At 38.4% G+C, this 72,089-nt stretch overlaps 1 protein-coding gene, 1 long non-coding RNA gene and 1 pseudogene across 5 annotated transcripts; 2 read left to right on the top strand and 1 right to left on the bottom strand.

The window, feature by feature from the left end:
- Positions 1 to 41,034: 41,034 nt before the first annotated feature.
- Positions 41,035 to 51,313, bottom strand: LOC104212796 (squalene synthase-like). Of its 4 annotated transcripts, XM_009762150.2 has the most exons (14): positions 51,018 to 51,313; positions 44,527 to 44,569; positions 44,335 to 44,424; positions 44,025 to 44,100; positions 43,509 to 43,578; positions 43,062 to 43,205; positions 42,860 to 42,964; positions 42,599 to 42,745; positions 42,418 to 42,493; positions 42,085 to 42,173; positions 41,659 to 41,753; positions 41,539 to 41,566; positions 41,378 to 41,447; positions 41,035 to 41,228 (listed from the first exon to the last, which is right to left on the bottom strand). In XM_009762150.2, exons 1-13 carry the CDS (start codon positions 51,210 to 51,212, stop codon positions 41,385 to 41,387), a joined length of 1,221 nt encoding a protein of 406 aa, XP_009760452.1. In that variant the 5' UTR covers positions 51,213 to 51,313; the 3' UTR covers positions 41,035 to 41,228; positions 41,378 to 41,384. The 4 variants fall into 4 exon arrangements, with proteins under 4 accessions (XP_009760452.1, XP_009760451.1, XP_070026799.1 ...); XM_009762149.2 differs by having other exon boundaries at positions 41,035 to 41,447; XM_070170697.1 differs by lacking the exons at positions 41,378 to 41,447; positions 41,539 to 41,566 and having other exon boundaries at positions 41,042 to 41,228.
- On the top strand, positions 45,369 to 47,194 carry LOC138886814 (uncharacterized; annotated as a pseudogene).
- Positions 50,980 to 53,031, top strand: LOC138888720 (uncharacterized). Its single transcript, XR_011406001.1, has 2 exons — positions 50,980 to 51,893; positions 52,656 to 53,031. It is a non-coding gene; the product is annotated as an uncharacterized lncRNA (long non-coding RNA).
- The last annotated feature ends 19,058 nt before the right edge of the window (positions 53,032 to 72,089 follow it).

The following is a 72,089-nucleotide window of genomic DNA, read 5'->3' as shown; positions in this document are numbered from 1 at the left end:
CGACATCTTTCGAGCTCTCACAGCTTGTAAAGCTGGGGGAAATTTCTTCGAAGGTTGTAACTTGCTCCTGCAGATATGGATGACCGAGCACCTTTGCCATCATTCCGAGATTTTGAGCCATGGTTCCCCGGAAAAGACCCGCATAGAAGAATCTTACGCGAGAGCCAAAGAGATCAGTTTGCCCGAAGGAGTCCTGGCTTGGACCTCGTTCTTTCAAGCTCTTACTGCCAGCCAAATACAATGGAAGTTGGGATGGTTGCCCGTTGATGAGGTCTTATATATGTCAGCGGCTAAAACTCATTTCTTGCTGATGGGGCTTAAGAGCATTCAACCTTACGCACCCGGCCGAGTTTTAAGACAGTTCGGAAAATGCCAGACAGTACCTCATGAGGAAGATCTAAGCACTCAAGCAATTGAGATAAGTCCTAACGGACAGTTCCCAGAAGCAAAGATTCGCCAAATCTGGAATGAGGGTCAATATTTGAAATCAGATACTTGCGTGCGGGATCAAGCCAAAGGAGAAACGGCGCCAGGTTACCTTGCATGGTACAGAAGGGAACTCGAGCATGAAAGGCCAGCTAAGACACCCCACATCCGGAATTTCACCGAGTCATCGCAAAGGCATTGGGATTGGTTAGCAAAGGAAAAAGGCTATTGTGCCGAAATCAGCAGGTTAAAGCAACAAGTAGAAGACATGAAATACGAGCACAACGTGCAAATTGCTACCGATCTGGGAGAGCGGAACAGGTTAATTCAAGAAAATGAAATGCTCAGAGCCCGGATCAAACAGATAAGGTTGGATGCAGATAAACAACTAAGGTGTCGATCAGACGAGCACCTGATAAAAAGGCTAAAAAGCGAGATCAGAGAATGGCAAGATGGTTTGGAGAAATCTGAAAACGTCATAGTAGAGCTCAAAGCACAGTGGGATACAAGAGCAAATAAGCATCGTCGATACATGAATCAATTGGAAGACGACCACGAGAAAACTGTTGCTAAAATAAAGAGAGAGATGGCTGCACTTGAGATCAAAGCAGCTAATCAGGCCAAGGATTTCCAAATTGAGAGCAGATACTGGTATGACTCAATAGCCCAGATGAAGTTGGAAGTACTGCGACTGAAGCATCAGCATGTACAAGATGCTCAAGTCTTCAAGATATGCAGCGATCAGATAAAACGCCTGCTCGTAGAGAAGAAGCAAACCAGAGATAGGATCAAGGCCATTGCCCATGCCATCACCAGACGATGCCTACGATGTGAGAACATGTCCAGCGTTACCGTCCTCTCGGCAGTAATGGGTTATGTCAAGCAGACTATGCACGAGCTGGAGCAACTTGAGAGGGATCTCACGCCTAGGACCGCGGTGAGGCCGAACGATGCCCCGCGGACACCAATTTTCAAAACCATAATGCGTTCATAGGTCAAATCTGTATCTTAGCATCTTCTGTTTGTTTTTCCCATCAGGGTGATTTTTAGTCTATTTTGAATCTAGGTTTGTTTTCAAAGTTCGCTTTTTCTTTTGCAAAATATAGCTTGTAATAGAACGTTTCAACAATAAAGAGGTTGTTTCTTTTACGCTCATTTGTGTTATTCGAACTACGTAATGATCTGATTCACGTAGGCATCGTGATACGTAGGCAATCCTCATCGGATCCGGTCGCATTTCTTTTACTGCAAAAATAAAAAAAAATAAAAAAATAAAAGAAAAACAAAAAAAAAAAAAGAAAAGAAAAGAAAGAAGAAAAAAAAGAAAACTAATAAAAAACGCCGGAATGACGCATGCTCTCGTAGCAAACATATAGTAATCCACTTAACTGTATAGGTGCATCATGCCCAACGTGAGATTAACTATCTGTTATTTGCTACAAATTAACCGTGCGTTTGTCATTGAGCATTTCCAGGGTTTTTGAAAGGACGGTTGGTTTGGTGAAAGTCTGGCCTCGCACTCATATTTCACGAGGTCAAGGAGAAGTGTTCAACTACCTGTTGTTAGGGCCAGAAGCAGTACTCACACTTACTTCACCAGGTCAAAAGGAAGTGTGGAAATGTCTTCAGAAATTCCATTGCAAACGATCCCTGTTTCTGAGGAGAGCTCAATCTCAGCCGTCCTCACACCTGAATCCGCAACTGCGGAGGAAAATAGAATCCTACGGCTCCGCATGTTGGAAATGCTGGACGACTGGAATAATGGGAAAGAGCCGCCAAGTGTCGTCCCCGGATTCCCTGAATTATTCTCCAGGTCAAGTGGGACTTCTAATGTCCCCATAAATTATCCTGCTACCCCATTCGGGTACCCAGCCACCTCAGCCTTCTCCGCTGGATCGCCTTCTGAACCTCATCCCCGAATGTCGGCCACTGATGCAAGCATGAACATCTTTACTGCATCGCCTTGCCCAGTTACGGCACAGCCTACCACGTACAAGCCAAGCTTTGACTCATCCTCTTTTACATTCCAAGCACCATCGTTCTCAATGGAACCAACTAGGTTCGCTACCAGTACTAATCCTCTACCGCCTCAGTGCGAGCTCGCACCAGGGCAGGATCAGAACCCCAGATTTGCAGAACAAAATGAGATTGCCAAAATGATGAGAAGCCTTGAACAAAGTCTGAAGAATATGCAAGGATTGAGCGGGCAAAAGAGCGTCTCTTACGCCGACCTGTGCATGTTTCCTCACGTGCACCTGCCAACGGGTTTCAAGACCCCCAAGTTTGAGAAATACGATGGGCACGGTGACCCCATTGCACATCTTAAGAAATACTGCAACCAATTGCGGGGAGCCGGCGGAAAAGAAGAACTGCTAATGGCATATTTTGGGGAAAGTCTAGTAGGGATAGCTTCGGAATGGTATATGGATCAGGAAATGTCCCGATGGCATATATGGGATGATCTCGCCAGAGATTTTGTAAAACAATTCCAGTATAACATCGACATTGCGCCAGACCGAAACTCTCTGTCGAATTTGAAGAAGAAACCTTCGGAAAGCTTTAGAGAGTATGCTATTAAGTGGCGTGAACAGGCGTCGAGAGTGAAGCCTCCCATGGATGAAGCGGAAATGGTCACTACCTTTCTCCAGGCTCAAGAGTCTGACTATTTCCAAAACATGATGTCAGCCATGGGTAAGCCATTCGCGGAAGCGATCAAGATTGGAGAGATGGTGGAAAATGGCTTGAAAACAGGTAGGATTCTGAGTCAAGCAGCCATAAGGGCAACCTCCCAGGCTGTCCAAAGCGGGTCCGGAGGAACGACGAGGGGGAAGAAGAAGGAAGAAACGACTATGGCAGCCTCTGAAGCAAGGGAGTATCGTCATCCCAGGCCCCATTTTCCGGAAAGAGCCCCACAACACTACTACCCCCACTCAAATTTGGCATATGCTCATCAACCTTATATGGTCATGAATGCCCAACCTTATAACCATCCACCACAACAAGCCAACCGAGGCCCAGCTCCACCTCCCAGAAATCAGCCTCCTTACCGCAACCACTATAACCCACAGCCCCCGCAGAATAACTACCGCCCCCAGGAGCCACCTCGACGGCGGACTTTCACGCCCATCGGTGAACAATACTCTACTTTGTTCCCTAAGCTAGTCCAGTTGGGTTTCTTGCAACCAATTCCCCAAACGAGGCAAAACCCAACATCGCCTTCTTACAAAGCCGGAGTCAGATGCGCCTATCATTCAGGGGCCGAGGGACATGATACGAACGACTGCTGGTCATTGAAAAGAGTGGTCGAAAATTTGATAGAGCAGGGGAAAATAGTGCTTAGGGACGAAGAGATCCCAAATGTGACTAACAATCCATTGCCCGCTCACAATAATGGGCCGCTGATCGGAATGATTTGTGAAGACAAAGAGTTTGACCCTGCTCTGAAAGCCATAATTGCCATTGTCGACACAGGGAAGAGGCCTGAAATAGACCAGAAACCAGAAAAGGGGGAAGAGGCCAAAGCTATAAAGAAAGTGCTTGAGAAGAAGGGGGAGAAGAAAGTGGTACCAGCAAAAGGTGGAGTTTTTTACATACCACGAGGTCAAGCTGAGAAGACGCAGAACTCCGGGATCAAAAAGACAAAATCTATGTACATGCCAAAAGGGGCCTATGTGGTCCGGGGGACGATTCAACCACCTCGGCTGAATGAGCCAGTGGTTATCGGACGCGTGCCACAGAAGCCAATGACCAACCCGTCCACAGTGCCGTGGAATTATCAAAAGACTTTGGTGATGGACAAAGGTAAAGAGATCATGGGAGAACTTCCAGAAAATACTTTCATTGGAAGGTATTCAAATACCCAAGAACTGAACAACACCACACAAAGGCGCTTCCCTCCAAAGAAGCCCGTGAGTGTTGAGGAAGCGGAAGTGTTCTTCCAACAAATGAAAATGCCGGATTACGAAGTGATAGATCAGCTGCGCAAGTACCCTGAGCAAGTATCCATGCTGTCATTATTGATGAGGTCAACCGAGCATCAAAGGATCCTACTGAAAACCCTGAATGAAGCATATGTACCAGTTGAAACCTCGGTGGAGCAACTAGAGCGGATGACAGAAAGATTCTTCGCCATTAACCAAATCTCTTTCAGCAAGAATGATCTACCCCCGGAGGGAGCGGCACACAACAAGGCTTTGCATTTAACAGTTAAATGCGAGGACTACTATGTCAAGCGGGTAATGTTGGATGGGGGATCAGGTGTTGACATTTGCCCGCTCTCCACGCTACAAAGAATGGAAATTGAGACCGGAAGAAATCCGACCCAACAATGTCTGCGTAAGAGCTTTCGACGGCATCAAGAGACATACCATGGGAGAAATAGACCTGTTGTTGGTCATAGGACCAGTCGAATTTCGAGTAACCTTCCAGGTGATCGACATGGACACATTCTACAATTTTCTCCTTGGCAGACCTTGGATCCATGTGGCAGGAGCCGTTCCTTCCACTCTTCACCAGATGGTGAAGTTTGAGTACGAAGACCGAGAGATCGTGGTCCACGGGGAAGATGAGCATGCCATTTATCGGGACCCATCCATCCCGTACCTTGAACCGAGGGAAGGAAGTGAACATACGGTCTATCAAGCTTTCGAGATTGTACTGGCAGAGCAGCACGAAGAGGGAATACCCTGCCCTCAGCCTTTCTTGTCTAACGCCTCGTTTATGGTGGCCAAAGAGATGATTCGGCACGGATTTAGGCCAGGGAAGGGACTTGGACGAACCCTTCAGGGAATAACAGAACCCATTACTTTGTCAATCATCAAGAAACCTTTTGGACTAGGTTTCAAACCTACTCCAGCAGATGAAGAATGGGCAAAGGAAAGGAGAAATGAGGGTTGGAAGTTACCTCAACCACTGCCGGATTTATATGCGACTTTCGTCAGGCCAAGGTACGTTGAAGAAGATGATGAGGTCTTCACAGCTGAGGAAATCGAGGAGATATGTGGGGCAATGAGGGAGATGCTCTACGAGATTCACGTGGTTCAGCCAGGTGAAGGAACGAGCACTGCTGAGATGCTGTACATGGGGTCGAGCGCCCAACTCCAAAACTGGGAGGCTACGCCATTCCCGACTAGACGGAAGTCCGGGTAGACCTGTCCTGCCACCTTTCCTGTGTCACAAGTTATCTCCGGGACATAACTTGAACGTTTTCTTCTTTTCTTTGTTGTTGTTTTGAATCCCTAGTTGTAAACATTGTTGTCTTCCAACTTTCCAAAGAAAATAAAAAAAATCGTCATTGCTTTCCCATTCTTTCTTTTGTTCTAATTTTTGTTATTTTTCCTTTTATCTTTCTTTTCAGTCCTAATAATGCGGCTTTAAATATGACATGCTTGCGGACTTCACGCCCAGATCACAATGAGTTATTTAACTGCGAATTAATGAACCCAGAACCAGAATATGATGCGGAAGAGGCTTTTAGGGAGATAAACCGAGAGTTGGAATATTTCGAGAATAAACCTAAGCCAAATCTGAATGACACTGAACCGGTAAATTTAGGAACCCCGGAAGAAATCCGGGAGACCAAGATAAGCATTCACACGGACAAGAAAACGCGAGAGGCGATAATTCAACTTCTTTTTGAATTCAAAGATGTGTTTGCTTGGTCATATGATGACATGCCGGGACTAGGTGTTGATCTAGTGGTTCATAAATTGCCGATTCATCCTGATTGTCCTCCAGTTCAACAAAAGCAACGAAAGTTCAAAACTGAGGTCAGTGACAAGATTAAGGAGGAGATCACCAAGCAACTGAAAACAGGAGTGATCCGGGTAGTCCAATATACAACATGGTTAGCGAATGTGGTTCCAGTACCAAAAAAGGACGGGAAAACTCGGGTATGTGTAGATTACCGAGATCTGAACAGAGCAAGTCCTAAAGATAATTTCCTGCTGCCCAACATCCACATCCTCGTTGATAATTGTGCCAAACACGAGATACAGTCTTTCGTAGATTGTTATGCTGGGTATCATCAGGTACTGATGGATGAAGGGGACGCCGAGAAAACTGCCTTCACCACGCCTTGGGGCACCTACTGCTACCGGGTCATGCCATTTGGTTTGAAGAATGTGGGGGCTACTTACATGAGGGCCATGACTGCCATTTTCCATGACATGATGCATCAGGAAATAGAGGTGTACGTGGACGATGTGATAGTCAAGTCCAGGACGCAGGATAATCACATCCAAGACTTGAGGAGATTCTTCGAGAGGCTAAGGAAGTATGATTTGAAGCTAAACCCAGCCAAGTGTGATTTCGGAGTTCCGTCAGGCAAACTTTTGGGCTTCATCGTAAGCAGGAGAGGAATCGAGCTAGATCCAACTAAGATAAAATCCATCAAAGATCTACCTCCCCCAAGAACAAAGAAAGACGTGATGAGTCTGTTGGGCAAGTTGAATTACATCAGTCGGTTCATTGCCCAGCTGACAAGCACGTGCGAGCCCATATTCAAGCTGTTGAGGAAAGACGCAGCGATCAAATGGACAGTTGAGTGTCAAGAAGCCTTTGATAAAGTCAAAGAATACCTTTCGAATCCCCCGGTCTTGGTCCTTCCAGAACCGGGAAGGCCACTTTTCTTGTATCTAACAGTCTTGGAGAACTATTTCGGCTGCGTCCTCGGGCAACACGACGTAACTGGAAAGAAGGAGCAAGCAATCTACTACTTGAGCAAGAAATTCACCGGCTACGAGGCCAAATACACTCTGCTGGAAAGGACATGTTGCGCTCTCACATGGGTTGCTCAAAAGCTGAGACATTATCTCCAAGCCCACACTACGTTCCTCATAAGCAGGTTGGATCCTTTGAAGTATATATTCCAGAAACCAATGCCTACTGGGAGACTGGCTAAATGGCAAATCTTGCTTACGGAATTCGACATAGTTTATGTCACTCGCACGGCAATGAAAGCCCAAGCGTTAGCAGATCATTTGGCCGAAAATCCGGTCGATGAGGAATACCAGCCATTGGATACCTACTTTCCAGATGAAGAGGTAAACACCGTAGAAGTGATCTCGGAAGAAGCTCATGTTTGGAAGATGTTCTTTGACGGAGCCGTGAACGCCAAGGGTGTAGGGATTGGGGCAATTTTGATCTCGCCTTCCGGTCAGCATTATCCCGCCACAGCTAGACTTCGTTTCTTTTGCACAAATAATACAGCTGAGTATGAAGCCTGCATTATGGGCATGCATATGGCAATCGATCAGGATGTCGAAGACTTACTGATTATGGGAGATTCTGACCTGATCATCCGGCAAGCTCAAGGCGAATGGGAAACTCGGGATGTCAAACTTATCCCATACCGACAACATGTGGAGGACCTCAGCAAGCGCTTTACATCAATAGAATTCAGGTACATTCCGAGGTGTCACAATGAACTGGCAGATGCACTTGCTACTTTGGCTTCAATGCTACCCTACCCGGGCAACGCCCACGTCGATCCTTTGGAAATCCAAATCAAGGAAAGACACGGTTACTGCAATGTAATCGAGGCGGGATCAAATACGCAGCCTTGGTACCATGACATCAAGAGGTTCCTGAAGACGCAAGAATACCCCGAGCACGCTACTGGAGATCAAAAGAGGACCATTAGGCGACATGCAAGTGGTTTCTTTTTGAGCGGTGAATTGTTATATAAGAGGACCCCGGACCTCAATCTCCTAAGATGTGTCGATATCGAGGAAGCGAGAAAGATCATGCACGAAGTACACGCAGGTGTGTGCGGACCTCACATGAACGGGTATGTCTTAGCGAAGAAAATCCTTAGAGCAGGTTATTACTGGATGACCATGGAAAAGGATTGCTTTAGTTTCGTTCGGAAGTGTCATCAGTGTCAGGTGCACGGTAATTTGATTCATGCACCTCCCACGGAACTGCATCCCATGTCCGCACCTTGGCCATTTGTCGCTTGGGGCATGGACGTCATTGGACCAATTGAACCAAAGGCTTCGAATGGACACAGGTTTATACTGGTTGCCATCGATTACTTCACAAAATGGGTAGAGGCTGTCACTCTCAAGTCGGTCACCAAGAAAGCTGTAGTGGATTTTGTACACTCAAATCTTATCTGTCGCTTCGGTATTCCTACGACTATCATTACAGATAACGCAGCAAACTTGAACAGTCACTTGATGGGAGATGTGTGCGAGCAATTCAAGATAACACACAGGAATTCCACTCCTTATCGGCCAAAAGCCAATGGTGCCGTGGAAGCGGCAAACAAAAACATCAAGAAGATTCTGAGGAAAACGATCCAAAGTTCCCGACAGTGGCATGAGCAGTTACCTTTTGCATTATTGGGGTACCGCACTACGGTACGCACGTCAGTAGGAGCAACTCCTTATCTTTTGGTTTATGGGACCGAGGCTGTAATACCGGCAGAGGTAGAAATTCCTTCGCTTCGAATCATTGTCGAAGCAGAAATCGAGGACAGCGAGTGGGTCAAGACTCGGTTAGAGCAATTGACGTTGATTGATGAAAAGCGGATGGCTGCAGTTTGTCACGGACAGTTATACCAACGAAGGATGGCTCGTGCTTACAACAAGAAAGTCCGACCCCGGAATTTCGAAGTAGGACAATTGGTACTGAGGCGTATTCTGCCGCATCATGAGGAAGCAAAAGGGAAGTTTGCTCCGAATTGGAAAGGCCCATACATCGTAAGGAAGATATTGCCAAGAGGAGCATTGTATCTAGGTGATATCGAAGGAAATGACCCCGACACAGCAGTAAATGCAGATGCAGTCAAGAGGTACTACGTCTAAATCATACTCCAGTGGTCCTGACACGTTTGAAAATGGCGAAGGTTTTATTCCCCACTACTCCCCAAACACTACCCAATTCTCTCTGCCAACTTTCGAGCCGCTTACAAAACAAAAAAAAAAGAACAAACAAAAAAAAACAAAAAAAAGAAAACAAAACAAAACAAAAATTGATTGAGGCCTGAACTACGTTTGACTTGATTCCGAAAGGATACGTAGGCAGCCTCTCCCTGAGGTTCAGTCACACCAACAATAAAATCCCATTCACCCTGAAATTGAAAACCGGGGCACGTCGAGCAGTTGGGAGGTTAGTATCACTACCTCTCCTTACCAAGCACAAGCCTTCAAATCAATTACCAAATATGGTAGGGAACCAATAAGCGTCACAAATGGAGACCAGCACACTCTGAATTGAGAGAGATAAAATGAGAGAGTCTCGGCGGTGAAAACCTTCGGGCACCACGAGGCGACGGGAGTAGAGAAACCAAAATGAGAGAGCTTGTTTAGTAAAAACTCGCAAAGAGTGCTATCAAGCGATGACAGGAAGAGAAATGAGAGAGGTCAGCCAGCGAAAACCCGTAAAGGGCGCTGTTGGCCGAAAAAGAATGACGCCACCCCAAGAAAGTTTCGGCAGAGTGCCACCGGTTTGGAATCACAGATCCGTTCTAGTTCAGGAAAACACAAGCTCTTAGAAGGTCAGACGTCCAGTCCAAAGAGCATGTCATGTCATTTAAAGCAGCGTTATCTTCCTCAGATAAGTCTTTCTCGTCCCGAAAAGGGTATTCCTTTTCTGATTTGTTTTCCCCTGTCTTTGTTTCTTTTCGAATCCCTTTTGCATTTTTAACCCCGAGTTCAGGACACACCAGAAAGGACAGGTGGCATGGTTTGTTTGCACGGAATCCCGTCTCATGAAGGAAAGCGCCTCATCTCGTTGATATGATTACCCAAACATGATGAATCATGACGTTTGATGGTGTTTCAGAGTAAAGAGGAAAGAGAGAAATCTTGAAATCTTCCCCAGCAAGTCCGCCTTCGGACAAATCCCCACAGAGTCTCCCCCTGTACAAATCCCCACAGAGTTTCTCCTTATGTACAATCTCCCACAAAGTCTCCCTGGTATGAAAAAAAAAAGAAAAAAAAAAGAAAAAAAAAAAAATCCCCGTCGGAATTTCATCAGCACATCCCCAGCGAGTCTTTTTGTAAATATTCCCCAACAGGCTTACCCCAACAAACCCTGGGAAACTCGTTTTGAAACGAAAACCCAGCATACCCCATTGTGCAGAATCCGCACAAAGAATCCACTTTGTAAATATTCCCCCACAGAGCTTCCTTTTGTACAAATTCCCACAGAACACCTCCAATAAAATCCCCGTTGAGAACCTCCAATCAAAACGGGACAAAAAAAAAGAGAAAGGAAAAGGAGGCCTTACGAGGCAAATCATCGCAGAATCTGGAAATACAAGCCTGAGCAGTCTAAAGGGTTTCGCCATTCGAATCAAATTAATGGCGGAATTTCACAACAGAAATAAAGACGCACGAAAGCAACTGGGAACAGTCAAGGTCACCAAACCGACCGTCATTTCCGAACTAACAATTGTTCTTTGTCTGAAAGTTCAAATAGGTTTAATCCAAGACAACCGTGCAAGAAGCAGGTGTCGCCCAAAGAAGAAGGTACATGGGTGCAAGAAACATTTTGGCAATAAGGAATTCAATCGAAAGGTAAGTTTCCACGAAACTCCCTTTTATTTCTTGTACTAAAGTAAGAAAATTCAAAAAAAAAGAAGTCAGTGGTTGTTCTCGAATTTTGTCCCCAGCCAGTCAGCATTAGGGTTTTAAACCCTAAACTGAACTTTTCCTTTTAGTCAGCATTAGGGTTTTAAACCCTAAACTGAACTTTTCCTTTTAGTCAGCATTAGGGTTTTAAACCCTAAACTGAACTTTTTCCTTTCAGCCAGCATTAGGGTTTTAAACCCTAAACTGAGCTTTTCCATGCAATTAGCATTAGGGTTTTAAACCCTAAACTGAATTTTCCTTTTAGTCAGCATTAGGGTTTTAAACCCTAAACTGAACTTTTTCCTTTCGGCCAGTATTAGGGTTTTAAACCCTAAACTGAGCTTTTTCATGTAATCAGCATTAGGGTTTTAAACCCTAAACTGAATTTTCCTTTCAGTCAGCATTAGGGTTTTAAACCCTAAACTGAACTTTTTCCTTTCAGCCAGCATTAGGGTTTTAAACCCTAAACTGAGCTTTTCCATGCAATCAGCATTAGGGTTTTAAACCCTAAACTGAACTTTTTCCATTCAGCCAGCATTAGGGTTTTAAACCCTAAACTGAGCTTTTCCATGCAATCAGCATTAGGGTTTTAAACCCTAAACTGAATTTTCCTTTTAGTCAGCATTAGGGTTTTAAACCCTAAACTGAACTTTTTCCTTTCAGCCAGCATTAGGGTTTTAAACCCTAAACTGAGCTTTTCCATGCAATCAGCATTAGGGTTTTAAACCCTAAACTGAATTTTCCTTTTAGTCAGCATTAGGGTTTTAAACCCTAAACTGAACTTTTTCCATTCAGCCAGCATTAGGGTTTTAAACCCTAAACTGAGCTTTTCCATGCAATCAGCATTAGGGTTTTAAACCCTAAACTGAATTTTCCTTTTAGTCAGCATTAGGGTTTTAAACCCTAAACTGAACTTTTTCCTTTCAGCCAGCATTAGGGTTTTAAACCCTAAACTGAGTTTTTCATGCAATCAGCATTAGGGTTTTAAACCCTAAACTGAATTTTCCTTTTAGTCAGCATTAGGGTTTTAAACCCTAAACTGAACTTTTTCCTTTCAGCCAGCATTAGTGTTTTAAACCCTAAACTGAGCTTTTCCATGCAATCAGCATTAGGGTTTTAAACCCTAAACTGAATTTTCCTTTTAGTCAGCATTAGGGTTTTAAACCCTAAACTGAACTTTTTCCTTTCAGCCAGCATTAGGGTTTTAAACCCTAAACTGAGCTTTTCCATGCAATCAGCATTAGGGTTTTAAACCCTAAACTGAATTTTCCTTTTAGTCAGCATTAGGGTTTTAAACCCTAAACTGAACTTTTTCCTTTCAGCCAGCATTAGGGTTTTAAACCCTAAACTGAGCTTTTCCATGCAATCAGCATTAGGGTTTTAAACCCTAAACTGAATTTTCCTTTTAGTCAGCATTAGGGTTTTAAACCCTAAACTGAACTTTTTCCTTTCAGCCAGCATTAGGGTTTTAAACCCTAAACTGAGCTTTTCCATGCAATCAGCATTAGGGTTTTAAACCCTAAACTGAATTTCCCTTTTAGTCAGTATTAGGGCTCCAACCCTGAACTGAGCATGCATATCCTCTTTCATCAATTTTATGAACTTCCTGGCGAATAATTAACGAAATTTTCCTAGTGAAACTGGGGCAGAAAATTTCGTTCGTTTGTTTTCTCCCGCAGGTCTAACCTCGAGCCACATGGATCGAAATGACCCACGAGATGAGTCCCAGTTCGAAATCAACGAAGAAAAAGAAGAAAAAGAGAGAAGATGTCCCGAGCTATCGGAGTAAATGGAAAGCAAATTGACTTCAACATTTGATTAAGGTCCTGAACCCTGCCAATCGCGTCTCACTCAGTATCCCAGAGGTTAAACAAGTCGCCGCAACTCGCAAGCATCAAGATTCAGATCGGAGTCTACAAGCAGAATCAGCTAAGACCCAAGATCAAGTCGTAAAAGAATCATAGATAGGAATCTTGTAACTAGCAGTTGACATGCATATAAGTAGTTAGTTCAGTTTCCAATTTTCGTTTGGTTGTAATAAGGCGGTCAGTGACGCAGCAGTGACAACAGCAACAGTAGTAGCAGCAAGCATTGCAGTCCCATGGTAGCCCCAGCTACCAAAACTTCTCGAACTACATTGACCTGATTCCTGTTTAGCCCAGGATATGTAGGAAATCTTTGAAGCAAGATTCGGTCAGATCTTTCAAAAAAAATGCTTCATACGGAGTGGTCTATAGGCAAAAATCGCTCATACACGCTCACTTTATCTTTGCACGAAAACTCTTCGTGTTTCCGGACAAAGAGGGGCAGCTGTGAGCACGTGATTTTTGTTTCGCACGACAATCGCTCCAAAAGAAATAAAAAATAATAATAATTGGTCTTGCTGTACAATTTTTGGATTTCTGTGCAGCACTTTGTTGATTTACTTGTAACTTTTGTCCATTTTTATGTATTTAGCTATTTAAAACAAAATACAAAAAAAATGTGTGGGTCATGCATAATTCGAACCGTAATCCGGTCGTCAAGTAGAAAATCATAAATAGGCATCTTCGTCCGTGATTTTGATTGGTTTGATTTTACCTGTTCTGAAATATTTTAGTATGTGTACAAATACCCAGGGTGTCCAAACGACGCCGTTTTGGTCCAAACTGATCTGGGTCGTTGATCTCAGATTGATCAACGGCCACGATCACCTCCCCTTAACCCACTAATGGCCCCGACCCGTTTTCACCCGGACCAACCCAAACCCTTTACCCTCAAAACGACACCGTTCCACTTAAGCCCTCAGATCCAGACCGTAGATCTAGATTGATCTAACGGTTGAAATCCGCTCACCCATTAACTATATAAACCCTTTACCATACCCTGCCCCCCTAGCCAACACCCCTGCCTTCGTCTTCACCAAACCCGTCCCCTTCAAACCCTAGCCGCCCCTGTATCCTTCACCATGAAAGCCGGCGGCACGGACGCCGGTGACCTTGCCCTTAACACCATAGAACCCCCTTGCCGTCCTGAACCCAAATCTATCAACCACACACCTCGAATCCTATCCCACCTTCTCGAATCTTCATTTGAAGATTCGAGTCGGAACCTAATCTACACCGATCGGCCCTAAATTCATACCAGACACTCCCCAGACCCCCCTCGTGACCAAACCATACTTGGTTTGGTTCGAATCTGACCAGGGAAGCACGAATCCCAGATCTGAGTTTTGAAACCACAAGGTTCCTCGTCACTGGTTCATACCCGTTCGAGCCAAAGAAATTAAGGTCTAAGGGACCTTAATCGAAGTGTTTCTCATCTGAGAAACACTTCGATTAAAGTCCGTTCAGCCTTAAGAAAAGTCTGTCCAAATCCGAGTTCAAACTTTTGATTTTTTTCGAGTTTTAAGGTGAGTTTGCTTTCTTTCCTTTACTTGTTTTAGTCCGTGTGATTTGTTTTAAAAGTCGGTTCATGTTTGTCTTTGAATTTTTACCAACTTCTGTTTGTCCACTTTGCCTAAACCACTGTGTTTGTTTGAATCCTTCCTTTATTCTGATAATGCGTGTGTATATGCTCTGCGAATAATTGAGCTCCAAATTTTGGACTGACTAGTTGACTCCTCGAGTACATTTCTGCTTAGTCAGTATAATTCGAATCATGCATCGATACTGTTTAAATGTCTGATTTTTGGCTACGATTGTGTATGTTAATGCTAATATAGTCGAGTCGACATGTGTCGTCAATTAGTTTCAACTGTCCGAACAATAACAAATCGACTTACTTCTGCTAAGCATTTGTTGAATCAATTAAGAACCAGTTTTGTTTACTTATAGCTGTTGATTTGGATCAGTAATGTAAAAGGGATGTTTGGTTTAAATTCTGAATTGGAGGGCATGTGCACAGCATGTGCATTGGTGCACCTCATGTGCTTTGTGCACAACCTGTGGCCTGCATAAAGGTCTTTGTTAAGTTTTAAATAATTTGACAGCATATGCTGTCAGATATATTCTACTGCCCATACTTTGCTTTAGTTTAAAAGTATTAAACCTTTTAAAAGTTAAGCCTGCGAAGGGAATGATGGGGTTTAATATTTACTTAGCTAAAGTGGAACTGAAAATGGAAGTCACATGGGAGGGGTATTGGTGATAATCTATCAGGCTGTAAAAGGGGTAATGTGAAGGCTTATAAGAGGGCAGACATCTGACTAAGGGGGGACAGGTTAGAGAACCCTGAAGAGTTAGAGGAAAGAAACACACACATTGTGAGGATAGAAGAGAAAAAGAGAGAGCTGATAGAGATACACAGATAGAGCATACAGAGATAGGGAGAGACACTGAGAGGGAACATCTGAGAGTTCAAATTTTGGAAACAGAAAACTGGAAAAGAATTTTTGTCTGATAATTCAGACAGACAAAAACTAGAAGTTGCTTCCTTTCCTTTTGTTTTAATTTCACTAAACCTGGACCTGTTTTGTGCAACACTAATTTCTCCCAACTGAGTTTACTTGGTTGTTGCTTGTTCTACTCGAGAGTTTGGTTTAGTTGGGGTGTTTGATCTCACTCCAATTATTTTGTGAGTCATGGCTGCTACTCTTCTGTTTCTTGTTGCTGCTGCTATTCTGTCCTGCTGTTACTGCTAGTGCTGTTATTGCTGCTGCACCTGTTGCCATTGTTGCTCTGTTGATTTCCCCCTTTTCTTCAAATTTTCAAATATTTCCAGGTACACAACTCCTGAAACCATGTGTTGTTGAAAGTTCGAAGTTGAAGCAGAAAATAAAGAAATGAACATCTGTTTATGTTATAATATTGGTGTTCAAAAATAGGTTGAATGCTAGTTTAGCCTGTATTTGTTTAACTGCAAACTGCAAACATTCTGTATAAACTAACATACATTCTGTTTGAGATGAACTATTAGATAGCATTGTTCAATAGTAATGACAGTATGACATAGACAGTATGTTTGATTTAGTATACATTCAGTTCAGTATAACATCCTGTTTGACTTAGTTATGACTGTATAACATAGAGTCATGGCAAGCACTTGTATGTATTTTGCCTAAGACCACTGAACTGACAAATCTGTGGTACTAGGTCTGGGATAAATGTATCCCAAACAAACTCTCATGCAGTCATATTAAGAGTCAGACTATGAATGCTAGCTCTCCTGTCAGATTGTTTGTTCCGATATAGGTTCGATATCGGGTCTCGGTATAGATTCCTTGTTTCGAAATAATGCGAGGACTGTTGAAAAAAAACTAATAATCGTTTTGAGTTCAATTAGTAGTAATTTTCCTAAGAAACAACCAATTTCGTTTATCAATTTCAGATAGGTTAGAGTTTAAAATAAAACTTGGAGGTCGTTAAATATAACTCAGTATATGTTGTTGGTTTGCTTGCAATCTCACTTAGCAAATTAATAAGCGTATTCACTCGATGAAGACAAAGCATGAGGTAACTCTCACCTCATAAACAATCAATCAGGTAATCAAACAAATTTAGGTTCGGCAAACATAATAAAGATTCAGTCTGTATTTGTTCAAACAAGCAAAGTTCGGTATCATCTTTCTTTTTAAAGACAAACGTAGTAGAAATGTAGTCACTGTAGGATACCCTTCTAAAATAATGAGACGAGCCTCGCCAAATAAAAATGCAAATTGCGGGGCCCTCAATAATTGATCATGATAAATACTTAGAATTTGGGACGGACTGTTTAGTGAATTCCACTGCCTTCCCCAAAGATAATAACGCGTTAGATTCTTTAGGCGCGACTTTAAGTAAATTATATTCTTAAATTCGGGTGCGCATTGATGTGACCCGAATCCAAATCTCAACGGAGTCGAAATGTGTTGACAACCACGGGTGCATTGATTGTGACGTGGTTCGAGATGCATTTTCACGACGTTGCAATTCTATAAAAATAAATGATAATAATAAAAGCGGTTTAAACTTAATAAAAGCACGTAAGTCATAACATGTATTTAAATCAGATATTTAGCCATTATAACAATTTAAGCGACCGTGCTAGAACCACGGGATTCGAGGGTGCCTAACACCTTCCCTCGGGTCAACAGAATTCCTTACTTAGAATTTCTGGTTCGCAGACTTCATTTGGAAAAGTCGAAAATTTCCTCGATTTGGGATTCAAGATAAACCGGTGACTTGGGACACCAAAAGCCAAACCTTTCCCAAGTGGCGACTCTGAATTAAATAAATAATCCCATTTCGAATATTGTCACTTAAATTGGAAAAACTCCACCCGCGCATCTTACCCTTCGGGGCGGGCGCGCAAAAAGGAGGTGTGACAGGCTTAATGGGTATAAAGTAAGATTTTTCTATTAAAAATAGTTAACGTTTGAAAAGTCACTGAAAAATAGCCATTATTTTGCTACAACGTGGAAAGTTCCAGCATAATATATTGGAGATTGGTGCACTTGTGTATGAACGTCCATCATATTATGCTGGAACTCCAATACACAGAAAGTTTCAGCATAATATACAGGAGATTGGAGCACCTGTGTATGAACTTCCAGCATATTATACTGGAAGTCGAGTATATTATACTGGAACTCCAGTATATTATGCTGGAATATTTTTCGAATTTTGAACAGTGTTTTCGTTCAAATTTATCTTACATAAAAAGTGGTTAAATTGCGATTACTTTTGAAACTGTGGCTATTTTTCAATTACCACTTCTAAATCTGGCTATTTTTGAATTTCACCCATTGGCACGTAATTTCTATGTTCTTGTTAATTAATTTTCTCCTTGAAAGATTTTCATAATATAAATGATTTAAGTGATTCATCTTGACATACATGTGAGCATGTGATTTTTGCCCTACTAAAAAAATACTCCTACAAAATTAAAGAAATAGATTTTTTTTTCAAATTGTTTTCAATTTTTGTAGGATTTTATTAATTGTTTGCATTTTTGTGCACATTTAATTTTGTTAAAATCATGAAAAATTCCCCAAAAATGTCAAAAATTTCATGCATCGCATATTAGGTTTTGTGTTCATATTTTAGGATCAATTAGTTAATTAATTGCTTTATTAAAATGAAAAATCACAAAAACTATTGTCCATTTTACATTTTTAGCTCTTAATATTAAATTAGTAATTTTCTCTTCATCAATTTAGGATTAATTAATTTTGTAAGAATTATATATAGATAATTAGTTTAATTTTACATATTAGGTTAATTTAGGATTTAATTTAGGACTTTAATTAATTAAAGAAAAGAAAAATGAAAAACAAAGAAAAGGAAAAATGGTCTTTGATTTGTTGGGCCACCCAAAGAGCAAAATCGGTGGCCCAATTACATTTTACCCAATTGCACCCCATGGCCGGTCCAATCCCCCTCTTAACCAAACGACGTTGTTTCTTTTCCCTTATCCCAGTCGTTGGATCATCTTGGATCATCTTGATCCAACGGCTCGCAACTGATCTCCACCCCCTTTATAACTGTCCGAATAGACCCCCCCAACCCCAAAACCCCCTCATTCTCTTCTCTCTCTCAGCACCTTAACCTTAGCTGCCTTAAGTTCCCTCAGAACCCTAGCCGCCATAGAATGATCACCACCGGCGACGGCCCCAACCCCTTCCAAATTGACACCATATACTCTCCATCCTCCCCTCTCCTCAAACCCCATAACCATTTTCTTAAAATCCCCATTTATTTTCTCCAATTGTAGATCTGAAAATTTGAAGAAAAAAAAAACTTAAAACCTTTCTTTTCTTTATTACTCCTTGACCCCGGCCCGTTTGAACTCAAAATACATCAATCAATTGCTCTTGCCGAGAGCAATCGAGTGATGTTAGTCTCAGTTCATCCCACGACCATCGGAGTTTGTTCGGTCTATCGGAGTTTGGTCGGAGTTTTATCGTTTCTCCTTGGAGGGCTAGTAGGTAATTATTCTGCTTTTCTTCTTCTTTTTCGTGTCTTTCTTTCAGCCAAACAACCTTTCTATTCCTTCTCGAACTCCTCTTCAGTTTGTTTGCCATATTGATTAAGAAGCTTAATTATTCATTAAGTTAGTATAAACATATAACAGTTAGTTTAATCAATTTTAGTTTAGTTCGGACAAATAGGTTAGTTTACTTGTTAAATTAGGCGTTGGTCTTGTTTTGTTTCTGATTTTGCATGACCTACTTGCCATTTAATTGCATGATTCTTTTGTTTTTTAAGTTTAATTGCATGTTCGGATTGATTGATTCAACCTTAATTAGTTCAGTAATCTAGTTTGGGTGAGTTAGTCAATTGTTTCTGCTTCATTATGATCTGTGATAGCTTGATTGCCAATTGGAATTAAAAAGGATTGGGAGGGGTAATGTTGAAAGCCTTAAAAGGGTAATTGGAAAACCAAAATCAGGCACTCCAATGTTAGAATTCCCTAGTTGATTTTAGAAGGTTCTAGAAGGGTTTAATAGGTAGTTAAAAATCAGAATTTAGGGTATATTGAAATACTCAGTACTTGAAAGGGTAAAATTGGATTGATAAATAAGGAAAATATCAGAATGTTCTAGTATGGGACAGTTGTCCCCATTTCTAGTATGAAAAATGCTGGAATTGGGCTGAAAAGGACAGACAACTGTCCAAATATGTTGTACTATCTGACACTTAGGGAATTTAGGGTAGAATATGCTTTTTTTGATGTTGTTTTAGCATACCCTATAAACAGAACAGTTATTCCCTCATTCTAGACAGATGATCATTAGCATTTGAGACCCTAAAAAGACCTCTGAAAAAATCCAGCTCCATTGTTCTTCTACTTCTATGTTTTTTCATTAAAGTTTGGAACAATTTTCCTTCGGATTTCTGGTTGTTCAAGCTAAAAAATGTCTGAAGCCTTGTTGGTTGATATTGTTGTTGCTTTGTTGTGGTTTCCTCCTGGTCTTTTGTTGTTCTTAGAGATTCACTGCTTTGTTTTTGCTCTTTGTCACCAGGTATATCTTGGACATTGAGTGACCATTGAAGTGCAAGCATGTTTTTTTCTTTGAAAGATGTATTTGTAATATGAAGTTAATGTTCAAATGTTGAATCTCACTTTTCTTTTTACATGTGGTTCTTTCAAGTTATTTAGCTTTATAGTTTTCTCAGCTTTTTTGTATAAGTGTCTTGGGTCTGCTTGATAGTCAGTAGCTTGGTAGGGAATTCTAGTATTGAATATTCTGAATAGTTCATCTTTCATGTGTTGGATTTGTTTGGAAGTTTCCGGATAAGTATGTAATATCATTAGCTCATTTTTATTAAAAGGTGTAATAATTAGTATAACTGGCCATGATGCATCTGTTAAGTTTAAGGTCAAGTTCATACACTTTCAAAAGAAACTCATGGTTCATTTGCTAAATGATGTCCAGATTCTGTTATCTTAGGAATCCAGTATTGATAAAGTGACTATACGCCTGATGTGAGTGTGATTAATTAGTAATTTAAAGTAGTTCAAGCTAATATTGTTGGTACTAATTGTGTGTCAGTAGATTAGAATTCCATAATATGATTATTCATGCATATTTGGTTTCTCAGAATTTCATATAGTGTTTTGTTATTTGTGTTCGAAGAGATTGGGCTTCAATTATGTCCTTAGCATATTAAAGGTTTTTCCCGTTTAAACTGTTGGGCCTGATATTAGCCCAAAATAAGACAGCCATGGTCAAAATCGGACCTGGCAAGGTCTTTGAGCTTTTTTTTACTTATGGGCTCAATTTTAAGCCCAAGAAGCCTCATCGTCGTTATTCCTTTGATCAAATAACTTAATGGGATTACTGCTGGCTCAATTTCTTTTTCCAAAATAATTAAAGTTCAACATATCTACCCAAAGCATATCTATGTTTAGTAGCCTTACAATGAACTTCGAATTAGTTTTAAATATGAACATTCATAGTTTGCTTTAGGCGTGCTATAACAAACCATCGTGACTATGGGTACGGTTCCTGTGACATAGTTATGATGCCAAATTTCCAAATGCGGGTGTGCATTTCATGTGACCCGATTATAACAACTTCGAATAATAATAAAATAAACATGTCGCGAATCGCGGGTGCATTTCATATGGCGTGGTTTGTGGTGTGTTCCAAAAATGGCAAGTGTACGACAATCGTAACTTGTTCAAGAAATAATTCCATAAATCCTAAAAGCGGTCGTCAATAATTAGAAGACGTTTTAAAAGGTTAAAGTGCACAATAGGTTTAAAACATGTAATTAATCAGATAATTAAGCCAATTATTAATAGTTAAGTGACCGTGCTAGAACCACGGAACCCGAGAATGCCTAACATTTCTCCCGGGTTAACATAATTCCTTACCTAGTTTTCTGGTTTTGCAGACTTTTAAATAAAGTCAAAATTCTCCTTGATTTTGGATTTAAAAATAAACTGGTGACTTGGGACACCATAATAAATATCCCAAGTGGTGACTCTGAAATAAATAAAATAATTTTGTTTCGATTTATGTCACTTTAATTGAAAAAACTCCCTTATATACCCCTCGGGTAAAAAAGGAGGTGTGACAGCTCTGGAGACTCTGCTGGGGATCATAACCCAGAACTTTTGGTTCAGGGTTCATGAATTCGAGCTTAGAATAACTGTTATAGTTGGCTTTATTTATTATATGATTTTTATATGTTTGAGCCTAATGTGCTAAATGCCGCTTTTTATCGCTTTGATATTGTTTGGACTGTATATAAATTATTACGAAACCCTCTTCTCTCTGAGTCTTCTAAATCATCTGGAAAGTGTGCACTTCGTGTGACTTCTTTTCTGTTAGAGTCATAACCCAATTTTAGAACGAGGTTCGGACAAGTTGCAAAGCCGGTGAAGCTTCTGTATTCCCGGTACGCTGGCCCCTTCCCCCCAGCTCGAGCTGTCCGCTCAGGTAAGTCAGGTCTAGAACAATACACCCAGGTTTTTAAATCTAGAATAACATAGCCTCATACTGGATCCCTAATAGGAACACTTGTTTGCATCACGTACATTTGACTTTGGGGATTCAACATAGGGGTTGGGTCCGTCTAGGACAGGTGAACCCAAAATAAAAAGATCATCCTGATGCATTTTACCTGCTACTTGTACACTTATTTGCTTCGGATTACATGTTTACCGGCTTTTAGAATAAGGGAGAAAAGTTGGGAAAATCAAATTGAGGTGTGAGAGAGATAATTACCCGCCTTTGAAAATCTGGTGTCCAAAATATACCGAAACTCTACCGAAATTTCGGAAAAAAAAAGAGAGAAAGAGAAAAAGAAAAGAAAGGAAAATTGTTTCAAAATATTTTATGTTTTTCTGTTCCGTTAATACTTCCCGAACTACGCAGGTTTGATTCTCACTGGATGTGGAATACATAGGCAACCCTCATCGGGTCCAACCCCTTCTTTACGAAAATAATCCAAAAATATGAAATGTTGTCATTTTTGTCATAAAAAAATTTAGGTGATGCCGTTTTTGTCTAAAAAGCCAGAAATGTCTCGACAGTGCGCCGGAAGGCTATTTTTGCAAGAATAGCCACATATGGTTTTTTTTCAAATGTTTGGCCAATTAGCAAACACAACCCTAAAATCTTCCTTCCTGAAGTGTTGAAGGCCCGTATTTGCAAAGGTGGTTTGTTTTGAGTTGCAATTTTGCAAAAACATAATAATCTTCCTTTTGGGTCAAAATAAATCTTGGGATTTTAACTAATCACTTTAAATAAATGTGCAGGATGAGCACAATTGAAAATGTACCTTTCAAAGTTGTAGAGGAAATCCCGATAGGACTTCATATGTGGTGGAATGGCCTGGGGGAGGTCAGCAGAGGTGCTGCGATAAAAGCTTTAGGTGGGCTCACTGGTCTCTTTAAGATTAAATCAAGGGTGGGCATAATTGAAGCTTTGATACCGTTTTGGGACCCGGCGCACAATGTGTTCCATTTCTATGATTTTGAGTTAACCCCTACACTTGAGGAGATAGCAGGCTATGCTAGCCTTTATGGGAATCTCAGGAGCCGATACCTAGTGGCACCAAGAGCTGTAACCCCTCACAAGTTTCTGGACCGAAAATGTGCGATTATAGGGCCGATTTGGGAAAAGCCGAAGATGAATTGGCAAGAACCCGGGCAAAGTTGGCAAAGAATGCAGAAGAATGGGCGAAGTTTGTTCAGTAGCTAAAAGGGAAGTATGACAAAAAAGTCACAATTTAAAGAAAAAGCTAACCACTCTTGAGAATGAAATGGCTCAGCAAACGAAGAACTTTAAAGCGGAAAGAGAGCATTGTTATGCATTGATGTCTCAATTGGAAGAAGACATGCAGCAGTTACAAGAGCAAAACCATACGGCCACCCAAGTTCTGGAGGCTAGGTCTCAGCAGATTGGACGCCTACTCCAAGAAAAGGGCATCATTATAGAAAGGATTAGGGGAATTGCTGATTATGTCGTTATGAAATGCCATGAGTGCGAGGATATGACCATATCCATGTTCTTCGTCGTTGTGATGATTTTTGTCCGTCAAATAATGGACGAACTATATCGCCTCCAAGAAGATATGGCACGCAGGCCCGCGGTGAGACCGACTGATGTCTCGCGGGCCCCTGGAGTAGTATTGGAGGTACTTATGTATTCCTGATTTTCTTTTCGAGTCTGTATTTGAGTCTGTTTTGGTTTTTTAGTTCTTAAGTATGTATGTCGGAGTCGTTGTAATAGAGGAAAATCAGAAGTTTTTATTTAATGGAAATTTGATAACCCAAAAAATGTTTCTTTCTTTTATTTCGCATTTATCAACTGAACTACATAATGATCTGATTCACGCGGCATCGTGATACGTAGGAAATCCCTATCGAATTCGGTCATAGCTATAGATAATTCGAATAAGAGAGAAAATGATGAAAAGAGGGCACAAGAAAAAGAGAGAAAACAATATAAAAGAGAGAGCACAAAGAAAAGAGAGAGAATGATGAAAAAGCACAAAAGAAAAGAAAAGATTCAAGATCTAGGATATAACAAAAGCCAGGATGAGACACGCAGCCATTGCAAAACATGTAGAAAAACGTTTAACTGTCTAGGTGCATTGCATTCCTCCAACGTGCTATTCCATATGTGTTAAATGTCTAAAACTAACCAGTTTGTTGTGTATGCTGTTGAGAACAGGTTCTGTTTTAGGTGGTTGGTTTTGTGGTAATCTGGTTTCACACCCTTACTTCACGAGATCTAAAGGGAGTGTTGAAATAACATCGGAGAGTCACCTACTAATCATTAACCCCTCAAAGGATAGCCCGATGTCGGTTATCCCGACATTAGAGTCAACAACTACTGAAAAGAACATGATACTACGCCTCCACATGTTAGAGATGTGGGATGCTTGGTCTAACGGTAGAGAACCGCCCAATGTAATCCCTAGTTTTCCCGAACTAATTCCCAGGACAAGTGGAACCTCCAACGTCCCTATAACTTACCTGACCACCCCGTTTGGGTACCCCACTATGTCAACCTATTTCACTGGAACGCCTTCTGAGGTTCGCCCCTATGCATTGTTTTCGGGAGTGTCTTCTAACATATTCACCACACCACCAACCTCTGCTACGACACAACCAACAGTGCCCAGGCTAGGTTTCGAGCCGTCGGCCTTTACTTTCCAAATACCACCATTTCAACTGGACACAGCTCATGTCATCCCAAACTCCTAACCTCAGCACCCTCGGTATGAATCTACCATGGAACAAGAGAGAATTGTGAAGAACCCCGAGCAAGAAGAGATCAATCGAAAAATGAAAAGCATCGAACAAAGTTTAAAGAACATGCAAGGCCTGAGTGGAAAGAAGAGTGTCTCCTATGCTGACTTGTGCATGTTCCCTCATGTTCATTTGCCCATCAGTTTCAAGACTCCTAACTTTGAAAAGTATGATGGACATGGAGACCTCATAACCCACCTGAAAAGGTATTGCAATCAGTTAAGAGGAGCGGACGGAAAAGAATAACTCTTGATGGCTTACTTCGGGGAGACTTTAGCCGGAATTGCATCCGAATGGTATATGGACCAAGACATCTCCCACTGGCACATATGGGACTACTTGGCTCGAGACTTTGTCAGACAGTTCCAGTACAATGTGGACATAGCTCCAGATAGAAACTCTTTGTCCAATTTCAAAAAGAAATCTTTAGAAAACTTCCGAGAGTACGTTATCAAGTGGCGTGAACAAGCTGCCAGGGTAAAACCCCCATTGGATGAGACCGAGATGGTCAGTGTCTTATTGCAAGCCCAAGAGGCTGATTATTTCCAGAACATGATGTCCGCTATGGGCAAGCCATTTGCAGAAGCCATAAAGATTGGGGAAATAGTGGAAAATGGTTTGAAAACGGGTCGCATCCTGAGCCAGTCGACTATAAGATCCACTTCTCAAGTAATCCAGAGCGGGTCGGGGGCTGCAGCAAACCGAAGAAAAAAAAGAAGTAGCAATAATGGCCTCATGTTTGAGAAATCCCTGTCAACCCCGAGGTTACTTTGGTTCCTCTTCTAGCACCCCACAACATTACTACCCTCACTAATATGTGGCATATGCCATAACTCCTCAGCCTTATGCAGTAACGAATGCCCAGCCATACGCTCGGCTGCAACAGCATTATAACCAGAACCGAGCTCCACCTCCAAAAAACAACCCTCCTTACCAAGGCCCGTATAATCCATGTCCTCCACAGAATAATTATCCATATAACGCCTATCCCCATGAGCCACCCAGAAAAACTAACTTCACACCCATCGGTGAATCATATTCCAGCCTCTTCCCAAAGTTGGTCCAAAAGGGTTTGTTACAGCTCGTACCTCCAAATAGGCAAAACGCAGAGTCACCCTCCTACCGACTCGGTACCCTATGTGCTTATCATTCAGGGGTAGAAGGGCACGACATTGAGGATTACTGGACCCTTAAAAGAGCAGTCGAAAATCTGATAGAGCAGAAGTGGGTAGTGTTAAGGGATGAGGAAGCTCCCAATGTAACTACCCATTGCCGGCTCACAATAACGGGCCAGTCATTGGGATTATCTGCGAGGATAAATAGTTCAACCCAGCTTTGAAAGCTATCATTGCTATTGCTAACATGGAAAAGAGACCCAAAGCGGCGGCAAAGCAAGCTAAGGATGAGAAGAAAATCAACTCCAATCCTCAAAGCATACAAAAGGTTGTGGAAACCAAGACAGGGGCATCATCTCCTAAAGATGTCGTTCTCTATGTTCCTAGGGCCCCCAGAAAAGAACAGTTCGTGTTGAGTCCCCCCAAAAGGTTTGATCAAAACAAGGTTACACTGAAGGTACCAAAGATGTACATACCAAAGGGGACTTATGTGGCGCGGGGGGCGATAATTTCTCACCTAGGATGACTGAGCCCGTGGTTATCAGTTGCACACCACAGAATCCCATGAAGGACCCCACTATTGTCCCCTAGAACTACAATAAAGCACCGGTGACATATAAGGAAAAGGAAATCACGGGGGAGGTGAATGAAATGAACTCGTCTAGGAAGTACCTCAACTTAGAAGAATTGAACAAGACCAAATAGAAGCGTTTTTCGTTCAAAAAGCAAGTCAGTGCTGAAAGAGGCAGAGGAATTCTTCTAAAAGATGAAAACCTCAAACTACACCGTGATTGATCAACTCAGAAAGTCCCCCTCTCAGGTCTCACTTTTGTCCCTGTTGATAAGCTCGAATGAGCATCATAAAGTGTTGTTAAAGACACTTATGAGGCATATGTTCCGATCGAGGCCACGGTTGACCAATTTGAAAGAATGGCGGAACAATTTTTTGAAGTCAACCGGATCTCATTCAGCCGAAATGACTTGCCTCCGAAAGCGGCTGCCCACAACAAAGCTCTTCATTTGACCATTAAATGTGAAGGATACTACATGAAAAGAGTTATGTTAGATGGCGGATCTGGGTTGACATCTGCCCTATCTCGGCCTTACAGAGAATGGAAATTGGGACTGAAAGTATTAGACCCAACAATGTTTGTGTACATGCTTTTAACGGTGTCAAGAGGGATACGATAGGGGAGATTGATTTGATCCTAACTATCGGCCCTGTGGATTTTGAAGTAACATTTCAGGTTTTGGACATGGACACCTCTTACAATTTTCTCCTAGGAAGGCCTTGGATCCATGCTGCAGGAGTTGTACCCTCTACTCTCCACCAAATGGTTAAGTTTGAACATGAAGACCAAGAAATCGTGGTCCACGAAGAAGATAAGTAGTCAATCTACAAGGACCCGTCAGTCCCATGTCTGGAGGCTAAGGAAGGTAGCGAGCACATAGTCTACCAAGCTTTTGAGATCGTGGTCGCAGACCAGTGTGAGGAAGTAACCCCGTGTCCTCAACCCTTCTTGTCAAACACGTCAATCACGATCGCCAGTGAAATAATCAAATATGGGTACAAGCCCGAGAAAGGGCTCGGGGTATCTTTGCAAGGCATTACAGAGCCCATCACTTTGACTGCCAGTGAGAAATTTTTTTGCGTTGGTTTCCAAGCTATAGAACCCGATGTAAAATGGGCTAATGAATGTAAGAAAAATGGGTGGGTTCTGCCTCAGCCGATCCGCATCTCGCCAGAACATTTGTTAAGACAAGGTACATAGAAAAAGAAGCCTTCACAACCGAAGAAATTGAGGACATCTGTGGGGCAATGAGGCAAATGTTATATGAGGCTCACATGGTCCAGTCGGGTGAAGGATCAAGCACTACTGAGGTGCAATATATGGGGCCAAATGCCAAACTTCAAAATTGGAAGGCTACTTTGTTCCTAGTCAGGCAGGAATCCCGGTAGTTCAGTCTTGCCATCTTTTCTACATTCCGATTTATTTCAGGGTATAACTTGAATGTTTTTAGTTTATTGCCTTTTAAATTCCAATGTAAACCCTTCTATCTTCAAATTCAATGAAATGAAATCAATATTTCATCGTCTATGAATCTCTTTATTTATTCTTTCTGATTTTTGTTATTTTTTCTTATCTCTCTTTTCAGTTCTAATAATGCGGACTTAAATAACATGGCATGCTTGAGGACTTCATGCCTGATCTTAATACGTTGTCTAACTATGAAATAATGTGTCAAGAACCGGAATATGATGAAGATGAATCTTTTAGGAAAATAAACCGAGAACTGGAATAATTTGAGAATAAGCTTAAGCCAAACATAAATGAAACTGAGCCAGTTAATTTGGGTATTTCGGAAGAGGTCCAGAAAACCATGATAAGCATTCACGCTAATGAAAGAACTAGGGATGCATTGATCCAACTTTTGTTTGAATTCAAAGAAATGTTTGACTGGTACTATGATGTTATGCTAGGACTGAGTGTTGATTTAGTAGTGCACAAATTGCCAACTTACCCCGGTTATCCCCCTGTCCAACAAAAACGGAGAAAGTTTAAAACAAACATCAGTGATAAGATCAAAGAAGAAGTCACGAAATAGTTAAAAACAGGTGTGATCCGAGTGGTCTGATACACCACATGGTTGGCTAATGTGGTCCCAGTACCAAAGAAGGACGGGAAAACCCAAGTGTGTGTTGATTATCGAGATTTGAACAAAGCAAGCCCCAAGGACAACTTTCCATTACCAAACATCAACATCCTTGTTGACAAAACATGAGATACAGTCTTTCGTGGATTGTTATGCTAGGTATCATCAGGTTCTGATGGATGAAGAAGACGCAGAAAATATGGCTTTCACCATACCTTGGGGTACTTACTCTTACAGGGTCATGCCGTTTGGTTTAAAGAACGCCGAGGCAACTTACATGAGAGCTATGACTGTCATCTTTCATGACATGATGCACCAGGAAATTGAGGTGTATGTGGATGATGTGATCATTAAATCCAGAACACAGGATGACCATGTGCGAGATTTTAGAAAGTTCTTTGAGCGCCTGCGTAAGCATGACTTGAAGTTGAATCCAACTAAGTGTGCATTTGGAGTACCATCTGGGAAACTTTTGGGGTTTATAGTCAGTCGGAGGGGCATCGAGCTAGATCCAACAAAGATAAAGTCTATTCGGAAATTGCCCCCTCCGAGAACAAAGAAAGAGGTTATGACTCTATTGGGAAGATTGAATTACATCAGCAGGTTCATTGCTTAGCTAACTACCACATGTGAGCCCATATTTAAGCTATTGAAGAAAGATGCGGCGATTAGATGGACATATGAATGTCAAGAAACTTTCGACAAAATCAAAGAATATCTATCGAATCCGCCAGTGTTGGTCCCACCCGAGCTTGGATGATGTGACCGGGAAGAAAGAACAAGCCATATACTATTTGAGCAAGAAGTTCACTAGTTATGAGGCCAAGTACACTTTGTTGGAAAGAACTTGTTGCGCCCTAACTTGGGTCGCTCAGAAGCTTAGGCATTACTTGTTGGCTTATACCACCTATCTCATAACCAGATTGGATCCTTTAAAATACATATTCCAAAAGCCGATGCCCACTGGGAGGTTAGCGAAATGGCAAATCCTGCTCACCGAGTTTGACATAGTCTATGTCACTCGCACGGCAATAAAAGTTCAAGCTTTGGCGGATCACCTAGCTGAGAATCCTGTTGATGATGAATATCAGCCTTTGAGTACTTACTTTCCGGACGAGGAGGTAAATTGAGTTGAGGTAATTCCAGAAGACACCAATGCTTGGAAAATGTTCTTCGACGGAGCTGTGAATGTAAAAGGTGTCAGGATTGGGGCAATTTTGATTTTGCCCACTGGCAGCACTATCCGGCCACAACCCGGCTTCAATTTTTCTGTACGAACAACATTGCCGAGTATGAAGCCTACATTATGGGCATGAACATGGCAGTTGATCAGGATATGGAAAAATTGTTAATCATGGAAGATTCTGACCTGATTATTCGACAAGCTTAAGGTGAATGGGAAACCCGAGATATCAAGCTTATCCCATACAGGCAACATGTAGAAGATATTAGCAAGTGGTTCAAATCCATCGAGTTCAAGTACATTCCTCGGTTTCACAATGAGTTAGCCGATGTACTAGCTACTTTGGCCTCGATGCTGCCGTATCCAGGCAATGTCCACATTGACCCACTGAAAATCCAAATCCGAGAAAGACATGGTTATTGCAATATAGTTGAGATAAAACCAGATATTCAGCCATGGTATCATGATATCAAAAGATTCTTGAAAACAAAAGAATATCCCGAGCAAGCCAATGGAGCCCAAAAGAGAACCATTAGAAGGCTTGCCAGTAGTTTCTTCTTGAGTGGAGAGGTCTTGTATAAAAGAACTCCATGTTTGAACCTTTTGAGATGCGTAGATGCCCAGAGGATGGAAAAATCATGAATGAAGTGCATGTGGGAGTATGTGGACCCCATATGAATGGATACGTCCTTGCAAAGAAAATCCTTCCGGCAGGTTATTACTGGATGACCATGGAAAAGGATTGCTTCAGTTTTGTCCGAAAGTGTCATCAGTGTCAGGTACACGGTGACCTGATCCATTCACCGCCTTCAGAATTGCATCCTATGTCAGCACCATGGTCGTTCGTTGCTTGGTGTATGGATGTCATTGGGCCAATCAAGCCAAAAGCTTCAAATGGGCACAAGTTCATCTTAGTTGCCATTGATTATTTCACAAAGTGGGTTGAAGTAGTCACTCTCAAAGCCGTCACCAAGAAAGCAGTGGTGGACTTCGTGCATTCCAATATTATCTGTTGTTTTGGTATTCCTAAGACTGTCATTACGGACAATGCTACAAATTTGAACAGTTATTTGATGAGGGAGATATGCGAACAATTTAAGATCACGCATCGAAATTCTACCCCTTATCGGCCCAAAGCTAATGGTGCTATTGAAGCAGCGAACAAAAAATCAAGAAGATCCTCAAGAAAATGATTCAAATTTCTAAGACAATGGCATGAAAAGTTGCCTTTTTCATTGTTGGGATATCGCACAACCGTGCGCACATCAGTTGGGGCAATACCCTATCTATTGGTTTATGGTACTGAAGCTGTAATACCCGCAGAAGTTGAAATTCCATCTCTTCGAATCATCGTTGAAGCTGAGATTGAGGACAATGAATAGGTCAAGACCTGTCTAGAACAATTAACTATGATTGATGAAAAGCGGATGGCTGCAGTTTGCTACGGGCAGTTGTATCAACAAAGAATGGCCCGTGCCTACAGCAAGAAAGTGCGACCTAGAAACTTTGAAGTGGGGCAACTCGTCTTGAGAACGTATTCTCCATCATAAGGAAGCAAAAGGAAAGTTCGCTCTAAACTGGAAGGGTTCATACATTATAAGAAAATTGTTGCCAAAAGGGGCACTGTACTTGGGAGACGTTGAAGGAAATGACCCTGAAACAACTGTCAATGCGGACACGGTCAAAATGTATTACGTTTAACCCTTACGTGGTGCTAATATTCTCTGAATGGGATGATGAAGGCTTTCATTCTCGCTACCCAAACACTGTCAACCCATTGCAAACCCTTTGAGCCGATTACCTTTCTTTGATTACCCTCTTTGGAATCCGAAAATGTTATTAAAAAAGAAATGAAAGAGAAAACAAAACAAAACAACAAAAAAGGAAAAGAAAATAAAAAAACAAAGTTTCTTGAACTACGTTCGACTTGATTCCGAAAGGTTATATAGGCAGCCTCTCTCAAGGGTTGAGTCACACCAAAACAAAATCCACATTTCCCCAAAAGTTGAAACTAAGGCAGAAGATATAATGGTTCGGCGATGGTTCACCTGAAAGTTTCCAAAGTTGTAATTCAATCCAAACTCTTTTTACCCCAAATCCTGTTCAAGTCCTTCCGATCAATCGGTAAAGATGTTCAAAATTGGAGGATATGGTTACTTGGATGTGATACAATCAAATGAGAGAAATAAAATGAGAGAGTCTTATTGATGAAAACCCACACGGGCACCATAGGGCGATGGTAAGCAGAGAAATTGAAAATAAGAGAGTCTTGTTAGTGAAAACTCGCAAAGAGCACTATAAGGCGACGATAAGAAGAGAAATGAGAGAGGTCAGTTGGTGAAAACCCGCAAAGGGAGTCACTGATTGAAAAAGGGATCCCTTACAACCATCGGTACTGATAGAGTCCTGGCAAGGTTTCTCGGTTTTGAGATATGGGTTATGATGGGTTTATGAGAGTTGGATGGTTTGCACAAATCGGGTATCCAGTCCAAGAAGCATGTCATGTCTATTGAAGTCTGCATGCACCCCAGACAAGTCCTTTTTCCTTTCCCCAAAAGGGACATTTTCTCGTTTACATTCATTATCCTGTCTGTTGTTTACTTTTCTTTGAATCCCTTTCGGTCTAATTCTCCTCTGAAACTAATACAAAGAAAAGATGGCAAGATTGGTTTTATAGGGTTTTGTTTGACAAAAAGCTAAAATTCAAGAAAGCACCCAGCCTCAACAGGTGCATCAAGTCGACCTCGACTGGCCATGATGGTCGATACTCTAGAGTCAAAAACTCTTGAAAAGAAAGGATCAAAGTCAAGTGCCCATAAAGGCAAAATAATATAGAAAAAGGCCAAGCCCCACACAGGTTAATCATCTTGTGGAATTTGGGAAAAGTCAAGTTCCCCGGGTTTAGAAATGAATCCAATTTCCAGAGAGCTAGCGAGTAATGGAGATTTTTATTGAAAGAGCTGGGCCAAGATCAAGTGACTGAAACTCTCAAGGACACAAAACCAACCACCGTTTTAAACTAACAAATTGTTCTTTGTTTGAAAAAAAAAAATAGGAAACAGGTGCAATCCAAAGCAACCTTGCAAAAAGCAGGTGCAACCAAAAAGAAATTGCGCAAGGGCTAGAAACAACTTTGCAGCAACAACCCAAAAAGGGAAGTCTCCTCCAAAAATTCTTTCCCGCATTTACTCATTCTCTGAAATTAAAGAAATGACGTTGAAATGAAATGAAAAGAAAAAGAAGAAGAAAAATTCAATATCATGGCAGTATAGGGTCTCCAATCCCTACCTGTATCTTTTCCAACATAGGGTCCCACTCCCTAGTTGATGCCGGTATAACCCGAGACTTTTTCCTAACATATGGTCTCACTCCCTAGTTGATGCCGGCATAATCCGATAATTTTTCCAACATAGGTCCCCACTCCCTAGTTGGTGCCGGCATAACCTGATGATTTTTCCAACATAGGGTCCTACTCCCTAGTTGATGCCAACATAACCCGATAACTTTTTCCAACATAGGTTCCCACTCCCTAGTTGATGCCGACATAACCCAATGATTTTCTAACATAGGGTCTCACTCCCTAGTTGAGGGTCCCACTCCCTAGTTGATGCCGGCATAACCTGATGATTTTCCAACATAGGGTCTCACTCCCTAGTTGATGCCAGCATAACCCGATAACTTTTTCCAACATAGGGTCCCACTCCCTAGTTGATACCGGCGTAACCCGATGACTTTTTCCAACATAGGGTCCCACTTCCTAGTTGATGCCGGAATAACCGGATGACTTTTCCAACATAAGGTCTCACTCCCTAGTTGATACCAGCATAACCCGATAATTTTTTCCAACATAAGGTCCCACTCCCTAGTTGATGCGAGCATAACCCGATGACTTTTTCTAATATAGGGTCCCACTCCCTAGTTGATGCCGGAATAACCCAATTATTTTCCAACATAGGGTCACACTCCCTAGTTGATACTGGCATAACTCGATAATTTTCCAACATAGGGTTCCACTCCCTAGTTGATGCCAGCATAACCCGATAACTTTTTCCAACATAGGGTCCCACTCCCTAGTTGATACCAACATAACCTGATGACTTTTTCCAACATAGGGTCCCACTCCCTAGTTGATGTCGGCATAACCTATGACTTTTCCAACATAGGGTCCCACCCCCTAGTTGATGTCGGCATAACCCGATGATTTTCCAACATATGGTCTCACTCTCTAGTTGATGCCGGCATAACCCGATGACTTTTCCAACATAGGGTCTTACTCCCTATTTGATGTCAACATAACTCGATGACTTTTTCAACATAGGGTCCCACTCCCTAGTTGATGCCAGCATAAACTGGTAATCTTTCCAACCTAGGGTTTCCAACCCCAAGCTGATCTTGTTTTAGATATAGGGTCTCCACACCCTGATCTCTTTTTCCAAGGATACAAAATCCTGTTTTTTTATTATTGCTTTCAATAAAGAAGTAGTTTAGATTTTTGTTACAATAACTCACGAAACTTTCCTGGTAAAAACTGGGGCAGAAAAATTTCGTTCGTTTGTTTGTTTTGGTGCCTGAGCAGGTTTTTACCGTGAGGCATGAGGTTTGAGATGACCAAAAGAAGAAGTCTTAATCCAAAATAAAAGAAAAGAAGAACAATAAAAGAAGTGAACTCTAAGTGTAGAAGCAGAGAAAAGATGTGGACGGTTCAAGATATGATTAAAGTCACAAGCTTTACATGTACCGCCTTGATCCGAAAAACTGAAGAAAATGAACCAGCGGTTGCAGCTAACGAGCATCAAGATTCAGATCAGAGTCTGCAGGAAGAACCAACCAAGACTCAAGATTAAGTTTTAGAAGGTTTATAGATAGGAATCTTGTAACTCGTAGTTGATAGGCTTAGTTAGTTTAGCTTTTCATTTTTTATTTTGGTGTAATAATGAGCTCAACAAGCAGAAACAACAGCGACAACAGTGAAATCACAGTTTCTCGACAGTTCCAGCTACCAAAACTTCCAGAACTACATTGACCTGATTCCTTTATAGCCAAGGATATGTAGGCAACCTCCGAAGCAAGGTTCGATCAGACTTTTTCCCAAAAATGCTTTCCAGGGAGTATCCAGACGGGCAAAAATCACTCATAATTGCTCATTTTATCTTTGCCCGAAAACTCTTCATGTTTCCGAGCAAAGAAGGGCAACTGTGAGCATGTAATTTTTGCCCTACTAAAAAATACTCCTACAAAATTAAAGAAATAGATTTTTTTTCAAATTGTTTTCAATTGTATAGGATTTTATTAATTGTTTGTATTTTTGTGCACGTTTAATTTTGTTAAAATCATGAAAAAACCCCAAAAATGTCAAAAATTTCATGCATTGCATAGTAGATTTTGTGTTCATATTTTAGGATTAATTGGTTAATTAATTACTTTATTAAAATGAAAAATCACAAAAAATATTGTCCATTTTACATTTTTAGCTCTTAATATTAGATTAGTAATTTCCTCTTCATCAATTTATGATTAATTAATTTTCTAAAAATTATAAATAGATAATTATTTTGATTTTACAGATTAGGTTAATTTAGGACTTTAATTAATTAAAGAAAAGAAAAGGAAAAAACAAAGAAAATGAAAATTTGGTCTTTGATTTGTTGGGCCACCCAAATTGCAAAATCGGTGTCCCAATTACGTTTTACCCAATTGCACCCCAAGCACAAACCTCTCATGCCTGGTCCAATCCTCCTCTTAACCAAACGACGTCGTTTCTTTTCCCTTATCCCAGCCGTTGGATCATCTTGATCCAATGGCTCGCAACTGATCTCCACCCCCTTTATAATTATCCGAATAGACTCCCCTAACCCCAAAACCCCACTCATTCTCTTTTTCTCTCTCAGCACCTTAATCCTAGCCGCCCTAAGCTCCCTCAGAACCCTAGCCGCTACAGCATGATCACCACCAGCAACGACCCTAACCCCTTCCAAATTGACACCCTATACTCCCCATCCTCCCCTCTCCTCAAACCCCATAACCATTTCCTTAAAATCCCCATCTATTTTCTCTAATTGCATATATGAAATTTTGAATAAAAAAACTTAAAACCTTCCTTTTCCTGATTACTCCTTGACCCCGACCCGTTTGAACTCAAAACCTACATCAATCGATTGCTCTTGCTGAGAGCAATCGAGTGATGTTAGTCTCAGTTCATCCCACGGCCATCGTAGTTTGTTCGGTCTATCAGAGTTTGGTCAGAGTTTTATCGTTTCTCCTTCGAGGGCCAGTAGGTAATTATTCTGCTTTTCTTCTTCTTTTTTCGTGTTTATCTTTCAGCCAAACAACCTTTCTATTCCTTCTCGAATTCCTCTTCAGATTGTTTTCCCTATTGATTAAGAGGCTTAATTATTTATTAAGTTAGTATAAACATATAACAATTAGTTTAATCGATTTCAGTTTAGCTCGGACAAATGGGTTAGTTTACTTGTTAAATTAGGCGTTGGTCTTGTTTTGTTTCTGATTTTGCATGATTTACTTGCCATTTAATTGCATGATTCTTTTGTTTTTTTAAGTTTAATTGCATGTTTGGATTAATTTATTCAACCTTAATTAGTTTAGTAATCTAGTTTGGGTGTGTTAGTCGATTGTTTCTGCTTCATTATGATCTGTGATAGCTTGATTGCCAATTGGAATTAAAAAGGGTCGGAAATGGTAATTTTGAAAGTCTTAAAAGGGTAATTGGAAAACCAAAATAAGGGACTCTAATGTTAAAATTCCCTAGTTGATTCTAGAAGGTTCTAGAAGGGTTTAATGGGTAGTTAAAGATCATAATTTAGGGTATATTAAAATAATCAGTACTTGAAAGGTTAAAATTGGATTGATAAATGAGGAAAATATCAGAATGTTCTAGTATGGGACAACTGTCCCAATTTCTAGTATGAAAAATACTAGAATTGGGCTAAAAAAGGACAGACAACTGTCCAAATATGCTGTACTATCTGACACTTAGGGAATTTAGGGTAGAATATGCATTTTTTATGTTGTTTTAGCATACCCTATAAAAGGAACAGTTATTCTCTCATTCTAGACAGATGATCATTAGCAATTGAGACCCTGAAAAGACCTCTGAAAAAATCCAGCTCCATTGTTCTTCTACTTCTCTGTTTTTTCATTAAAGTTTGGAACAATTTTCCTTCGGATTTTTGATTGTTCAAGCTAAAAAATGACTTGATTCTGAAGCCTTGTTGCTTGATATTGCTGTTGTTTTACTGTGATTTCCTGCTGGTCTTTTGTTGTTCTTAGAGATTCACTGCTTTGTTTTTGCTCTTTGTCACCAGGTATCTCTTGGACTTTGAGTGACCATTGAAATGCAAGCATGCTCTTTTTCTTTGAAAGATGTATTTGTAATATGAAGTTAATGTTCAAACGTTGAATCTCAATTTTCTTTTTACATGTAGTTCTTTCAAGTTATTTAGCTTTATAGTTTTCTCAACGTTTTTGTATAAGTGTCTTGGGTCTGCTTGATAGTCAGTAGCTTGGTGGAGAATTCCAGTATTGAATATTCTGAATAGTTCATCTTTCATATGTTGGATTTATTTGGAAGTTTCAGGATAAGTATGTAATATCATTAGCTCATTTTTATTAAAAGGTATATTGATTAGTATAACTGGCCATGGTGCACTTGTTAAGTTTAAAGTCAAGTTCATACACTTTCAAAAGAAACTCATGGTTCATTTGCTAAATAATGTCCGGATTCTATTATCTTAGGAATCCAATGTTGATAAAGTGACTATACGCCTGATGTGAGTGTGATTAATTAGTATTTAATGTAGTTCAAGCTAATATTTCTATTACTAATGGTGTGTCAGTAGATTAGAAGTCCATAATATGATTATTCATGCATATTTGGTTTCTCAGAATTTCATATAGTGTTTTGTTATTTGTGACTGAAGAGATTGGGCTTTAATTATGTCCTTAGCATATTAAAGGCTTTTCCTGTTTAAACTGTTGGGCCTGTTGTTAGCCCAAAATAAGACAGCCATGGTCAAAATCGGACCTGGCAAGGTCTTTGAGCTTTTTTTTACTTCTGGGCTCAATTTTAAGCCCAAGAAGCCTCAACGCCGTTATTCCTTTGATCAAATAACCTAATGGGATTACTGCTGGCCCAATTTCTTTTTCCAAAATAATTAAAGTTCAACATATCTACCCAAAGCATATCTATAATTAGTAGCCTTACATTGAACTTCGAATTAGTTTTAAATATGAACATTCGTAGTTTGCTTTAGGCACGCTATAACAAACCATCGTGACTATGGGTACGGTTCCCGCGACATAGTTATGATGCCTAATTCCCAAATGTGGGTGTGCATTTCATGTGACCCGATTATAACAACTTCGAATAATAATAAAATAAACATGTCGCGAATCGCGGGTGCATTTCATGTAGCGTGGTTTGCGGTGTGTTCCAAAAAACAGCAAGTGTACGACAATCGCAACTTGTTCAAGAAATAATTCTATAAATCCTAAAAGCGGTCATAAATAATTAAAAGCGGTTTTAAAAGGTTAAAGTGCACAATAGGTTTAAAACATGTAATTAATCAGATAATTAGGCCAATTATTAATAGTTAAGCGACCGTGCTAGAACCACGGAACTCAGGAATGCCTAACACCTTCTCCCGGGTTAACAAAATTCCTTACCTAGTTTTCTGGTTTCACAGACTTTTAAATAAAGTCAAAATTCTCCTCGATTTTGGATTAAAAATAAACTGGTGACTTGGGACACCATAATAAATATCCTAAGTGGCGACTCTGAAATAAATAAAATAATTCCATTTCGATTTATGTCACTTTAATTGGAAAAACTCTCTTATATACCCCTCGGGTAAAAAAGGAAGCATGACAATACATGGGAAGTGAATAGATAACTAAGTACGTAAAATAAATTGAACTGAGTTAATAAGGCAAATTGAAATAGAAAAGTGAGAAATTATAAAATATCTAATAATATAAAATTTTAAAAAGAAAATGAGAATATTATAAATGCAAAAATAATAATATTGCTAGTAATTGATGTAAATTATCAAATAATTTGTCCTTATTTTTTGTGTAATAGTTTTAAAGATGCATATTCCAAAGAATGTGTATTCTCCTTTTAAATGAAATAATAAATATTGTTAAAAGGTGGAGAGAAATGTTTGCTATATTAAGTTTGGTAAGCTTTTCCAATTTACCATTTATCTAATTCACCCCAAATTTGTTTAAAACTAACTAGATAGGAGTACGCTCCAGTAAGGTCGGAGGGAGAGTATTAGCTGGTGGTTCGGATCACCTAGCTTCAATCCTAAACTACGCATCGCGACTACACTTGGCGATCGCGAAGAACAACTGGGGCATCAGAAATCATCAGAAACCAACAATGAAATCATCCTCCAAAATTACCCTGAAACTTACCCGAGCCCCGCGGGACATCTGAACATACCAAAAAGTCCCAAACACATAACACGCACCTATTCTAGGCCTCAAATCACGTATTACAACATCGACATCATGAATCGCACTTCAAATCGAGCTTAATGAACTAATTAACTTTCAACTTTCAAAATTCGTGTCCAATCATATCAAATCAACTTGGAATAACCTCAGATTTTGCACACAAGTTCCAAATGATATAACAAACTTATTCCAACTCTCGGAACCACAATCCAAACCTGATAACATCGAAGTCAACTCCCGGTCAAATCTATAAACTTCCCAAAACTTCAAATTGCCAATTTTCGCCAAATAAAGCCAAAACCTTCTAGAAACATCCAAATACAAATCCGAGCGTTCGCTAGGATCCAAATTCACCATCCAGACCAAACGAAACCATCAAAACTCCGATCCGAGGTCAAATACATATAAGTCAAACTTGGTCAACTCTTCCAACGTAAAATTTTCTATTTAAGAATCATTCTTCCAAACCAATCCGGAACTATTCGAAAACCAAAACCAACGATACACGCAAGTCATAATATATCATATGAAGCTACTCACGATGTCAAGCCACCGAACAGAATGCAAATGCTCAAAACGACTGGTCGGGTCGTTACACAGATTCTGTACAAATATTTTTTGTTGAAATTGTAGATAAATTGTAGATTTCGACTGGATTTGTATATATTTTCTAAAAAACTTTAGTTACTTTCTATAAATAGGAAAACTTAGATAAACCAGGTAAATAAGTTTAATATACGAAAAAGTCCCCAACAAAAAGTTAGTAATAGCTCATGCTAATTGGATTGTGATCCACTACTCAGACTATTGAAAAGGATGGTGGCTAACAATTACATCGGCAGTTTTCTTGTCATCCATGGGCAGATGAACTTAATACAAGCAATGTTCTCTCAAAGGTTTGTAGTTAAAGACCAGGATTGAAAGACACAACCACCAAAAGACGAAAACAAGAGAAAAGAAAAGGCAAGAATTTATCTAGTTAATCCACTTTAAAATTTTGTGTCTTCAACCAGGTTGATGCTTCTGAACATCACCTGTCATCCCCTCAAATGTTACACGCTTTAACTTGAATATATATTAAACGACACTGAAACACCTAGCTTCCCTCGTATAGGGGCAGCCCGGTGCACTAAGCTCCCGCTAAGCGCGGGGTCCGGGAAAGGGTCGGACCATAATGGTCTATTGTGCGCAACCTTACCCTGCATTTCTGCAAGATACTGTTTCCATGGATTAAATTTCGGATCAATACATGTTTATTGAGTTACCATGACCCGTATAAATTTGCTCCAACCTAATCGACACCATAATATTTCATCTCTACCATGCACAAAGATTTAATAAATTGGTGCCTTCTTTGGTTGGACGTTTTTAATTTCTTTGCTCTCAGTATCAGCCTTACAATTGCAGGAACTTTGAGAAGACCTCATGGTAGTAAAGTCTTAGTGCCCAAGTCACTGCAAAGATGGCATCAAAGCTGAAATAGAGGCAGGCGTTCGGATAGTTCGGACTTGAAAATTACGATTTGAATTTTCGGTTTTCGGATTGAAAAATGATAATCCAAATAAGCTCTGATTGGATCGGATTTTTTAAATTCGGTGTCGGATTAATCGGTTTTGAAGTTTCAGTTTTGAGCTTATAAGTTGAGATGTTTCTTCTTTTTACAAAAATAAATATCCAAATGAATTACTCATGTTAAATTTCCTGAAAAGTTTCTCATTCACACCGCAATCATACAAATAAAGTATTTAAGTAATAAAAGTAGTATCTAGGAAACGCAACAGAGACATTAATATGGCCGATAAGAAGTAGCAATAGTAAAATCATGTACAATAGAAAGTTTTCTGACAGTAACTTAATAATTAATATTGAATATATGAGATAATATCTAATGGGTAGGGTATTGAGCTTATTACTATTGACATATGGATGATGGATTAAATATAAAATATAAATTTTTGAATATTCGGATATCCAAAAATCCGAAGTACCAAATCCAATATCCAATCCGAAATCCAAAAATTTTAAAAATTAAATCCAAAATCCAATCCGTAATCCGAAAATCCAAACCAAAAATCCAAAAAATTTGGATTTCGGGTTTACCCAAACTATGCCCATTCCTAGCTGCAACCAAAAACATAAGACAGGGAAAACTAACATTCAGATTTGAACCACATGAGATCAGAGTGGCACGCATCAAAATCAAAATACGAAAAAACTTTTATGCAATTCTTCATTTGGTCAAATAAAATAGTCACTCGCCCAATCCGCACCAAGGGTCTAGGGTCTTTTCGCAGACAGGTAAGCAAGAAGAATAGCCACTACGAAGAAAAAGACAATAATCTGCACAAAGTATTCAAGGAATTAGAATTTTTCAATAGCAGAAATATGAGTTAGTCATCAAAGTGTGCATAATTATCAGCAGAAAACTTACCAAAGTTGGTATGTAGTTAGGCTTGTTCCTGATGAGAAAAGTTATTTTAGATAGATGAAGCAGACCAAAAATTCTAGGGAAAACTAATAATAATAAGCAACCAGAATATAATTGGAAAACCTTTTAGACAAGGTTTCAGAGTAGTCTCTGCAAGTTTTCATGATTGATTCAATCCGCTTCAAAGTATTTGTCGCATTTGGATCGTTATTGTCAACCTGAAAAAAGCAATTATCTCACATCCAGTAGCGGATTCAGGATTCAAACTTAATGGGTTCAATTTTGTACTAAACTAATTATACCATTAAAATTATGGATACAAATCCAATATTTTGTCGAGATTTTTACACACACACATATACACTCTGTGTCGAAAGTTATCGATTCAGATGAATCCACATGTATTGAATAAAATGCGACACATACACAATTTGAGGAACTGAATGTGAAAAGCTAAGGCATCCCTGACAATAGTTATTGAACTTATAGAATGATCAAGTTAAATGTAGGAATCAAAGCTAGTTCAGAGAATAAATATAAGCATCATACCTTGGATTTCAGTATAGAAGAAAAATGGAAAAAAGCACCATATACATCTTCCATTGTCCTGGTCTGGTCAAAAACCTTGGCACTGAGACCTACATTGAAGAAACGACACGATAACTTGATGATGTTGAGAGAATTCTGAATATTTCATGCACTTGTAAATTTAGGACATATCTTACTCCTAGAAATTTTATGGACAAAACTTTACAGGAAGATCGAACACGTCAGAAATTGGCCGAATTTTTTAGGGGTTAGATAAGTCATCAGAACAGTAAAATGCAAGCAATTTGGCATGAAAAATCAGCAAGTTACATGTTGAGGAATGATATATCGTACCTCGTCTCATTTTTACAACACCTCTGAAGACTTCAACGTTGTTGTAGCACATTGTCAATGTTCCGATAGCCATGATCTATAAAGGATAAGAAACTAACAGATAGCAAGAAGGAGAGGATAAATCTAAACAGTACAATGGAACATACAAGCATAAAAATCAGGAAGAATCTTCAGTACGTACCTGTGGAATAGCACATGATCGAAAGATAGCTGGATCATGTAACGTGGATAGGCAAACCAGACAATCTTCCCCATGCGATAAAGCATTAGTGACCATGTCATTGAGACATTGTACTGCCTTGACCGAGTTCTCTCCGCACTTCAAGTCCTGAGATACATATTGAGAAAGATGCCAATTGCAAAACAGTGAACCTCAAAATGACACAAATGTTTATCTGCTTAACTGTAAGATGATCAAGATAGCACAGGAAGAAGACAAAACCTCAAGTTTGTTAACATATTTACTCCAAATTTGACGAGGCCAAAACATACGACACTTGGGTACTTCATTTATGTCCTCCAAATAATCTCTAATGATATTTGTTTTCTGAAATAAATATGTTACTGTTAATTCCCTAAAACATTAACATTACGATCGAGGATGCCATGGTGGCACCTAGTCCAGCTAAGGTTAAGGTTAATACCTGAAGAAATAAGCCGACAGCATTGGGAAGAGAATCTGGAGCTAAATCTTCTTTACCAGAGGCATGGAAAAGTTTTGACAAGCCTAATCCTGCAAGCCCAGCTACATAATGACAATATTCCTCGTAATCATCGATTGTTTGAATCTGCAGGAGAGAGTTTATAATCAAAATCTAATAAGATTGACAGATCAGTGAAACATCTAGAAATTGTAGAATGTCCGAAAGAGTATCTTGCACTGGGCACATTCTAGTTATCGATTACTAAAGGTTGAAGTCAGCAACCAACGCAATCCTAATATTGGTTTGATCTCAGCCTTGATACATAAAAGATGATTTATAGTAGAAAATGAAGATATAGGTTTGTTGTGGGTCAACAGCACTTATTATTATTATTATTGACGAGCGATTTATCTTAGAAATATGGCTAAGATTCTATAGGTGACATACCTCCGTGCTTATGAATTTAGCCATTCCTTCACCCATCCTCATAGTAATATCCTCAATTACCTGCTGATAACTATAAAATTACATGAATATAATGTCCCAATCCAAACTATTCACATGCATTGGCATCACCATTGTACCTGACCTTAAAGCATGTAAAATGATCAAATATACACTTCGACTGTATTATACTGTAGCTGAAGTACACTTGACATTCCTATACAACTGTATTATATCGTAGTTTACTGAGTTACAACTTGATGCAGAGGAGGCGGATGTCAAGAAGTGTTAAGCAAGTGCCAAACATACATTCTCGTAAACAAAGCTTTTAAATATCTACAATTAAGAGCAAAGTTCATGAAGTCTTTAGGCTCATTGTTGCAAGATGATTGATATGCAACCTTTTCATGAAAATATTCTTATGATCAGAACTCTGTTAGATGGTTCATGCCACAACTCCACCACAATTTTATAAGTTTTCTATTGTTTAGTGTAATGTACTGCGACAGAAGAACTCACTTTGTTCCAAGTTCCAAAAAAGCCATCGAAACATGATGGAACTGGTCCATGAGATCCTTGTAGGCATCTGTACCACCTAACAAACAAAAAGAGGTATTTCTCAACCGGAGATGGAACTGTTCCATGAGATCTTTTGGGTTCAATCCAAATGGAAAACCAAAAAACAACTAGCCAAAGAAGAAAAAAAAAGCACTTTGATTTTGAAGCATTTCGACAATCATAAACGAGCAGCTTTTATCAAAGTAGAAAAGTTAACAATGTTGAGTAAAAAAAGAAGAAATAGTAAGAAAGAGAAATTTAGACGACTCACATGAAAAATGCCATTCATGATCATATATGTGTCGATGAAAAGCTATCAGAATAGGTACTTTAACCTCTGTGGCTATGCTGGTATCATCCTCTGACCAAAAGAAAAACAAATAACATATGAATAACAAATGTGAGGTAATTCCAGTTGAAATGTTCAAAAAATAAAAATATTGCAAGCAGTGGTTTTACACACCAACAGTGTCAAGTGCTCGAAGAACCAAATAGAATACACATACCTGAAAAATGAACATTAAAAGGCAATTACAAGAAGTGAAGATATATTATTTTAGAAGAAAACTTAGCTTATAAATATAAGGATGAGGATTCACATAACACAAGCTAAATTGGGAACGATCCAAGAATCGCTTTAGTAAACAACAGCAGAGCAATACTACGGGAAATTAAGCTACCTACACGTCCAATCCCATTTTAACTAACTCCCGCATAATGTCAAACTATTCTAGCCAGGATCCCAAGTTAATATAGTCATTGAGTCTTCTTATCTGTTGTTTCCTTCATATGTTACTGGGGATAAGTCAAAAATTTTCTCCCAGACAGCTTCAACCTCGTCACTTCGAAGCATGTGTTGTTCAACCATATCATTAGAGTTGCTATCAAGAAGATATCTCATCATGTTAGGAGGTTCACAATCATATAAGGCTTGAAAAGGTGTCATTCCTATAGCTGATTTGATGAGATATCTAAACAAGGCAAGAGAACTGAAGATAATCGTCGAAAATTGCTGAAGATTTGATAAGCAAGAACTGAAAATGAGCAATGGCTAGTAAAAGAACCAAGAATGAAGACCCAACAAATTAAATAATAGAAGATGAAATACTCTCAAACTGCTCAAACTCTAAAACTGTATGCATGAAGAAATGAAACTTTGGCCTAACTCAACCCAAAAACTAGCTCACGAGAGAAGGACCGCCAACACCATATAAAGAGATTATAATCCGTTCTCTCAACCAATGTGGGACTTGGCACTCCCCAACACGCCCAATACCAGACAACTAGAGCATGGATAACATAAGAATGGGGCTCAACATTGAGAAATACATCAACATGGACCATAGGTCTGGCTCTAATACCATGTAAAGGAATATATCTTGAGTCTAACTCGACCCTAAAATATAGCTCATGAGGGAATGATTGACCAAAACAACATAAAGAGATGGCAACTCATTCCTCAATTAATGTGGGGCTTGACAATCTACCCATTCCATTTTAAAAGCTCACTGCTCTAAAGCGTATTTTTTAAAATTCTTTGACCATTTTACTTATTAGCCTTATGTCCTACCTTGTTAGACGACCATCGCTAACCCTGTGACAACTTTTATGCCAAATAATATTTTGGTGTTAGATTTGGTGTTTTGGTGCTCCAACTCAACACTATTTCTTACACCATTTTATAGTGTGAATAGTGTTACACTAGATTTGGTGTAACATGTGTAGCACTATTCATCAATATTTTATTATTATCTTTTTTTAATAACACTTTTAGTTTAACATATTATAAATTTTATACTTGTATTTTTTTATGTAATATCTTTATAATATTAATTTTACATCTTAATTTTGGTGTATTTTTTTATAAATTAATTTCATATATATTATTTTATATAAAATTGTAAGTTAATTTTATTATAATTTTTTGGTCAACTTTTTAATTATAAGTTAGAATTTTATAAAAAAATATAACCATCACAAAAATAAAAAGTGCAAATATGAAATATAATATGTTTTTAGTAAATAACACAATGTTCATTAAATAACATAAAATAAATATTTAATATAGTAGCGACTGACATAGATGGCAGAGGAATGTTGTGGACTTGTGGTTTGTGGCTGTTGAAATTGTTGATGTAATTAAAGCTCATGATACGTACTTCGAACAACGCGTTGATGCACTAGGTAGATTTGGATTATCTGCTTTACAAAAATTACAGTTGTATTTAGAATGTTGGCATACGGTTTGCCAGCGGATGCCACTGAAGAATATGTAAAAATTGGAGAGTCAACTACAATTGAAAGCACGAAGAGATTTTGTCGAGCTATCGTAGAGGTTTTTGGCGAGCCGTATTTGAGATCACTAACAACTAATAATATTGCAAGGCTTCTTCATATGAGATTTTGTCGAGCTATCATAGAGGTTTTTGGCGAGCAATATTTCAGATCACCAACAGCTAACAATGTTGTACGGCTTCTTCACATCGGTGAGCAGTGTGATTTTCCACGAATGCTAGGTAGTCTAGATTGCATGCATTGAAGATGGAAAAATTGTCTAACAGCATGGGCTGGACAATATGCAAGTTGTAGTGGATCCTCAACAATTATTCTTGAAGTTGTAGCTGATTATAACCTTTGGATATAGCATGCATATTTTGGTATGCTCGACACCAATAATGACATTAATGTTTTAGACTCATCATATTTGTTTTCCAATCTAAAGGTATTGCTCCCCTCGCCCACTATGTTATTCAAGGAAAAGAATATGATATGGATTATTATTTAACTGACGATATATATCCAAAATGGTCTACTATTGTGCAAACTATTCATGAGTCACGTTCTCAAAAGAAGAAATATTTTGCAATGAAACAAGAATCATGACGAAAAGATGTTGAATGTGCATTCGGAGTTTTGCAATTATTGCAGGGCCGTCACGTTTTTGGAGAAAAGAAGTGCTACATGATATATTAATTACATGTATTATACTGCACAACATGATAATCGAGGATGAGCGTGATCTTAATGCACCAATTCAAGATGCTTGGGAAGGTCCAACTCCAACAGTAAACATGGTAGCAGATGAAAATTACCGATTTGAACAATTTTTAGCTCGACAAAAAAAAAGTTAGAACAAAGATGCTCATTTTTGTACTTCGTAATGCATTAATAGAGCATTTATAGAAGCAACATACTAATCCTGAAAGTTGAATAGTTATGTAGAAATTAAACTAAATTTTACCATAATATAATATTTATTTAATTATATCTTATCAATGATTTCACTTTTATTTAAATTATCCATTAATATATATAATGTAAAATATTTGCTTACAATTTATATTATTTAAAAAATTTATGATATAAAATAATTTTATATTAATTGGTTATATAGGAAAGGAATATGAATTATATGGGATGAATATGCAAAAAGAAAAAAAGGATTTATTTTTATGAAATAGAAAAATAAATTTAAATAAAAAAAATAATATAATATATCAAAGAGAATAATATCAAAGAGATATTCTTTTTTAATATAAAAAATAGAATAATGAATTGGAGTTAATTTGTACTATTTTAGTATTAAAAAGTGGTGCAAGGTTTGGCGATGCACTTGAGGGGTAAAAGATCATTTTCATTCTCTTTATTGAGTTAAAGTCCTAATCCTCAATTTGTGGTGACCTTGTTGGAAACCGCAGTGTACACTCGTTTGTGGTGATTGACGAGTCAAAACCACGCGTTCGTGTGCACGTGTAAAATTACTCGTTGCTTGTCCTCGAGTGAAACCACGCGTTTTTTGTTAAAATATCGTCATTAATCAATACTAGTAGTTGTACCCGTGCGATGCGCGGTCAATATTAAAAAAATATTAATTAAATTAAATTATGACCAGGCTTGTTTGATCCTATTAGATCGTATTGCTTTAATAAAATTCAATTGTCATCTTGTTTGTCAATACGATATACCCAATAATGAAATCTCTATTAAATCAAACGTACTTATATAGTCAGTGAATAACTTTTTTGTTCTATTTTTCTTTATTATATTAAACAATATTTAGTATTCGCTTTCTTTTTGTAATATATGAGAAGATATATAATTTATTACTATTGAATTTTTTTTATTTTAAATTTTATTCTGTTGCTCTTAATAATATTATTTAAATTTTAGTGAATAAATCTATGTTAAACTAACGGGACTTATACAAGCAGCGCATCGAATAACGTTTTTGTTATGTATTTTTCTTTATTATATCTTTTAATATTTAATACTATTACTTTGTTAATAGAAAAGTTCATTAGCATACTATGTTATTTAATATTTTTCTCTGAAGTTTTTATAATATACTTTATTTTTGTTTTTTTTTTTTAATTTTAAAACTCCAACTTAAAACTACTCCCCAATTTGAATTGGTAATTTATTATTTTTTTAATTTTGTTTTTTATATTAAAATTCCAACTTGAACTACTCCCCAATTTGAATGGGTAGTTTTTTTTCTCTTTTTTTTTTTCGTTTTTTTATAGCTTTTTTATTTTAAAATAATTTTAAAACTCCAACTTGAAACTACTCCCACCCAATTTGAACGGATAGTTACTTTTTTATATATTTATATTTTCATTTTTTAATTATAGTTAATTATAAGATATCTATTTTTATTTTAAAATTATTTTAAAACTCCAACTTGAAACTACTCCCCGATTTGAATGAGTAGTTTTTCTTCTCTTTTTTGTTTTTGTTTTTTTATAGACTTTTTTTTGCTTTTTTATTTTAAAATAATTTTAAAACTCCAACTTGAAACTACTCCCACCCAATTTGAATGGGTAGTTTTTTTTATATATTTATATTTTCGTTTTTTATATAGTTAATTATAAGATATCTATATTTATTAATTCAAATAAAGTAATCAATATATATATATATATATATATATATATATATATACATACATACATACATACATATATATATATATATATATATATATAGTAGTTTTGTATTTTTTTTATTTTCGTTTTTTATATATATTTAAATTCAAAAATAATAACCAATAACTAATTATTAATTAAAAATAACTACCAATTTGAATGGGTAGTTATTTTCTTATATATTTATATTTTCTTTTTTTTATTATAGTTAATTATAAGATATCTATTTTTATTTTAAAATTATTTTAAAACACCAACTTGAAACTACTCCCCGATTTGAATGGGTAGTTTTTCTTCTGTTTTTTTCCGTTTTTTATATCTTTATTTTTTTTTTCTGTTTGATTTAAAAATAATTCAAAATTTCCAACTTGAAACTACTCCCACCCAATTTGAATGGGTAGTTATTTTTTATATATTTTTATTTTTATTTTTTTATTATAGTTAATTATTAATATAGATATATATAAGAAATATATATTTATTACTTATATTAAAGTAACCAATTAATATATATATATATATATATATATAACCAATTATATATATGTGGTAGTTTTTTTAATTATTTTCATTTTTTAGATATATTTAAATTAAAAAGAATAACCAATAACTAATTTAATAACTAATTATGTCATGTGTCATTCTATTGTTCTGCTATTTGGCTTCATGAGATGCTTTTGTCTTCTGCTTTTAATTATATATATAGATTGAATCAAAAGGCTGTATACCATGAAAAGATAATGTAAATTTTAATTACTAGATAAAAATGTACTTGTTCCTTCGGGAATATCTGATAAAGAAATCAACATTATACTATACATGTAGGTCTTTCGATGTAGTTATAAATAAAACAATAAGATAGTTAAATTAATGAACTCCAAAAATTTCACAAATTAAATTACGTACAGTAACTTGTCTTAAATGAAAAGTTTAACTCTACCGATCAGCCTAGCATCATAAGAGCTGACAGTAAATTTTGTTACAAATAGTAATCATTTTGGTCAAAAGGAATACAGTTGTCCAAAAGTGTTGTTCAAATACCGAATCCATGAATTTTAAAACTCCATTCAATTTTATACGACCGTATATTGATTATACACGGAGCTAGAAATGTTAAAATTGATTCTCATATTTTATTTATGAAAGTGAAACAAATATTAAGTACTACTTATAATTTAAAAAGAGTTTATTGGATAAAGGTGGCGAGTCAAATATACCATCACATTAATTGATACGGGAGAAGTATTATATATATACACAAATCTATTTAACTTATTTGTACTACTATTATTTTTCTGTTTTTGTAGGAAGATGATATGAGTTGAGCTTAATTAAACAAAGTGAAAATTCATATTGCCCGCACCAATTTTGTTTGCGATTGAGACGTAGTTGTTGTTGTAGTTTGTTATTCTATAAAGGCACACCAAATAAAATATGGACAATTTAATGAACTTATATTTTGTAAAAATTGTAAAAACTAAGTATATAAAAATTAAATACTAGTATAATTTAGGTATAAGCAAGCAGCCGAGTCATAATGGAGTAGCTGGCATTACATTATTGCAAATAAATCATTTTAGTCAAAGCACATACAGTTACGTATTAGACATGAGGAGAACATGTAGGCCACTTGCATTATACATGGCAGAGAAAGGAGACAAGTCACCATTGATACACGTTCAATTCCTTGGAAATACGCAAATTGTATAAAAAGAACGAATTTGATTTACACGCAACATACTGAATTTAAGAGACAAAGAAAAACTTTTAGGATTAGCTGTTTTAAAAAATCTCATCATAAAAGTTTTGTGTCTATAAAAGTACTCCTATAGTATTAAGGACATAACATAAAAACTTAAATTTAAATTATTTTTAAATATATAAATATATTATTTTGTTGAACAAAGCTTCGTTCTACGGCCATAGGTTAAAGATGTGGCTAAAGTCTCTCGATAATAGCGTATATTACACTAAAAGTTTTAAAGCCAAAAAAAGAAAAAGAAAAAAGAAACAAGGTAAGAAAACTTACAGCGTCTCGAAGCTCAAGGGGAAGCTGTTGAATGACAAGAGAGAAGCTGCGAGAGATGTTGCGGAGCATGAGATAGCAAAAGCTCCAGTTTGGCTTTGAAGGAATTTGTTTTTCTGCTAATTTTGCTGTTACCAACAGCTTTATCAATGGGTATATCTCATTTGGATGTCTCACAATATCTCCTATTATCCCCATGATCACTGGTGTTTAGCACCCTGTGGAAGTGGAATATTTATAAAGCTGAGAAATAGTGTCGGTGAAGGTGGAAGTTGATATTTGAATACTTTAAATAATTTATGGAAGGTGGAAATTGACTTTCAATCAACTTGTTGAACGCATGTTTTATATAATTTATAAAGATTTTTAACAATTTTATATAAAGATTGGCGAAAGTTGGATTTTTGTGAAGTTTGATTAGGAGTGGACTTTTTAATATCGGGGTCGTATTTCGGTTCCGGAAGTTGGAGTAAGTCCATAATAGCAAATGTGACTTGTGTGCAAAATTTGAGGTTAATTGGACGCGATTTGATAGGTTTCGACATCAGTTGTAGAAGTTGAAGTTTCAAGGTTCATTGATTTTGACTTGAGGTGAGATTCGTTGTTTCGAAGTTGTTATGCATGATTTGAAGCTTCGCATAGGTTCGTTTCGTCATATGAAACTTGTCTGCAAAATTTGACGCCATTTGGAGTTGATTTGATATGGTTCGGACGCTCGGTTGCGATTCTAGAAGTTCTTGAAGTTTAGTTTGATTTTCATGCGTTTTGACGTCCGATTCGTGGTTTTAGAGGTTATTTTGATGATTTGAGCGCACGAGCGAGTTCGTGCTGTGTTTCCGGACCTGGGTACATGATTGGTTTGGAGCTCCGAGGGCTCGGGTGAGTTCCAGATTGATTTCGGAATGATTTTTTATAATCTTTGATTGCTGGTGCTGGTATCATCGCATTTGCGATGTTTCGATGCAAATGTGACAGCCGCAATTGCGAAGCAGCTATCGCATTCGCGAAGTCTGGGCTGTTGGGGGGAAATTCGCATTTGCAAAGAACCCTGTCGCTTTTGCAAAATGTTGATCTTCGCATTTGCGAAGAATGGGTCGCAAATGCGACTTTGACAGGCCACCTTCTTGTTCGCATTTGCGATAAGATGTTCGCATTTGCGAACCACATGTCGCAAATGTGACATCTGCAACATGTTAAGTGCTGAGAATTCCGAGACTTAGCTTCATTTTGATATATTTTGAACCCTAGTTTCGATGAGAGGCGATTTTGTGAAGGGGTTTTCATACCTAATCATTGAATAAGTACCTCTAATCAATTCTCAACTATATTTCATGATTTTATATAAGATTTAACATCAAATTCATGAGAAATCTAAGGAAAAATTTGGGAATTTTGTCAAAGTTTTGAAAAATAAAAATTTGGGATTTGAGAGTCGAATAAGACTCGGATTTAAAAACAAAATATATATTTGGACTTGTGAGGCTATGGGTAGTCAATACCTACGCTTGGACCCGAATTTGACCGGGCAGGCCTGGGGTTTGACTTTTGTTGACTTTTAGAAATTGAATAAAAATCACAACTTTATTAATGAAAATTGTTTTCTCTTGCATTGTGTGATGTATTCAAGTCGTCGTTGGCTAGGTTGAGCCGAGTGGAGGCGAATTCGTAAAGGAAAAAGGCTAAGTTGAGTGTTGAGTTAGCCGAATTGAGGTAAGTGTCTTGCCTAACTTTGTTGAGGAAATTTTTTCCACTATTTGACATTGTTTACTACATGTGAGGGTGATACATATATGAGGTGACGAGCGTATATGTACGTGACGGGGTTAATCATGCTCGGGGGTAGGTTATATTATAATTGTGCTTTGTAGAATTATGTGACCTTCTTGTCTCATGCCTCACTTGACTCCTAGATACTAAGAACATAGTATTAAATGTTAGGAACTAAGACTTAGCTTGTTGTAACTTGATCAACTTTGATGGAAATTCTGAGAATACATTGATGTGTCTAATTTGGTCATCACTATGCATAACCTTTAATACATTGCTACAGCCGATATTCGTGAGACACTAGACTTTATACTTGTGTAGTGGATCATTTGTGAGAATTGTTGGAATACCTGAATAATAATTTTCTTGCGGATTATTGAACTATTGTTGCCTTGGAAAGCTTGTCACATATCGCATTTTCATACGTTAAAATTTCGTCTTCAGTTAATCGACGTAGACTCGGAGATAAGATTTTCTTGAGATTATAAGCATTAGGTTATTTCAAACACGTGATGAGTAAATTCGTGAAGGAAAGAAGGTAAGCAAATAAAAGAAAATGAGTTTCGTTGAAGGTTATCGATTTGGGATAAAATACGGGCCGGACGATAATACCCGATATTTGTGGACTAGTACCATATAAGGCATCATATGACCGTAATAGTATGATGTATAAAGTATATTTAAAATGATTAAAATTTAAGTAACTTGAGATAATTTTCAATTATGCGGGTAATTTGTTAATTATCGAGTAACAGGACATTACCTAATTACTTAATAAGTGGATAAAGATTAAAAAAAATCCACCCCAACCCCACGTGGCAGCAAGCCACTAACAAATAAATGACTCTTGGTCACATTAGATTAGGTGGCAAGCTAATTTTAAGACAAGCCATGTGATTAGAAAAGCTAAAAGTCTTTTAATACCAAAAATGCTTATCTTCCAACATTTTTGAAAGAATAGAAATCTTTATCTTCCAACATTGTGAAAGAATAGAAAGGGCTCTACGGAACAATATAAAAGCTACAATCCGAAGTGAAAGTTAGCAAATCTTATAAGTTTTCAACGTGACTACAACAAAAAATTCCTACAAATCCTTATACACCCTACAATCAGAAGTGAAAGTTAGCAAATCTTATAAGTTTTCAACGTGACTTCTTGAAACCAAAAAAAATCCAACGATAATTTTTGGAACAGTAGCAACGTAAAATTTTGCGTTTTTAAAGAAGAACGGTGCAATCTTTTTCAAGAATATTATACGAATTTTTCCCTACTCTGGATATGTTAAGGCTATACCTCTTTCTTTTTGGCATGATCCAAATAATACTAATAAAATGAGCAAAATACGCAACTTTCATAAATGATTCTATTCATAGAAATACTAGGGTTGTCTATATTCTTGATTTTCCATGTAAATTATTACTATATCTTCTGTTCACGGGTCTCGTAAAAATACGGATTTGATAAAGTTTATCCGAAAGTCATATTGATTTTTATGTCATTCCAAGAAAAACCTTATTAACGTATTTCTTATGTATTTTTGATGCATTTATATATATACATTGACCCATGACCAGATGGTGTTATATACACGTATATATGTATATTATATGTATATGAGATATAAGAAAAGGTTACTGCGTTATATACGCACCACCACCTGATTAGTTGGTATATGTTGATGATTTTGCCCACAGTGGCCGAGATGATATGATGGGATTCCCTCAGAGGCTTGATGATGTTATGTACACCTATACTTATGCATGACACGACATTTACACGCACGTGCATGATATTATAACTGTTTCAAGATTTGCAAAGTTATTTAGACTTACAGGCGGAATTCCTTATTCCATATTTCATCTATGAGGGTGTTTGGATGGGCTTAGCAAAAACAAAAGCTGCTTAAAAAAAGCTAAAATCTGCTTAAAAAAAGCCAAAAGCAACAAGTTGGCTTACCCCAACTTTTCCAATTTTGGCTTAAAAGCTATTTTAGTTTGATACTTTCTTGTCCATTATAAGTTTTTATAATACCAAAATTACCCACAGTCAAAGAAACCCTAAAATATCTACTTCTCCTATTTCCTTCACTTTGAATACAGCGTTCCTCTTTTTTCCTCTTCCTCTCTGCTTCATCTTCATTTTATGCACTTTTCCTCAAGCATCACGACCAATTGTATTCACTCAATGGCAATTTTAAATGCATACTTTGATTTCTCTAAATCTTAGGCTTATCCCTACACTGAGAGAAAGATGTTGAATGAAATTAGTACATATTAGAAAAGTTGTGCTTCTACTGGAGCACAGATATGCTAGCAGTATGTTTCTGGAAGTGCAATTGTTTTAAAACTTGAAAATTTCTTTGAAAACTTGATGGTTTGTTCTAATAGGTTCTCTAATCTCTTTACTCTTTGTGAATCCTCTCCAGAATTTGTTAGGAGTACTATCGCGTGCAACTCAATAAACTAGTGATTTCTGTATAATAACTTTAATTTGTCAAGAGTAAATGGACAAAAAGAGAAAGAGGAATTCAACAAAATAATTTGGTATTTCAAATAGGTTGAGACTTTTATGGAAGTTTACTTGATTGAAGGTGGTGAAAAATAAGCATTCAAGAATTATGTTTATAAAAATTATCTAAAGTAACCATTTAAATTTAAATAAAATTAAAATATAAATTATTTTTTATTTGCATTATTTCATAATTAAATATATTATTGTAATCAGCTTCTTTTATTGTTAACAGCTTTAAGGATATTTTTATCTTTTTAATAGAAAAAAGTGTTTACAAGCACTTGTTTACCAAACACTTCAACAACTTTTTAAAGCTTCAACACTTTTATCAAAACATGTAACTGCTTATTTATAAAACAAGCTTCAGCACTTAAAAGCTGCTTTTAAGCACTTGTGCTTAAAGCCACTTTTTTTTAAGTCTATCCAAATGGGCTCAATGTCTCTTATGTACTTATTTCCATGCCTTACATACTCAGTATATTATTCGTACTGACAGCCTATTTCTTGTTATACCCCATGTTTTCGTACGTAAAAGTATGCCATAAACAAATTGGTGAAAGCTCGAAAATGAGATATTACATCCCACATTTTTCGTACGTTAAAGTTTTATCGTAAGTTAATCGACATAAGTTCGGGAATGAGATTATTTTAAGATTATAAGCATTTTATGCTATTTCAAACAAGTAATGAGTAAATTCGTGAAGGTGAGAAGGTAAGAAAATCGAAGAAAAAGAATTTCGTCGAAGTATGGCATTTTGGGATAAAATATGGCCAGAGTTAAAATATATGGTATTTATGGACTAGTACCATACAAGATACCCCATGACCATGACAGTAAGGTGTATAAGGCGTGTTAAAAATAAGTAGTATTTTAAGTAATTTGAAATAATTCTCAATTACGTGGATAATGATTAGTGGTGGAGATAATTATGGTATTAAATGGATAAGAGCCTTTTTTGGAATTGCCACTTAGCATAAGCTTAGCCAAGGTGGCAAAGTGTACAAATGAGTCATTAGACCAAATGATAATTTGGTTACACGTGAGGATGGGCTGATCTCTTTATTGAAAAAGTGCAAAACTTTGCAAAGTTAGGCAAAAACAACATTTCTATACCATTTAAAAGAGAAAATGACAATATATCTCTAGCTTTTCCTGATGATGGTGCATGGAAACGTTTTCACAAGCAGCTTCAACGTTTTCCAACGATTGTCTGTGCTAAAGTTAGGGAAGGTGATCAACGAATTGCACGGAATTTTTCCAGACAGACCATGGCAGCGTTTTAACCGCGACAAGGAGATCCAACGTGAAAGGCTAGTTCAAAGAAAATCCAGTACAATCTTTCTCAATAATATTATACGGATTTTTTCCTACTCCGATTTTGTCGTCACGAGTTTTGTCGCAATTGCCGTATGTTAGAAGGATTGTCCAGAAAATCGGTTCAGGTATGTTAAGGCCATCCCTCCTTTCTTTTGGCATGATCCATACGATATAAACGAAACGAGCAAATACACAACTTTCATAAATGACTCTATTCATAGGAGTATTAGAGGTGCCTATGTTCTTGAATTTCCATGTGTCATATTATTTTATCATCTATTCATGGGTCTCAAAAAAATACGTACGTTGAAAAAGTTTACTTCATGATATTACTCAAAGGCATAATGGTCTTATGATATTCCAAAAGATTTTATTGACGTACTTTGCATGCATTGCATTCACTTATCCATATGCATTGACCCATGACCAGATGACGTTATATACGCGTATATATGTATATTATATGTATATGAGATATGGAAAAAGGTTACAGCATTATATACGTACCACCACTTGATCAGCTGGTATACATTGATGATTTGCCCACAGTGGCCGAGATGAGATGATGGGATGCCCTCAGAGGCTTGATGATGTTATGAACGTATATACCCATGCATGGTATGACATTATAATATTAAATGATTCATAAAGTTATGCAGATATACATGTCGAGTCTTTTACTCCATGTTTCTCTCATGTCTACTAGTTACCGATTTTCATTCCTTACATACTCGGTACATATTTGTACTGGCATCCCTTTTGCCTGGGGACGTTGTGTTTCATGCCCACTGGTCCTGATAGACAGGTCGAGAGTTCTCCAAGTAGGCTATCAGCTCAGCGAAAAGTGTTGGTGCGCTCCATTTACTCCGGAGTTGTTTCTTTGGTCAGTATGATTGGTACATATATTGATTGGTATGGCGGGATCCTGTCTCGACCTTTATGATATTATGTATTCTTAGAGGCTTGTAGACAGATGTCATATATACAGATACTTGTATGGTCTTGTTGGCCTATGTTTCGAGTATATAAAGAATCATGATGGACTTATAGGCCCGTACTTCATATGTATAAGTTTGTATTCCCTCATGTTTTACTCTGGTTCATTTATCTATGATAGAATGATATGAAAGATATATTATGTTGATACTCGGTTGAGTAAGGTACCGGGTTCCCGTCATGGCCCATCGGTTTGGGTTGTGACATTTCCCGGGCCTGCGTTTCATGCCCGCGGGTGCAGGTAGGCAAACTGATAGTCCCCGGACTTAGGATCCTTGATCAACGAGAGTTGGCGTGCTCCACTTGATCCGGAGCTGCTTTTGATTCTGGTACGATATGGTAGTATACATATATGGGTATGACGTGGCCCAGTCCCATTCTTGAATAATTGTATTTTCTATTAGAGGTCTGTAGACAGCCATGTATAGTCAGCTTCCAATTTTGGGTATAGTTATTTATAGTAACCTTGCCGGCTCGCCCACTGTATTCTGCATATATACATGTACATATATCTTTTGGATAGGTTTCTTTCACGTATGTGTCACACCGCCTTTTTCCGCACCCGAGGGGGCGCGGGGGAGTTTTTCCAATTAAAGGACAATCGAAACAGGATTTATTTGTTTATTTCAGAGTCGCCACTTGGGAGATTTAGGGTGTCCCAAGTCACCGCTTTTAATCCTGAATCGAGGAAAAGAATGACTCCATATTACAGTCTGCGTACCAGAAATCCGGATAAGGAATTCTGTTAACCCGGGAGAAGGTGTTAGGCATTCCCGAGTTCCGTGGTTCTAGCACGGTCGCTCAACTGTTATATTTGGCTTGATTATCTGATTTTATACGAATATGAACTTATGTGCAAATTTTAACTTTTAACCGCTTTATTATTATTGTTTTTACAAGAATTGCAACGTTATAAAATGTATTTCGAACCACGTTACAATCAATGTACCCGTGGTCGTCGACACATTTTGACTTCGTTGAGATTTGGATTTGGGTCACATCAATGTGCACCCGAGTTTAAGGAAATTCGATTTATTAAGGCACGCCTAAAGCGACTGGCGTATTGTTATTTTGGGGAAGGCCGTAAAGTTCGCTAAACGGCCTGTCCCGAATTCTAAGTGTTTTAATATATAGTATTTACTGAGGGCCCCGCAATTTGCATTTTTGTTTGTCGAGGCTCGTCTCATTCTATTTATTTAAAGGAATTTGCAACGTCATGGAAATGCATCTCAAACCACGTCACAATCAATGCACCCGTGATTAGAGACATATTTCGATTTCGTTGAGATTTGGATTTGGGTCACATAAATGTGCACCCGAGTTTAGGGAGATACATTATTAAGACGCGCCTAAAGCAACCAACGCATTATTATTTTTGGGGAGGGCCGTGAAATTTGTTAAACGGCCCATCCCGGAATCTAAGTATTTAATACATATATTTTGTGAGGGCCCCGCAATTTGTCCCTTTTATTCGGCGAGGCTCGTCTCATTTTATTCTTTATTATTTTTTTTATATTTTTAAAAGGATGCCATTTTTACGTCTTTAACAATACTAAAACTTACGGCCTCTTTACAACTAAAATCCCATGACTTGTTAGAAGTTTAATAAAAGGAGTTTAGTGAATGAGTGTTTCGGGAGTAGTAACAGCATGCACTAATACTATTTTTTCCGAATGACCTAACCAAAGGAAAGGACGAACAGATTAACGTCAAACTTGTGTCATAGAACGACTAGTCCAAATTAATTAAATGACATCAAATAAACAAGAATAACATAACATGAAAATGAACCAAAATGCAGACAATGAAACATAGGCAGAAAATTTCCATACCAATTTTATATTGCATCTCGAACATTCAACGTAAAGTTTATTTATCTAATACATCGAGGTTTACTGACCTTTGCACCCCGACAAACTCAGAACGACAAACACGACTCCGACGGAACTCAAGTCGGACCTCACTGAATCGAGGGACAACGACGAAACCTCGGAACAACCTCGACGTACCAGACCTCGACGAACGGCAACGACCTCGATGGAGACTGAAAGCTTGGCCAAAACTGTCAACGCACAAGATATTGGCTGCTGCTGGATTTTCTCGACGCAGCAGGTTGGTTCGAGAGAATGCAACGAAAGGGGTCGTTTGGATGTGAGGAAGGAGGAGACTATGGGGGTCGTCCGGGCAGTGGTTGATTGAGGCTGCTCACAGCAGCAGCAGTAGCGCAATGCAGGAAGGAGCAGCTGCTTGGATTGAGGCTGGACGACGCAATGCAGCAGCAGCAGTAGCGCTGCTCGCTGGTGAGGGACAGTAGGGTTCGAGGGTTATGGAGGTCTGGAGATAAGGAAGGTGATGACGATGATTATGGTGCTTGGACGTGGGGTCGATGACGTTGCTGCTGGTTCGTGAGGGATGGTAGGTTGACGATGGTGGTTGGGGGACAGAGAGGGAGCTGGTCGGAGGTGGTTTTATTTTACAGTAGGGTTTTCGTTAGGAGCAAAAGGGGGAGGAAGATGACGAGCAGTGTACGCCGGGTTTAATGGAGGAAACGCCGGACTGGTTTGACGGAGCGGGGAGGAGACGGAATGGTCGTGTTTTCCGGCGTTCGTTTGGACAGTGGTCGACGGGCTTGTTTGGTTGTTGACGGAGGTGGCGAGACGGAGAGGGGTTAGCTGGACGGGACGTAAGGAATGGTGGTTTTCGACAGTGGGGGTGCCGGGGAAGGTGACGGGATGGAGAGGGAGCTGTTGGTCGCTAGGGCCGTTTGTTCGTTTTTCCTCCAGTAGGTTTTTCTTTCTTTCTTCTTTATGAAGAAGAAAGATGAACAGTAGTTCCCTTCAAAATTTTCCAAAGTCCCCCTCCCAAATGTTTCATCCGTGTATTTGACATGGCTTTGCCCAGAAAAATGAGCCCACGCGTGGTGGGGTTCAAGGTTTGTGTCCCCCACGCGTGGTGGGGTTCCCCATGTGTCCTGGACATGGTTTATTATGGGTTAGGTCCGAAATTAGGCCTAAAACCGGGTAGTTTGAACCCGAATATTATTCTTTTGCCCGGACCCGAGAAATAGGAACACGTTGCTTAATTAGTCCTATGTAAGCAAAATAGCTACCAAAAATAAGACTAGTATTTAAACAAAACTATATCCTTTTAAATATTTTTCAAGATTTAAAATAGCTACAAAATATTAATAAAACTATTTTTTTGTAATTTTCGTTTTTAAATATTAAGATAAAATATGAGGTAATATTTTTGTATTTTTCAAAGTTAAAAATGACTATAAAACCTTAATAGAACTATATTTTTTGTAATTTTCGAAATTATATAAAGTACAAAAATAAAGTGCAATTTTTGTATTTTTCAAGTTTATGAGAGATACATAAACTAAAATTTATATATATATTTTTTTGAAATTTTCTTTTTGCAACGAAATAAAGTAAGAATAGTTAAAATGGCTATATTAGACCCAATTTCACATATTCACGCTAAAAATGTGAAAATCCTCGGGGAGGGTCAAAAATCACGTGCTTACAGCTGCCCCTCTTTGACTGGAAACACGAAGAGTTTTCCGACAAAGAACGACTAGACGTGTTTTTGACCCGACCATTACTTGGACGGACTACACTTAAGGAAAGGGAGGGATTGTGACCGAATTAAAGGACAATCGAAACGGGATTCGTTTAATTATTTCAGAGTCGCCACTTGGGAGATTTAGGGTGTCCCAAGTCACCAATTTTAATCCCGAATCGAGGAAAATAATGACTCTATATTATAGTCTGCGTACCAGAAATCCGGATAAGGAATTCTGTTAACCCGGGAGAAGGTGTTAGGCATTCCCGAGTTCCGTGGTTCTAGCACGGTCGCTCAATTGTTATATTCGGCTTGATTATCTGATTTTATACAAGTATGAACTTATGTGCAAATTTTAACTTTTAACCGCTTTATTATTATTGTTTTTACAAGAATGTGAACATCGCTTAAAACACGTCTTTGGACTGCGTCACATGAAATGCACCCACAATCCGGAACGCATTTTATTTGATGTTTTGAGATTTGGATTTGGGTCGCATGAAATGCACACCCGAGCTTGAGAAAGTAATTATTAAACACGCGCCTAAAGAGACTATCGCGTTATTATTTTGCGGAGGTCGTGAAATTCGCTAAACAACCCTCCTGAATTCTAGGTAGTTTTAAAACAAGTATTTACCGAGGGCCCCGCAATTTGCATTTTTTGTTTGTCGAGGCTCGTCCCATTTACTATTTTAAAATGAATTCGCAACGTCATGGAAATGCATCTCAGACCTCGTCACAGTCAATGTACCCGTGATTAGAGACACATTTCGATTTCGTTGAGATTTGGATTTGGGTCACATAAATGTGCACCCGAGTTTAGGGAGATAACATTATTACAGGCGCGCCTAAAGCAACTAGCGCATTATTATTTTGGGTGGGGCCGTGAAATTTTCTAAACGGCCCGTCCCGGAACCTAAGTGTTTAATACATACATTTAGAGGGCCCCGCGGCTTGTGCATTTTTTCTTTTCTTTTTCTTTTCTTTTTTTTTCTTTTTTTTTGCGAGGCTCGTCTCATTTTTACTATTTAAGGGCAAACTTAAAACAACTACGATTTCCTACTAGTGAAGCCATCCGAGATTAAACGAAAAAAAAAACGATTCTAACAGGTAATAATATCCATGGTAAAAATGAAAAAAAAATAGAATAACCTCGTTCATATGCTCATATTTACTTTAAGCATGCAGTAACCAAACATAAAATACCATTTTTAACACAACAACAAAAATTGCATCGTTGACATTCATAAATATAGAATACTTTCATTTATTGCCTTGAATCATAACATGCGAAACGAACAAAATGAAACAAGGGACGAAGAACACCAACCTTCGAACCTCGACAATCCTAGAACGACAAACAGTGCTTCCCACGGAACTCGAACCGGACTTCACTGAACAAGGAACAATGATGAAACCTCGGACAAAACACCTCGACGAGCAATAGCAAACTCACCGGAAAAACAGAAAGCTCGAACCAAAGTCGAATCGAAGCAACCAACAGCTGCTCGACAATGCCGACAGTAGTAAGGTCGACGCCAGGGGGGGGGGCTACTGACGGGCTTAGGGCAGTGACGACGGGTAGGTTTTCTGGTTTTTGGACGTGAGGGTTTTGGGGTCTGTTTGGTGGTGGTTTAGCGGAGAGGGTGGGTTGTGACGAAGCAGCTGGGCTCGCCGGATTTAATGGAGGAAGGAGGCGATGGTGCTGGGAACTGGAGGTGGAAGGTCGTGGTGCGACAGTAGGGGTCGTTAATGGTGGTTTACTGACGGGGGGTGGTTGGACGACGGTGAGGCTGGTTTTGTTTGGATGGTGGTTATGGTGTTTGGTGGTGAGGCTGGTAGCCGGAGGTGGAAGGTCGTGGGGGTGTCGGGTGACGACGGAGGGTCTGTTGGAGCAGGTGGGTTTGGACGGTGTCGAGGCGTTGGGGAGGTGGTGGTTCGGGCGAGGTCGACGGACTGGGCTGGATGGGTCGTTTGGTGAGTCGAAGAAGAGGACGATGGTTAGGGGGTCCAGTGGTTTTTGTGTTCGGGGGGGGGGGGTCGTTTCAGTAGGGTTTGTGCTTCTTCTTCTCAAAGAAGAAGAAGATGAACAGTAGTATATTTCCCAACTTTTCCAAAAAGTCCGTTTTTTTTTCAATTCAAAAATCCCCCCGTCCTCCTGTTCGTTGCTTTTCCCTTCTTTTAAAATTTCCCAAGTCCCTTTTCGTTGGTCCCTCCCTCTTTTCAAATTCTGTCCGTGTTTTTGTAATGTAATGCCCATGAAAATGAGCCCCACGCATGGTGGGGTTCGAGGCATATGTCCCCCACGCGTGGTGGGGTTCCCCACGTGTCCTGGACACGGTTTATTATGGGCTAGGTCCGAAAATTAGGCCTAAAACCGGGTAGTTTGAACCCGAATATTATTCTTTTGCCCGGACCCGAGAAATAGAAACACGTTGCTTAACTAGTCCTATGTAAGCAAAATAACTACCAAAAATAAGACTAGTATTTAAACAAAACTATATCTTTTTAAATATTTTTCAAGGTTTAAAATAGCTACAAAATATTAATAAAACTATTTTTTGTAATTTTCGTTTTTAAATATTAAGATAAAATATGAGGTAATATTTTTGTATTTTTTCAAAGTTAAAAATGCCTATAAAACTTTAATAGAATTATTATTTTTGTATTTTTTCGAAATTATATAAGGTATAAAAATAAAGTGCAATTTTTGTATTTTTCAAGTTTATGAGAAATACATAAACTAAAATTTATATATATATTTTTTTTGAAATTTTCTTTTTGCAACGAAATAAAGTAAAAAATAGTTAAAATAGCTATATTAGTCCTAAATTAGATATTTTAAGCTAAGAGCGTAAAAATTCCCGGGGAGGGTCAAAAATCACGTGCTTACAGCTGCCCCTCTTTGACTGGAAACACGAAGAGTTTTCCGACAAAGAACGACTAGCCGTGTTTTTGACCCGACCATTACTTGGACGGACTACACTTCAGGAAAGGGAGGGAATGTGACCGAGCCCTGGTATCTGAGCTGCCTACATATCCTTGGTTATACAGGAATCAGGCCACGTGTAGTTCGGGAATGAGAGAGATAGTGAAGTGTACCGAGGTGGAGAGCCGATCGAGGTGCCGTTCCGTTGAGGTTCCGGTCCGCGGTCCTGTCATTACAACAAAAATGAAAACTGAAAAAGAGACTAACTAAGCCTATCAGCTACTAGTTACAAGGATTCCTATCTCTTAAGTCTTCTGAAACTTGGTCTCGAGTCTTGAATGGTGCTTCATACAGACTTTGGATCTGAACCTTGATACTTGCTAGTTGTAGGTGCTAGTTCTTGAGCAGACCACATTTGTTCTCCGCTTCCGTAATCTGGTTTTTTTTTCTTCTTTTTCTTGTTTTGGTTTTTGTTTTGTTTTTGTGACCAGCTTCTGTTGATCATCCCAGACTATTGATTCGCGCTCTTGAGGCGAGCTTCTAACTTGGATTGAATGCTGGGGATTTCTGTTGTAATCCTTCTGCTCTCCAGTGGGTCACTGCTTGATTTTGAAAAATGTTTCTCCGTTCTACAGGCGGACTCCTGACTTCTTCTATCTTCGACACGCAACAAACTTCGTTCTACAGGCGGGTCCCTGACAATCAAAACAAACAAAACAAACAAAATTTCCTAACCAGTTTGTACTGGGAAAATTTGTGAGTTGTTAGCAAAATTTGTAACTCACTTACACTATTGATGCAATGATGAGAGTAAACTAAAGACTAGGCTAGGATGTGCATCTCCTATGAGTAAAACCAAAACTCTTGCTAGCAAATGTGTCTGCTAAAATAAAAACCTCAATGACTCAAACTAGAAAGTGTGTCTTCTATGGTTGAATCGGAATGAGCTAAACTAGGAAGTGCGTCTCCTAAGGGTGAAAACTTCAGTGACTAGAACTAGGAAGTGCGTTTCCTATGAATAAAATCTCGATTAGGAAGTGCGTCTCCTACGGGTAAACTTCAAAAACTGGACTAGGAATTGTGTCTCCTATGGTCGAACTTAAAATGAATCAAACTAGGAAGTGCATCTCCTAGGGGTGAAATCTCAATTCCGGAAGTGCGTCTCCTGAAATAAAATATAATCTAAAAAGCCAAACTCGGGAGTGTGTCCCCTAAAGCAAAAGTATAACCTGAGTGAACCAGACTAGGAAGTGTGTCTCCTAATAATGAAAACTTAATTCAGGAAGTGCGTTTCCTGTGCATGGAATTAAACTTAGGAAGTGCGTCTCCTAGGGGTAAAACTAAACTTTAGGAAGTGCGTCTCCTACTGGTGAAACTTTTTAGGAAGTGCGTCTCCTATGGTGAAACTGAACTTTAGGAAGTGCGTCTCCTATGGGTGAAATGAACTTAGGAAGTGCGTCTCCTATTGGTGAAACTTGCTTTAGGAAGTGCGTCTCCTATGGTGAAACTGAACTATAGGAAGTGCGTCTCCTATGGGTGAAATGAACTTAGGAAGTGCGTCTCCTATGGGTACAATAAACTTAGGAAGTGCGTCTCCTATTGGGTACAATAAACTTAGGAAGTGCGTCTCCTATTGGGTGAAAAACTTAGGAAGTGCATCTCCTATTGGGTACAATAAACTTAGGAAGTGCGTCTCCTATTGGGGATGACTGTTTTTTAGGAAGTGCGTCTCCTACTGGGTGAAACTATGCTTAGGAAGTGCGTCTCCTATTGGTGAACTTAACTTAGGAAGTGCGTCTCCTATTGGTGAAATCAACTTAGGAAGTGCGTCTCCTATTATCTGGGCGGGCTCCCAATTTCAACACTTGAAAGTGAAAACTGAATGTATGCCTCTGTTATCTGGGCGGGCTCCCAATTTCAACACTTAAAAATAAAAAGACTGAATTTATGCCTCTGTTATCTGGGCGGGCTCCCAATTTCAACACTTAAAAATAAAAAGACTGAATTTATGCCTCTGTTTTCTGGGCGGGCTCCCAATTTCAACACTTGAAAGTAAAAAACTGAAATGTATTCCTCTCGTTATACAGGTGGGCGTCTGGAACATGAAATGCAAATACTGAAATGTATTCCTCTCGTTATACAGGTGGGCGCCTGGTCAAACTAAAACATAAAAGTATTCCTCTCATTATTCAGGTGGGCGCCTGGTTTGAAATTTAAAGACTGAAAAGTATTCCACTCGTTATACAGGTGGGCGCCTGGTTGTAAAGATATGAAAAATGATATGCCCGTATTATACTGGTGGGTGACCTCGAACAGAAATGAAAAGACAGAAATGTATTCCCGCATTATACTGGTGGGTGACCCAGAACAACAAAAAAAATGAAAAGACAGAAATGTATTCCTCTCGTTATTCAGGTGGGCGCCTGTCAAGAAATGTAAAGACTGAAACCAACATATCTTATTTGAGGGCGGATGAACCCGACAGATCCTATTTGAGGGCGGATGAACCCAACATATCCTATTTGAGGGCGGATGAACCCAACATATCCTATTTGAGGGCGGATTAACCCAACATATCCTATTTGAGGGCGGATGAACCCAACAGATCCTATTTGAGGGCGGATGAACCCAACATATCCTATTCGAGGGCGGATGAACCCGACATATCCTATTCGAGGGCGGATGAACCCGACATATCCTATTCGAGGGCGGATGAACCCGACATATCCTATTGGAGGGCGGATGAACCCGACATATCCTATTGGAGGGCGGATGAACCCGACATATCCTATTTGAGGGCGGATGAACCCGACATATCCTATTTGAGGGCGGATGAACCCAACGGATCCTATTCGAGGGCGGGTGAACCCGACATATCCTATTCGAGGGCGGATGAACCCAACATATCCTATTTGAGGGCGGATGAACCCAACATATCCTATTTGAGGGCGGATGAACCCAACATATCCTATTTGAGGGCGGATGAACCCAACATATCCTATTCGAGGGCGGATGAACCCAACAGATCCTATTTGAGGGCGGATGAACCCAACATATCTTTAAGACTTGAAAATGTCTTACCTCGAATACTTGCTGGGGATTGGGATGAATTTTCTTTTTCTACCTCCCCCATTTTTTATTATTATTCCTTTTTTTTTTATTCTTTTTTTTGTTTTGTTTTTGCATAGCTTCTTCCTTCAAAGACTACCTTCCTTGATTTACTTACCTGTTTGGGGGTAAAATGTTATCAGCTGGGGGTACCTGACTTCTAGAAAATTTTCTAAATGGAAGGAAAATTTTCTGCCCCAGTTTGATAATATCCCTTGTAGCATGCAGTTCTGGCGTCAATGCCATTTCCTTTACCTGTTTCAAATCGAACAAAATTGTTAGTTTAAAACATGGTGGTTGGTTGTGATACTCCCAACGGGATGGCTTTTCCTTTTTTCCTTCCTTGCTTTGCGTTGCGCAACTTGTTGGGGATGATATTATGTGCTGGGGATAATCCCTTCCTGCTGGGGAATATCCCTCTTCTTTTGTGGCATAGCTTGGAAACTGGCATTTCCCCGACCTTTTAGTCTAGTATGGATTTCGCCAAATCATGCTCATTGCTTTCCTTGCTCTGTTCATGGGCCTTGGCCTTTGAGGTTTATAACCTTGGTTTTGGCAAGGATATCTCTCTTGACGCTCGTCAATCCTTCTGTCAATTCCCTTTGCTGGGGATATCTTTTTGACACTGGCCTCGCGCTTGTTCCTTGCTGACTATACCATTTGGATATACTAGTCAGATCTCATCTTGGAAAGATGATGGCATATTTTGAAGTCATTTCATACTTGTTCTGACCGGACAGACTCTATTGGGGAAATTTTTTATGAAAGGAGAAAGATAACAGAAACAAAATAAAAGACAAAGGAAACGATGACTCTTTTACAAAAGAAACTATAAATAAAAACCTATCAAACGCAGATACCGACTCTAATGGCCATGACATGCGTATGTGGCCTATCCTCTGCCGTCAATCATCTTTTAAGATCTTCCATTGGCGATTCCCCCTCTGATTCTCAATCTTATTCGACTTGTAGTGCCCGAAGGGTTTTCACTATCAAGTCTCTCTCATTTTTGGCTTTTCTCTCAGCTTTCATCGCCTTATGGTGCCTGTGAAGGTTTTCACCGATAAGACTCTCTCATTTGTATCACTTTCCAGCTGGGGATTTGGAGTGTCGCCGGTATGACTCTTTCTGCTGGAGATTAGAGTCCTTTCTGCTGTGGAACAGAATGTTATGTTCGCCGGTAAGACTCTTCATTTGTCTGACTTGGCATCTTTTGAAGACTGGTCAGAAGGTCTTTCTTTGGACCGTAATGTGGGTTTTGGATAGGTTAGAAGGAAAGGGTATAAAAGGCTCAAAAATACATTAATTTGGGTTATTAATTACAACCTTCGGAATTAGATTTATTTACATCAAACGCAACATCTGCCCCAGTTTCTTGCCTGGGGATATCTTAATTGATTTTTTTTCATTTTTTTTTCAAAACTATGACCGAGCCGTGAAGCGCCTACGTATCCTCTTTGAGGAATCAGGTCAAACGTAGTTCCCAATTCCTCTTTTCATTTGATTTTCTTTTTTTTCTCTTTGTTATCAATTTCTTTTCTTTTCTTTTTCTCTTTTTTTTCTCTTTTTTCGTTTTGTTGTTTTCTTTCTTTCTCTTTTTTTCTTCTTTTTCGTTGCTACTGATTCCGAACGAGGGGTATGAAAGAAAATAAATAAGGCTCAAAGGGCTAACGAAGGATAAAGTGTTTGGGTAGCAGAACAAAATGCCTTCGTCGTTCCAGTCTTCAACGCATGCCAAGTGCAAACAACACAATTTATATTTGTAGTCTCTTCTGATGGTGCTGGACTTGACAATTATATTCAACGTTTGCTTTTTCAATGGTCCTTTCTAAAGCACCGTTGGGACACTCTCATTATCATGATTGTGAACGAACCTCATGCCAATTTGGCGAATCTTGCTTTTAAACGGTTTTCTTTTTTGTTTAACTTGCCCCAGTTCTACATGACTCGAGCTCTGAATAATCTCAAACCGTCCTTATTTTCTTTAAATGGTCTGATCGCCTTTCCAGGGTTTTATGATTAACTTTAAAGATTAGGCCCAAACTGTGTGTGCATGTCATGTCACTAGAATCGGCGCTGAACAAAAATGATAAAAAGACTAAACAAAAAGGTGAATAGAAATAATAAAAGATTGGATTTTGTGCTAGACTACCGGTGAAATGGTTTGAATGACCAGACAAACAAAACAACCAGAATAAAATTCTAACCCAGCCTCGACAAAACTTGAACAAACTTATATGACAAAATGGAAAGATAGGAAGGTTTGACACAAGACAATACTTGGATTACAACCCTAAGAATAATCCGAACAACCGAAATGACAACAAAATAAGCCACCAACAGCTTCTCTCTTGCTAACCAGGAACGGAGCGGCCCCCGATTTTATCAAGAACTGGCATCTTAGCCCCTGAGCTTTGCATCAATACTGCCGAGACCATTACCAGCTTCCATATCTCCGTCAACAAGTTTCCAATAGGATTCAAGTGCTTCTGTTATTAGGCCTGCTCCCCGCAGATTGTATATCATGAGGTGCAATCAAAGGATTCTGGGCGTCATTGTCCGGATTACCACAAACCAACCACCTTAACTTATTTGCAAAACAAACAGGTTAGAATGGACTCAGTCGGTCCTTATTATTGACGACATCTTTTCTTTTTTTTTCTTTCTTTTTTTTTCATTCCTTTTTTCATTCTTTTTTCTTTTCATTTTTTCATTTTTTCATTTCGTTTTTTTTTTTCATTCTCTTTTTTTCATTCTTTTTTCTTTTCATTTTTTCATTTTTCATTGTGGTCGAATCTTATGGAGATTGCCTACGTATCATGACCCCGCATGAATCAGACCTTGCGTAGTTCGGACCAATAAAAGATAAACAACACTAAACACACATTTTTTTTAAAATTTAAAACAAACTGGGTTTCAAGGATTTAAAGATTACCCACCAGCTTGAAAATTAAACAACCCGCATGTTCTAATCAAAAGATTGGTAGACTTAAAACAAAATTCCAGCTCCCTTTCTCTGTTCGAAAAATGCAACCAAATGGTTATTTTTTGCAAATGTGGCCCCTTCCAATTTTCTCATGAATTTTGAGGCCGGGGAGGATTATTTTGACACTTTGAAACTTGTCCATTCTTTTACGAAAATAACCTTTCGACAACTGAAAGATACTCTAAGGCTATTTCGGCAAGAACGGTTTAAGACGCGGCCGAAGCTGGCTCGGCTTATTATGACAAAAGACGGTATTCACATGACCGCTGACTCTTTGATTTTTTTTCTTTTAAAAATTACAATAAAAGACTTGGCGTTGTAAACACGGCCCTTCAGCGCCTCGGGGACGAAGATTTATAAGGCTGTGTGGGTCCATATCTCAAAATGACCCAAAGGTGGCTGTTTATGCCAAGTCAGCCTTCCGGCGTCCCTTTCGGGAACATTCGGCCCTTTTTATGACAAAACAGCATCACCTGACTTATTTATAACTCTTTTTTATCGTTTTTCAAATGAGAAAAGTCAATATTGCAAACACGGCCTTTCAACGTCTCGGGGACGAAGATTTTTAGGCTGTGGGGGTCAACTGGACCAAGTCTCAAAAATGACCCAAAAGTGGCTGTTTATGCAAAGTCAGCCTTCCGGCGTCCCTTTCGGGAACATTCGGCTATGTCTTGATAAAACAGCGTCACCTGACTTTCTTTATGACAAAATTAAAATTTGACATATATTTTTTATTTATTTGTTTTTTGGCTATTTTAGCAAAAGGTGGGTTGGACATCACCCGACTCATTTATGACAAGATTAAATTTTTTGATTTTTAGCTATTTTAGCAAAAGGTGGGGTTGGACCCGATGAGGGTTGCCTACGTATCTCACATCCGGTGAGAATCAAACTCGCGTAGTTCGGGCGAATAAACTATTTTTGAGAGGACCCTTTTCCATTTTCTATATTTTTTTTATATTTTTTTTATTATTATTATTTTCACAACAAACAAATAGACTATTATTCTATTATTTTTTCATTTATAACAAACAAACGAATTAACGAAAAACATAAAACATTCCTTCTTTTTGAGAAGGTGGGGTTGGACCCGATGAGGGCTGCCTACGTATCTCACATCCGGTGAGAATCAAACCCGCGTAGTTCGGTCGAATGAGAATAAGTAGGCAAATAAGAATAAGTAGATGAACTAACTTTTTTTGAATTTGCGAAGGAAGGCAAATAAAAGAAGCAAGGAAGTATTTTTTTTTGATTGATTTTCTTTTAAAAGAAAGACTTCTAAGATATTTTTTGAATTTTCATTTGCTCTTTTTTTTCTTTATTCTAAAGAAGAAGAAGAAAAATATTTTTCGGAATTTTGCTTTTAATAAAAGGAATGCTTCTCAAAAATGTTTTTTTTTGGATTTTTTTTTTGGATTTTGAATTTTCTTTTCAATTTTGAAAAAGAATCAAAATATTTTCGGATTTTTTTTTTATTATATATACATGTTTTTTTTTAAAACAATTAGAAAGAATTTCTAAAGAAATCAATAATGGAAAGTATTTTTGGATTATTGTAATTTCAGCATTTTCATAAACAAGTAAATAAACATATTTTTTTTAAAAACAAGACCCTTTTTTACTTTTTTTTTTATGGCAAGACAAACTATTTTTTTTTTGAAAAACAAAACCAAACAATGATGATTTTTTCTACTTTTCCTTTGTTGTTAATAAAACTAACTAATAAGACATATATTTTCCTTATTTTCTCAAAAATTCGGCAGAGTTCCGACACTACTTGGACATTTGTTTTTTTCACATTTATAAACTGTTATTTTTTCCTCTTTTCCACTATTTCTAACTTGTGGATGATGATGAAAACATACAAAATCTTTTTTTTTTGAATTTTTCAA

Source organism: Nicotiana sylvestris, chromosome 3 (assembly GCF_000393655.2).
Source record: "Nicotiana sylvestris chromosome 3, ASM39365v2, whole genome shotgun sequence".
Lineage (NCBI taxonomy): Eukaryota > Viridiplantae > Streptophyta > Magnoliopsida > Solanales > Solanaceae > Nicotiana > Nicotiana sylvestris.
Note: the sequence above shows the minus strand (reverse complement) of the source record. Positions and strands in the feature narration are given on the sequence as shown.

Coding starts and splice junctions, on each gene's coding strand:
- LOC104212796 (XM_009762149.2), bottom strand. CDS start 51,212: ATGGGGATAATAGGAGATATTGTGAGACATCCAAATGAGATATACCCA. Junction 43,579..44,024: donor TTTTTGGAACTTGGAACAAA/GTGAGTTCTTCT, acceptor GTAATTTTATAG/TTATCAGCAGGTAATTGAGG. Junction 41,754..42,084: donor CTTCTATACTGAAATCCAAG/GTATGATGCTTA, acceptor TGCTTTTTTCAG/GTTGACAATAACGATCCAAA.